The 71,432-nt window shown below is 36.9% G+C and overlaps 6 protein-coding genes across 9 annotated transcripts; 4 read left to right on the top strand and 2 right to left on the bottom strand.

Moving 5' to 3' along the window:
- Positions 1–44,047: 44,047 nt before the first annotated feature.
- Positions 44,048–45,752, top strand: LOC105229755 (abscission/NoCut checkpoint regulator). Its single transcript, XM_011210190.4, has 4 exons — positions 44,048–44,232; positions 44,301–44,539; positions 44,602–45,103; positions 45,159–45,752. The coding sequence occupies exons 1-4, from the start codon at positions 44,185–44,187 to the stop codon at positions 45,429–45,431; spliced, it is 1,062 nt and encodes a 353-aa protein (XP_011208492.2). The 5' UTR covers positions 44,048–44,184; the 3' UTR covers positions 45,432–45,752.
- LOC105229754 (glycosyltransferase-like domain-containing protein 1-like) lies at positions 45,721–47,842 on the bottom strand. 4 transcript variants are annotated; one of them, XR_003846004.2, is made up of 6 exons: positions 47,586–47,842; positions 47,412–47,499; positions 47,046–47,328; positions 46,467–46,982; positions 46,047–46,403; positions 45,721–45,984 (listed from the first exon to the last, which is right to left on the bottom strand). XR_003846004.2 is itself a non-coding variant. In XM_011210188.4 (5 exons), exons 2-5 carry the CDS (start codon positions 47,488–47,490, stop codon positions 46,163–46,165), a joined length of 1,119 nt encoding a protein of 372 aa, XP_011208490.1. In that variant the 5' UTR covers positions 47,491–47,499; positions 47,586–47,765; the 3' UTR covers positions 45,721–46,162. The 4 variants fall into 4 exon arrangements, 2 of the variants coding, with proteins under 2 accessions (XP_011208490.1, XP_049310114.1); XR_003846003.2 differs by having other exon boundaries at positions 45,721–45,995; positions 47,586–47,626; XM_011210188.4 differs by having other exon boundaries at positions 45,721–46,403; positions 47,586–47,765.
- Positions 47,843–47,854: 12 nt separating this feature from the next.
- LOC105229753 (glutaredoxin 3) lies at positions 47,855–48,941 on the top strand. The gene is made up of 4 exons (XM_011210186.4): positions 47,855–48,051; positions 48,112–48,271; positions 48,373–48,620; positions 48,676–48,941. The coding sequence occupies exons 1-4, from the start codon at positions 47,990–47,992 to the stop codon at positions 48,851–48,853; spliced, it is 648 nt and encodes a 215-aa protein (XP_011208488.1). The 5' UTR covers positions 47,855–47,989; the 3' UTR covers positions 48,854–48,941.
- A 90-nt stretch (positions 48,942–49,031) lies between these two features.
- On the bottom strand, positions 49,032–50,340 carry LOC105229752 (CAAX prenyl protease 2). Its single transcript, XM_011210185.4, has 3 exons — positions 49,804–50,340; positions 49,497–49,733; positions 49,032–49,432 (listed from the first exon to the last, which is right to left on the bottom strand). Exons 1-3 carry the CDS (start codon positions 50,201–50,203, stop codon positions 49,167–49,169), a joined length of 903 nt encoding a protein of 300 aa, XP_011208487.2. The 5' UTR covers positions 50,204–50,340; the 3' UTR covers positions 49,032–49,166.
- Positions 50,341–50,601: 261 nt separating this feature from the next.
- Positions 50,602–52,489, top strand: LOC105229750 (succinate--CoA ligase [GDP-forming] subunit beta, mitochondrial). The gene is made up of 4 exons (XM_011210184.4): positions 50,602–50,852; positions 50,931–51,072; positions 51,144–51,243; positions 51,315–52,489. The coding sequence occupies exons 1-4, from the start codon at positions 50,793–50,795 to the stop codon at positions 52,282–52,284; spliced, it is 1,272 nt and encodes a 423-aa protein (XP_011208486.2). The 5' UTR covers positions 50,602–50,792; the 3' UTR covers positions 52,285–52,489.
- Positions 52,490–58,982: 6,493 nt separating this feature from the next.
- Positions 58,983–61,191, top strand: LOC105229749 (uncharacterized). The gene is made up of 3 exons (XM_049454163.1): positions 58,983–59,221; positions 59,549–59,778; positions 60,606–61,191. Exons 1-3 carry the CDS (start codon positions 59,107–59,109, stop codon positions 61,047–61,049), a joined length of 789 nt encoding a protein of 262 aa, XP_049310120.1. The 5' UTR covers positions 58,983–59,106; the 3' UTR covers positions 61,050–61,191.
- Positions 61,192–71,432: the final 10,241 nt, after the last annotated feature.

Raw genomic sequence — 71,432 nt, 5'->3', positions numbered from 1 at the left:
TCGTCGTATATCTCGTACAGCTCATCGTTACATCTTTTAACTCAAGTTGATTTGAACTGAATTGCCTCTAGCTATTGCCTTATTACATAACCTATCTCAGTGAGATTTAGTATAAGCTTTACTGAAGGCCTTACCATAATTTTCGCCTAAGAGCAGAAGTCCACTTGCTAACAATTTCGGACTGAAGGACAGAATTATAGTAATTTGGTTTGAAGCTTCTTTCTGCATATGGATTACTACAGATGAAAGTCGCTACTACTACTATTTCACCCGTTGATTCATTAGTGAACAGATTTCACCGTTGGAATTGTCGATCACAGAACGATTGATCCACTTTTCTTGGAATTAAAAAAAAAACGAAATTTCCCGCAAATGTCGAGAACTCGGCTCAAAAAGTGACATGTTCAGTTGACAATACGAGGGCTGCTATATATATTTCTGGCCTAATAATGAAAATAGGAATACTTATCAACGAACATTTTTTTTTTTTCGTTGGATTTGGCTCGTCTTGGAAGACTCACACGGTCGATTGCTGTTTTGTTTCGAGCTCATACGCATAGATCCATGATTCGTCACCTGTGACGATCTTATAAACGTCTTTTGAAGCACCGCGATCGTATTTTTTCAGCATTTCTTTACACCAATCCACACGATACTTTTTTTTTTGACTACTGTCAAAGCCTGAAGAAATGTCTATGAGTTCTCGTGCCGCATTCGTCGAGATCAGTTCATTCAAATCTAAAAAATTATTCAAATTAATTTAATGAAATAAATTTCTAATGGTAACTCTATGAGTTAAATTAAAAAAAGGGGGCAGTTGGGACAACATATTTCATAATCATCCAAGTATCTTTTAAGAATGTTTTGAAAAAAAGCTTTTTCATACCAGTTAAGCTTTCATGCCGATCTTCAAACTCAGACTGAAGGCAAACAGTAGCATTTAGTTCGAGGTTCAGTCATCAGCGCTTGAAAAAACTTAAAATACGAATAGCCTTCGGTCAGCGAATCAATAAAATTTTCTCTCCACTAATGCCGCATCTAAGCTACAACTGAAAATGCTTTAACAAAACTGTAAGCGTCTATTAAATACTGTTAATAATAAACATCCAGCACGGCTTATGCAACGCTGGGTACAAAAAACTTGCATTTTCAATACGTTGTCATCGAAATTGACATGAATGAGTTTTATAATCACATATCAAAATGAGTAGACAAGCAAATGCCTGTCTGAGGGCTGCGCAAGCTGACAGACTGTCAGCGACGTTACCTGTCAAATTTTGCAGAAAAATTATATATGGATTTCTTATTAGCGATGTAATTACAGAAAATAGATATAAATAAGGTTATATCTAGATATGTATGTGTGTTGAAATATGAATCTGTATATTAGCAGTATATTTAAATATGTAAGTTGTCACATATCTCTAGATAATACAGAAACAAGGCATTTTCATTAATTATACATTCAGTTGCAGGCCAAATAATTATCTTTTTATTGATACAGGCATATATTGATACATTGTTACATACACACTCATACATACATTTATATACATACAAACACATATTATATTTCAACTCATAAGGTTCAAGGAAAAAATTGTTTCGCTTGTGCAGCTGTGGTCTTGCCAAGCGCCGCTTTCACTTTGATCTCATTGTCGGTATTGACAATGAACGAACAACAACAAGATGGCGTCATTAATACAGCAATCACTCGCTCGATTCCATCTGCACTTGCTGCAAGTAATTGGTGCTGTTGCTTAGTAAACAATTGCAAGCCTTGCCACATTTTTTTCACTTTGGCATATTCATTGCACATACGTACATATTTACATATGCGTGTGTGTGTGCGTATTAGCATAGTCTAGACAGCGCTGGTTTTCATTTACATTTTTTAGCAAATTATTTTTTGCGTTGCCTTTGCTTTGCATTCTTTTAATTTTCTTAAATTTCTCCGTCTGCATGCGTGTGCATTTAAATATCAAAGAGAGAAATTCTAAAAAATCTCTTCTTTTTTTCTTGTGCTCCTGTAGTTCACTTCGTTGAGCCTGAACCCCACATTGTTAAGATGCACAAAGAGCATTTTTGACAAAATCTTTCATATGGTTGAGCTGGTTTCGCTTTGAAGAATGAATAGTCAATAATAAAGAAGTAAGTATTCCCGGTAGATTTTCGACTGCGATTCCTACATTACGCCCAAGTTACATTTTTGTTCTCAATTCTCTTTAATATACCTTCTAAGCCAAAAGGAGTAGAACATTATCCGGCTGCTAACCATAGAAGTCTAGATTCGAGACGTAGTCCTAGTCCCCTAGTAGAATCTCGACTGCAATTCCGTTATTCATTCCAGGTTACAATAACCATATACATATGTCTGGATTCGAGTCCTAGTCACTGGAATCAAGGTAATGTCCACAGTTTCTAGAAACACTCAGTGCAAAAAGAAACTTCTATCATTCCCATAACAGTCGGGTCTACGTAAACTCAACGGACCCGGATTTTTTATCCGGCTAAAGGCTGTCAACTCGGCGTAAGCCTACCGCTACAACAACAACAGAAATCGCTACTTACTTTCATAAAGTACAATTTAACACTTGTTGCTGGGTTGGTATAATATAGCAAGCTGCTTCTTGGTTCGCCGAACCAGGTCAATGTCGGCACCGGAATGCGACTAAAAGAGTAAAAGCTTCAGTGAAGCCACTCCAACATGCTAGCTTTAAGGAAGAAGCAAGCGGTTCGTTATATAAATATGTTCAAAGTGTCATACTACTTTTCCAACATGGTTGTGCGCTGGGTTTTGCATCCGCCACGGAGAAATCACCCCAAATGAAAAGATATCGCAACTAACTGTACATAAGTTCATGACAACTAAACTATTCGATCTTTGAAACTTGTTATTTTATTAATCAATAGTTAGTTTTGGTCTACTCCAACCCGAAAATTGCTATCAAACTCAGAGCATCTGGATTCCTAAAAGAACAAGTGTCTGATCACTCGGAAAACCTCACACTCTTTGACTTCATACCGGATCACTTAAATCATGGAGTCGCAAAACCGAACTCTGGGACTCCTTCTCTGCCCATATACAGGCGAGGCAGTTGTGGGTGCAAAGAAATCGTTGGAGGAGTGGTCAGTGAGCTACTTTATGAATGAGCCAAGCTTAGGAAAGGAAGGAAGGTTGGTAGAGGAGTTTACTGTCAGGAGCTTTCTATCAATTTCAGTTTCAGACTTCCTAACTATTGCAGTGTTTTCCAAGCCGAGGTTAAGGTAGCAGTAGATTAACTGCTCCCAAGCTCAGCGTCCTTCGGAGAAGTGATCATCCACTCAGATAGCAGAACGGCTATAGTAGCATTGAACCCATAAACAATCTGTTCAGAGCCCGTCATGGAGTGCCTAACCTCGCTATCAATAACTTCGAGTGTCTTTGTCATAAGACTAGTATGGGTACCAGGTACAGCGTAATCGCAGGAAATTGCAAATCTGATGAGTTAGCAAGGAAATGTAACTTAGAACCGCTTTTGGTAGAATGGCAGCGGGTCGGTGCTTCCGTTTTTTCTTGTGTTCTGCTACTAGATAGCTGGTTTTGTCGGAAGCTTGGCCTAAGATCGATTGCAAGACATCCAGTGATCTTTTTGCCCTGAGTAAGATTAGCCTCTCTTTAGTTATAAGGCTTTTAACAGGCCATTTCCCTATGGATGTCTATGCTGTAAGGTTGGAAATCCTACCAGACGCCATCAGCAGAAGCTGTATGTAAGGAAATGAGGTGGAGGCATTTCCTTCTTAAAGATTTAAAAACTTGGCAGCGCATTCCTTAAGATATCCTACCGAACTGAGTTCTTCTTTTTTATGGCTTCACAAGGGAACCTACGAGAACGGAGGTCAATTTGAAATTGACTTTTATTACATTTTCTCAACTATCTTATACATATAGACTTTAAGAATATTTCAGAAAACAGGAAAAGCAAATTTATGGCAAAAATCATTCTAACCTAATATAAATAATTTCGTAATCAACCTTGACTCAATCGTTACATGTTTAGTCTTTGTAACCCATCGCAAGCTCTAACACTATTTACTTGCATAAAATCTTGTTTGCAAATACTTCGCTTAAAGCCGAACCCGCATATATGTATACACCTTCAAGCTGTCATTCACAAGCGCACTGACTGCAACAAATCAAGCCAATTACCTTATGCTGTTACATCACATGATCTAACGCTAGTTATATAGTACTGTTATTCGCATGAATGAGCAACAATTTTCTGTGCACGTGTGCGCAGTCGGTTGCAGTACAGTACCGTTATGATGGCTAAAATATTTACTACTTCAAACTCACTGACTCTTCACTTTGGTCAATCGACTGGTTAATGGATTTGGATTGAATTCTTACGAAACTAGTTACTCAGCAGTTTTGAGAATTTTGCAAGTAAAAGTGGTAATAGTAACTGGTTATATTTCATTTAAAGTAGTAAACTTAACTTAAAACGCTATGTTAAGGAAAGGGGTGAGTAATTTATGGTAATCGGTTATGCTTTTTAGGTATGAATCGGTTAGGCATTACTGAATCTTGAATTGAAGTAACATATATTTATTGAAATGCGCAGTGTTTTAAGCCTAAATTGTAATCAAAGTTTAGATGGACGGCATGTATTTTGCGAATTCTTCTTTCCAGAGCAGTAAACTAATTATTGAGATCTTGGTTGAAAATATACTAAACCTTATCTGAACAAAGATGAAGTTTGCGAATGTGAACACAGACCCTAAACCTGTATAATTAGTCAACTAATATAAATATTAACACAGATGAAAAATGGTTACTGTCCTTTTTTGAACAGAGCAGCCATTTACGAAGACCTGCGCTCCCAAAAGTAGGCAACATTTTATTTATTTTCATTCCGAAGCTTGGAACATCCTGTAGAAACGTCGGAGACCGGGCTTTACTCCAGGAAAATCAACCATTACGGACTGATATGTAAAGTTTAGACGTGTTGAAATGAGCACCGAAGACGATGAACACAGTTGACGCCCAAAATAAGTTGTAACCGACGAAAAAGCTATCAACTGAACGTGCTGGTCATATTATTCACAAATGTTATGGTAGGAGAAAGTTCTGTGTAAAATGGGAACTACGCGAGCTCACTTTTGACCAAACACAACGGCGAGTTCATGATTCGGAGCAGAGTTTGAAGACGTACAAGCACAGTAAAACCGAGTTTTTGCATTTCTATGTGACAATGGATAAATTATGGCTTGATCATTTCACACCAAAGTCCAACCGACAGTCATCGGAGTGGGCTGTGGAAGATGAACCCGCTCCAAGGTTTAGTAAAACGTAACAGTTATCTGACAAGGTTATGGCATCTGTATTTTGTGATGCGCATGGAATACTTTTTTATGATTACCTTGAAAAAGAGGACACCATCAACAGCGATTATAACATAGCGTTATTGGGCTATTTGAAGGGAAAACCGTCGAAAAACGGCCGCGTTTGATGAAAAGGAAGTGCTATTTCACTAAGACAATGCACTGTGTCACAAGTTATTGAAAACGATGGCGAAACTCCATGAATTGGTCTTCGAATTGCTTCCGCATCCATCGTATTCCTCAGGTTTGGGCCCTATCGACTATTTCTTGTTCTCAGATCTTTCTTCGAGGAATTTTTCGTCGAATGAAGAGGTGATCGCCGAAGATGAGGCCCATTTTGAAGCTAAGGTCAAAACGTACTACAAAAATGGTATCGATAAGTTAGACGGTCGCTATAATCAGCGTAACAACCCTGAAAGGAACTATATTGAGTAAAAAAACTAATTTTACCAAAAAAATGTGTTATGCTATGCTAGGTTGTGGACTTTTCAATTGGCCTGTGATAAATAGTCAGGTTGGCAAGCTAGGTCCTTTAAACCATTTTCGTCTGTTGAGATGTAGATCTGAAATTTTGCTCAAAACTTTTTCTCCCTAAGAAGATACTCATTTTCGTATCGGACCACTATATCATATAGTCAGTGGCGGATTCAGAGGGGGGATATTTCAAACGCTGACAAAAAGCTGAGGAACATTTTCGATTCCATTTATTCAGACACGAAAAAAATGACGGCAGAACTGAAAGTTGACGAAGAAAAACCAAGAATCTGCGGCGGTCAAACAAAATGCAAAAATTTCTGCGTGAAAACTTGCGAAGAATACCACAGGGTATCAGCGTGCATTCCTATATTGGACACAATCGGCAAAGATTAGAAGACCCGCTTTTCTAGAGAATTATTGGATGGATTTCAACTGAGTTTGCTGCTTCCAGCAAAAGTATGTACCTCGAAAACCAAAGATATGACATGTTAGATCCTAAGGACTTTCGGATAATAGCAACATCATGCCACGATTGAGCAGTGCCAATGAAGGCAAAGGCAAAATTCAAAAGACAACAACAAATAACTGCACACTTCCTGTGACAAAAGCGAGCTCTGAAGAAAAAGAAAGACATTTCGTCGCATGAAAACGTGGCTAAGAACGACATGCTTCAAGATGACATTGAAGTCACTGCAGAAGAAGTTCTATTCTATTAAACTGTATAAAGACTATTATATTTAATATAATAATATTCATGTTTTAAGTAAATGATGAATCGTTGCAACCGAAGTTAACATGTTTTCTTGTTTTAAGAAGTGGACTTCAAGGAAGCTGCTACCATCAAGGAGTTCATCAAGGACTCCAGCAAGTTTGTTGTATGCTCTAGCTGTTGGTGCTGGCGCTGCTGCCGAAAAGAAGGAAGAAACCAAAAAGGAGGAGTCGGAGTCCGAGGAAGACGACGACATGGGTTTCGGTCTCTTCGACTAAACAACTCAACACTAAAGTTGATAAAAAAGTAACAAAATAACAAAAGAGCTTGCTAATCTCTTGCATCGAAAATGCATAAAGATTAAAAATATTATTTTCAATAAAGAAAATAAATGTAAACTTCGAAATATTTCAAATTTTCTAGAAACTACTACATGTTTCGCTTAATGCCTGCCCATATAATTTTATCCGCAAAGTGAACTGTACGCAATTTAAGCTGCTTAAAACGAAACAAATGCAACTTAAATTATAAAATGAGAGAACAAAATCTGCAGAAAATTCAAGAACAAAGCAAACCAAATTTCTTACATGTCAAACACCTTGCAATAACACCACCAAAAACACAGACCCGCACCACCGAAGTCGGATAGACATTCAGCCATGGTTGGCGTTGATAGTTGATCGACATGGAATAATTTGACACCCGCAGCGTGCGGCGAGGCAACATCCTCTTACGAATGGCTGTGCAGGCGGCTGCATGCACTCACAAGCATAAACTCACGCCAGCTTCACAGAGGTAGTTACCTGGAGGGAGCGTAATTCGTGGGAGTATGAAACGCAAAACATGTCTACTGTGTATAATGAAAATATATGTATGTGGGACGCTGGGAGCTGAAATGACGCCACCCTCATTTCGTTGCATTCGGAATATATTCAGGTCTTGCCTTTTTACAATTGCTTATAAGTGCCACCCAGCAGAGGAGTACTTTTGCACTTTGGTACAGTATGAATTTAAAATTTGGAAAATTCGTAAATTACTATAACCGAAATTATGTGCCTCATTTTGCTGGCTTTTTTCTGTGTATGCACACCCGAAGCCAACCGAAATTCAATTTACCGCCTGGCGGGAGTTATGGTAGAAACTTTGCTACACCAACATATTTGAGTGTAAATTTTTGATAGTGAATAAATTGTGTTCAACAAGCACACATAACTACTATTTATGGTATTCATATGAAGGCAGTTGTAACGGTAAAAATGTGTAAATTTTTATTTTATTTTTTCTCAAACAGAAATGACAGTTTTATTTGGGGGTGTAGTATAATTTTTTCTGGGAATTAACATATGTATATCAGAAAACATAATGGGAGGATGGAGTCATGTGTAGATGTTCACGCAAATGAGTAAAGTCCTGTGACTTTACTACTTACTACTACTTAGCTAGCCATAAATCAGAAGGCTACTTAGGAGTAGCCATAAATCATTCCTTTACATATGGCTCAAGAAGCTCGCGATTTCCGGTCCTAGCCCAAAAATCCTCTGGGTAGCCAAAAAACATCCATTTCAAGGCGAGCTAAACTAAGAAGGGGAACCACCCCTCCACAGGGTTGTGCGATGGGTTTCGGACCCACCACGTAAAAAATTTTACCAATTAAAAGGAAACTACGGCCTTTTGATGCTGATTTGCGCCCATGCCCCGACGGAAGAGAAGGACGATGTGATCAAAGATGCCTTTTATGAGTGCTTGGAGCGCACTTATGAGAGATGCCCCCGCCACGATATCAAAATCGTGCTTCGCAACTTTAACGCCAAAGTGGGCAAAGAAGGCATCTTTAGCACAACCGTCGGTAAATTCAAACTCCATGATGAAATATCAGCAAATGGGTTAAGGCTAATCATCGAAATATGGTTATCTTTAGTACTGGTTTCCACCATAGAAACATTCATCAAGCTTCCTGGCTGTCTCCGAATCGAAAAGCGACCAGCCAGATCGATCATATTATGATCACTCGTCAACAAATCGGTATTAGGGAACTTTGGCACGGTATATCAAGCGCCTTACTTACAGCTGCAACCGAAACCATTGGTTTTCGGAAAATGCAAACGAACAGTTGGTACGACGAGGAGTGCCGTGCAGCGGAGAGAAAACAGACTGCCTACCTCGTAACTTTACGATCGGGATAGATACCGGGAGCGAGATGCATTTGCAGATCGAGTAACCGATGCCCAGATTATACTAAAATTCTGAAGGGAACACTTCTCCAGCCTGCTGAATGGCAGTGAAAGCATAACACTAGGAGATGGCGAACCTTATTTCCAAATCGATGCGCCAAATTTTAGAAAAAACCCATAGAAAGAGAATCGACACACACCATCTCTTCGTCGATTTCAAAGCTGCCTTTGACAGCCTTTATGCTGTGATGTCTGAATTTGGTGTCCCCGCAAAACTAATACGGTTGTGTAAGCTAACGTTGAGCAATACTAAAAGATCCGTCAGAATCGCAAAGGACTTCTGCGAGCCGTTCGATACCAAACGATGTTTCAGACAAGTCGAAGTTGTAGATAATTTCGTCTATCTTGAAACCAGTATTAACAGCAACAACAATGTCAGCCTCGAAATCCAACGCAGAATAACTCTTGCCAACAGGTGCTACTTCAAACTGAGTAGGCAATTGAGAAGTAAAGTCCTCTCTCGACGAACAAAAACCAAACTCTATAAGTCACTCATTATTCCCGTCCTGCTATATGGTGCAGAGGCATGGATGATGACAACATCTGATGAGTCGACGTTACGAGTTTTCGAGAGAAAGCTTCTGGGGAAGATTTATGGTCCGCTGCGAGTTGGCCATTGCTGACTTCGTCATGTCCGTATGGACGAAAACACTCCAGCTCTGAAAGTATTCGACGGAATACCCGCCGGTGGAAGCAGAGAAAAGGAAGATCTCCACTACGTTCTTGAGTTATAAATGGTGTAACTAACAACAACTTTCTTTTATATATATATAGATTTTTGTCTAAAAGATGGTTGAATGATTACGTACAATATGTCGTTAAGTTCAAGATGTCAGGGCTATCGTTCCTTGCATTACAGACTATAGCTATTAATTTGTGATAGTTTTATAGACAATATTATGGTCTTCTGAGCTAAAAAATGTAACCAAAAATATTACCAAAACATCGTTTACATAAACAAAGTTATTAAAAAAATAATGATCTTTAATGATACGTTTAAAAAATATTTACCAACATATAAATAAAGCTACTTGAATTCATTAAACAAAACATTTAAAAAGAATTCATAAAAATATTTCACTTTTTGTAGCAATAATTGAACTGTCAAGAGGCATTTAAAGCAAAAAACAAAAAAACAAAGAAAATACACAAATTGTTGAATGCCATAAAAATACTTAAAATTCATAGCGATAAAAACAAGGTAGTTGAGTACATACCTACATCCATAGGTATTTACGGTAACTCTGTGATGTGCTGCCACTTTGCATTTATGCAAAATAGTGCAAAAGAATAACAGAGATAAATTGGAATTTCATCAGCTCGTCGGCTGTGAATATTAAACTGATTGCCAACAGACTAAACGTTATTTAATAGACAGTTTCAATATTTCGAATTTTAAATTAAATTTGTTTAATTAATATTTAAACACTTGCAACATGTTGCTACAGAGTATAATAGTTTTGTTCAATTAAGGGTTGTATGTATTACCTAAAATTAAGCGAGATAGATATAAGATTATGAATGCATAAATAAATTTTTCAGATCCATTAAAAACTGTTCAAGCCTTTAGGTACCGATCCTCTGGACACCAGTGTCTATAGTTGACTTTATTCCGAAAATATTGGTCAATGTGTTTTTATTAATTGAAATTCAGTGAGAAATATCTCTTGATAGAAATGGGGTTTTCAATAGAAACGCTACAAAATTAGATCGATAGGGACAGCAAACGACGCCACATTTTTCCCGTTCTCTTTACATTCCTGTTAAGTAAGGTTTGCCACTTCATAATGGAAAGATATGCGATTCAACACCGAGTCAAAATTATTAAAATTTACTATCGAAATTCGGAGTCATTAGCCTCAACTTTAAGAGCGCTACGTCCAATTTATGGTCCTCACAGGCGGTTTATGGGCCGGCGGAATCATTGGGCCGTACTTCTTCACGAATTGAATGATAAGACCAACAGGACGGCGCCAAAGGCCACACAGCGAATATTACAATCGATTTACTGAAAACCAAGTTTAATGAACGTATTATCTCACGAAATGGCCCAGTCAATTGTCCGTCGCGGAAGTGCAATTTGACACCGTTAAACTATTTCCTGTAGGACTAAGTCAAATTTATGGTCTATGCCAACTAGCCAGCGACAATTGATGAACTTCCTATCCAAAGTGAAATTGCAGCGATGTCGGTCGATTTATGCTTGAAACCCGTCAAAAATTTGGTTCAGCGTCTGGGCTTCTGCAAGCGTTCCCGTGGTGGTCATGCAAAAGCAATCGAGTTCCATATATAATGCCATCGAATGTACTTTTAAAGAATTAAAGAATTTCATTGATATCATTTTTATTGAAACCCCCGTTAGTATATCTGTTTGCTACAAATGGGTTGAATCCCGGAGCGCCCATATAAATAATATAAAGATTTTCGAACTTCTGACTTTATACCGTATATATCGGCCAATATTTGAGTTATCTTAATAAAATTGTGAGTGTTTTTTTCTTATAACGGTGCATATTTGTGCTTCGAAAGAATAAAATCGGGTGAAAAGTCGCCATAGACCCCATATAACTAACAAGCCTTATGTACTTGAGGGTACTTCCCCGGCTTAATCAGTCCTTACAAGTTGCAAAAGCGTGAAATATTCGGTTATACCCGAACTTGGCGCTTCCTTACTTGTTTTTTATCAATTTTTTTTGTATTTTTTTTTTTAATATTTAATATACATATGTGTTTTTATAAATTCTTTTTGTGAAACTCCCACATTAATGGAGACGTGAGGACTTTTGGAATTTTTCAATAATTCCTGTGTAATTTCCACAGGAAAAGTGGAAAAAACAAGTTACTGAAACAAACACGAATATTGTAGAAGACAATTTCATTAAGCTGTAATAAAAAATATGAAAGTTGTCAATTTAAAAATTTAAAATCAAAAAAAATATTTTTTATTTTAGAAGCGATGAATGAAATGTGTAACAATATGAGAATCCAACTAAAGAGGGCGAAAATAAATTTGAAGTTATATTTAATAAATATAAATTTTTTAAAAGTGTTGCCACCTGTTTAAGAAATTAGTATAAAATAACATATATATATAATGAACGCATCATTACGTCATATATAACATAATCAATCAGAAGGTTTGAACCTTAAAATATTTTAGTAGAATTGCCATCACTTGCCATTTTCTATCAGTTATATAAATATCGAAACTCTGGTACCAACTACGATAATTGCGCTTCAAAGAAAAAAGTTATTCAATTCGTGCATGTATTTAAAATCAATTTAGTATTAACTTATACACTTTTTAATAACTCAAGTACCGAGGACGAAACTACCCGTCAACCCGTCAAAATATTACTCATACGACACGGGGCACTTTTAATTAAAATTACAGGTAAGCGTTTAAACAACACGTTGTAGCGTAAAAACAACAAACAACTTATGGACAAAAATTCGTTTAACTGCGCCAAATTCCGCGAAGAGCGCAACATGCTAAGAAAAACAACTGCCACAAAGCAAAATAGGTCAAAGCGCTAAAATATTACACTTAACTACCTTTGAAATATTTAATAAAAGTTTTAAAATTAAAAAGTTACAACAAAAAAATCTTTTTAACGAAAATTAAAGGTTCACATTAATCGTGCTTGTTAGACTTATGATTTTAGCATAGCAATTTCGTTAAACGCCTGCGCTGCCTAGCGACCGCCTACCAGATTATTAGCACCTGTGTTGCACGCATCAATCAACTGGCAGACAAGCGGTGTTGAAAAGTCTTAACTACGTTTGACAGACGATGTAATTATTCAGAAATGAGGCCAAAATTGTCTAGCGTATTTGTGAGCTAATTTTTTCATTGGGTTTGAAGAATGGGAATATATCAATTTACAGTTACTTAGGTATAACAACATTAGTAAAATAATTAGGTATAAGAATCCTTCGAAATCTCTAGTGGCAAGAAAACTCACCGCTTTAACTCTCTTGTAGTAGTTGGATTTAGTTTGAAGTCATCTAAGTGGTAATTTAAACTGTTCCTTAAACTAGGTATCGTTTCAGTTTTTATTTTTTTTTAGTTGGCAACACTTCTCAAAATATGTTTTCGTTAGTAAAATTTTTTATACTTCTTTTGTTTGAGTCACATTTTCTAAGATATTAGTTAGCTCAACAATTTTATAGAATCTAAAATTTGAAGCAGTTGGCAACACTTTTCAAAATATAGTTTCTTTAGTGAAATTTGCTAAACTTCTTTTGTTTGAGTTACATTTTTTAAGATTTTATACATATATCTCAATACTAACAAGTTTATCAACCTTAAAATTTTAAGCAGTTGGCAACACTTTGAAAAATATAATTTCTTCAGTAAAATTAATTAAACTTTTTTGTTTGAGTTACATTTTTTAAGACTTTATTTATCTCAACAATTTTATAAAACTTAAAGTTTTTAACAGTTGGCAACACTTTTCGAATTATATTTTCTTCAGCAAAATTTCTTATACTTCCTTTGCTTGAGTCGAATTTTCTACGAATTTATTTATCTGAACAAATTTATAAAACTTTAAGTTTTAAGCAGTTGGCAACACTTTTCAAAATATATTTTCTTCAGTAAAATTTGTTAAACTTATTTTGTTTGAGTCACCTTTTCTAAGATTTTATTTATCTCTATAATTTTATAAAACTTAAAATTTTGAGCAGTTGGCAACACTTTTCAAAATATATTTTCCTCAGTAAAATTTGTCACACTACTTTTGTTTGAGTCAAATTTTTTAAGAATTTATTTATCTTAACAATATTATAGATCTAAAATTTTAAGCAGTTGGCAACACTTTTCAAAATATACTTTTTTGAGTGAAATTGGTTAAACTTCTTTTGTTCGAGTCACATTTCCTAAGAATTCATTTATCTCAACAATATTATAGATCTTAAAATTTTAATTAGTTGGCAACACTTTTCAAAATATGTATATTTTTTATTTACTAAAATATCTTTAATTTGAGTAACAGTTTGGAAAATCTGATTTAAATTAAATGTATTGCTGCTCTGAAATTATCAAATAGGTGGCAACACCAAATTCTTCAAAATCGTTTTTTAAGAAAATAATGCTACTTTCCAAAATAAAATACTCTTCATTTTCACATTTTCAAAGACACTAAAATATAGAGCTTCAAATATCCAAAAGGAGTAGCTATACTTAGCCGAGAATCATAACCAACGGTATTGCCGATATTACAATACCCACCTGGCCACGCAGTCATCGTTTCAAGCAATTTAACTAAAGTTACAGTGTTTTACACTCATTGAAGTAAATCACACTGCGACAAATGAGACTCCCCTCCACTGTGGCGGAAAGTGATTTCCTTTGTCTGCATATGTCTAATAATAATGCTGCATTTAGAGTGTGATTGAAACTATTTGCGAATCAAATTACAAAAATTAAACTTCGACGAACCCCTCCAACAGCAGCGCCAGCAATGGCAGCGAGTTGCAACATGAAATTCCACTTAGTAAATTGCTTCAGCGCCACCAGCCACTGTATAACTTTAGACGGGATACCACGGTTTCGCACACACCACACTCACAGCCACAATAACAAACACATACATAGACACTGTTTCACACTTTCAAATAGCCTGACACCATGTGTTCTAGCTCATGAAAGTGACAACGAGTTGGCTGGTTTTGTTATCTATTAATGCTGTACCGTTTGTTGGTTGCTATTTGTAGCAACTTTTCGCAAGCCAGAACCGCAACAGAACGCTCAATATTTCATAGACAACAATAAATAGAAGGCAATGGTGGAATATTACAGGGGTGTGAGTAGAGTGAGGTTGTAAGGGGGATTCTTATTTTTTACTAAGAAATGTTTACCTTTTTCAGCTTAGTAGAAAATCATCGAAAATATATATAAATATAGGTGATAGTATAACCTCAGCCAACCAAGTTCTGCCAGTATCTTTCTTTGAATGGAATTTATTTTCAGTGTCAGAGGCCTCGAGACGGACGCCAACAAGGTAATCTGGGACCTCTCTAGCGAGAGACCTAGAACATGTATAGTGGTCTTTTGTATTTCAGATTTCTTGACATAGGACCTTGTTGCTGTGCAAGCCAGGGATAGTGAATGAGCAGATGTCGGCTTGGCTGCAGCTTACTTCCCGGCAGAGGCATCCACTGCACCCCCAGAGGCTGTGGACAAACTGATGAGTCACTACAGGCGACACAAGTTGCCTCTGATCCTACGATATGATGCGAACGCCCATCACACGGAATAGGACAGTACGGACTGCAACACACGAGATCAGTTCCTCTTAGAGTATATAATTAGTAGTAACATACCTATAGATAATGTAGGTTGTGAACCCACAGGGAGCAAGGTGCTGGACACCACTTTGAATAATGAGCCAATGAATCGGATGATCTCACGGATGGTGTCATCGGAGCCCTCCTTATCGGATTATAGATTCATAGGGTTCATGCTTAAAGTAGATGTCAAACAACACCCTTCCAAGCGTAATCCCCGGAATGCAAGCTGGGATACGCTCGGCGATAAGCTAAAATGTGAGCGGGAAGGGGTAGTCCGATAGAAGTGCTACGGATTCAGAACTGGAAAGCAGATCATCTGCTTTCAACCAGTTCATCATAGACCCGTACCACTGCAGCTGCCCCCTAAAGGCGGCCACCAGCAGGCATAACTGTCTCTAGTGGTCAAGCTGACTCTCAGATTTTAGGAAAAAGATACGTAGGCTCTTCAATAAGACGAAACGTTCGGGGATCTGGGAGCAATATAAATGCAACCTAACCTTATAAAAAACGGAGATTAGGTCTGCCAAACATGCATGCTTTAGGAAGTTCTGTGAAAACGTTAACTCTACTCCAGAAGCGGCTAGGCTGCACAAGGCTCTGGCCAGAGGCAAAGCTGACACAGTATTGGCGACCAAAAGATGCTACGGGACTTATGCCTCCAGCGTGGAAGAAAGAGCTTTGGCGGGCGCACTTCCCGCAATTCGGGAAGATCAAAGTCTAGCCGTAGTCGAACACAAGCCATCTCCCTTACATTAGATAGTCGCGAGACAAGGCAAGGTTTACTGCGGACTCAACCAAGTGGTCTATGGCTTCGTTCGAGAAATTCATGTCTCCGAGGGCGGGTAGTTTCTTTCCAGCACTCTTACACCAGGGGAGCAGGTTCTACTGCCGCATATTCTTTAACTGATACGGAGTAGCTTTGGACTGGCGTATACCCCTGAAATATGGAGGACCGCGAAGGCGACAGATTAACTCAGCTCGACATACTAATCGTATAAACGGCATAATTGAGCACTGCAATTTTCCCTTGTTTGAATCGAAATCCAATTCAATATCACAATTAAGGGATTTCAAACCAACAAACTCTCAAAACTAACCCTCCACATTACAACGCCTCTGTCCAGGGAACCCGCTCTTTCAGCCATTTAGTCTTAACTTTTTTCGTACACTATTTTTTCTTACACATATTATATATCACTCCTTCCTTAGTCTTTTCCAACAAAGAGAAAACGATACCGTTGAAGCAGAGAAGAAGTCAAAAGCAAAATACACCACTCGAAAGCAACTCCCTTTTGTTTCTACTTTTTTTTGTCATTTTTCGCATGTTTAGTTTCGGTAAGTGTTACTCCTTATGTGAGTTGCATTTCACAAAACCTCCAAGCTATCTAATATCGCTCATGCTTCAGCTTGCTATCGTCGAAAGTTGTGTGCGCTGCTCTACTTATTTTCACAAAATCAGCGCAGCACAACAACAAAGAGGTCGCTCAATTGATGGTTAAATAAATGACTGGGGGGAATACCTAGTGGGGCGTAGAGAGCAGCAAGCAAGCGGGCATTAAATAAACTAAATCAAAAGCAAGCGCCAGCACCATCAAAAGCCGTGGTAAAATATTGCAACAGCAATGACGGTGATGAGAGATATCACGTGGCTATATAAGGGGAAGAAAATGCAATAAAACTCCAAGTAAAATATAGTGGGTGGGTGTAGCCTGCAGTTGAGTATGCTTCGTAAAGATTCATATGAAATTTTTATGGTGAAAATTAAAGTTTAGCTGCGGCTATATTTTAGAGAGCTTTCAACAAGCATTTACGCTTAATAGCATGTGTTAATCCTTTTTCGTTAAGAAAATTCGGTGTATAAAAATTTTTTGGTTTTGAAATTTTAAATTTGTTAATAAAAATATTTTAACATTTCATTAAGCGTTTATTGCTACCGAAGCTGCAGTATTTTTGTAGTTTTGAAATTTCTCTTTCATTATTAATAAATTTTCATTTCCATTTAATCTCATAATTCGTAAGCCCAACAAAAATGCAGAGAGAACATAAAAGAACTTTTATTAACGTTCTCTGCATGCATTCCCATTTGGATTTTAACAGCATCAAAAATATTGTATCAGCGCGCCGAAATGTAGGCAACATTTTTTTTGCAAACCAAATTTTTGTGAAATGTAAAGAATTGATTTAAGTAGTAAATGGAATCTTCCGAGAATAATTTCGAATAAATTATATTTCGGTATATTTTATTTCGGTATTAAAAAGCACAAAAACCAATTTAAAACAACAAAAATCGCTTTATTATTTTTCAAAATCAACCATAATCGAGTAAAGCAACTTTTCAGTGCCAGCCATATCAATTTTATTGCATGAGTTGCATAATTTCCGCAGATCAAATTCTGAGTATCACAAAACACTTTATATATATATGTATATATATATAGTTAGTTGTATTTGTAGTTGGCTAGTCTGTCTATGTATTTATAAGTGACTATGCTCTTTTAACTTGAGTAATTGTATAACGAAAATTTTGACATTATGGATGAAAAGCAAACTCTTAACTACTTAATCACTTTAATGTTATTATATAGTGCAGTCAGGCTACCACTACACACACACACACATACAACCACTGCATAATGTTTGTAAAAATAAAGTATCCCTCTCAGTGCAATCTGTTGTTGATTTATGTGCTTCTGCCTCCTTGCATGTGGCGCAAATTTATAAATTTTTGTTTTCATGAAGAGAAAATATGGTGTCAAGAGATAGTTTGAAGTGATATTACAAATGTATTTGTATACCGGCATATTTAAAATTAAAATCGTCATTATATGAATTTAATATGATTTGAATATTTAAAATTGCTGAAAGTGCTTTTAAAATGTAAGATTAGTATATTAAAATGAATATATTGCTAATAATGGTCACTTGTACTTGGATGGACAACGGAAGTTTAAAAATGCAAATGCTGTTTTACTTCATTCAAAAATTAGATATATATTTTTTATTAATGAATTGTCTTCTGCGCCACTTTGCGGTTGAAGTTTATGCTAATTTAATGACCTTCCCAATAATATCAGTAGTATAACTTCTCAATACAATCAGAATCGAACCAAAATAACGAATATTCTGTATAAATTGACACCAGCTCCACCTGACGAGGTGACAAAAAAATTTCCGGAATTCTAATTAAATTCTCCGAGTAAATAATACAATATTAAAAAAAAATTGATTTTTCTAAGTTGGTAGAACTGTCTTTAATTACTGTGGCAAATATCAGCGCTATCTGTCGACCAGTTTGTTTACAGCAACAGCTTAAGTCGGTACACCTCACCTCAGTGAGTTGCGGTTTTTACAATGGATACAAATATCGAACAAAGAATTTATCTCAAATTTCGTATTTTCAACGAAATTTCGTATGCGAAAACGTTGCGAATGTCGGAAAAATCTTACTGTGATTCAATTTTATCAAAAACACAAGCCTACAAGTGGTACAAGGCCTTCAAAGACGATCGAGAATGAAGGTCTCAAAAAGAGTTCCGTAAACAGGTCTCTTTACACATGCTTGATCGTGTGAATTCTGATCCCATATTTATGAAGACCATTATAACTGCCGATGAGTCATGGGCTTATAAATTTGACATGCAAAAAGTCAACAATCATCTGAACGTAGGAAAAAAACGAGGTGAAACCAATAACACGCCAAAGTCGCTCAAAAATTATGGTGCTGTTCATTGTTTTTTTCGATATTAGTGGTTTGGTGCATAATGTATTTATTACGGAGGGACAGACGGTCAATAAGGAGTGCTATTTGGCCGTATTGAGGCATTTGCGAGAGAACATCTGTCGAAAACGTCCGGAATTGTGGAAGAACAATTCATGGACTTTACACGATGATAATGCACCATTGCATCGAGCCACGATTGTGACCGAATTTAAAGCCAAAAACGCAAGAATACCATCGATCAACCAACATATTGACCAGATTGGGCTCCGTGTGATTATTTTTTTTTGTTCCACAAACTGAAATTGCCGCTCCCGTTTTCAGTCGATCGAATAGATAAAACTAAATTCACTTAAGTAGCTGAAGGCTCTCCCAAAAAATGCTAATAAAAAATGTACGGTTGTCACAGGGTTTGACAAGAGATGGCGTAACTGATTGTTATTCCATTATTCCAATATTTCGAAAATATGATAGAAAGCTACTGTCATTTTCAGTATATGTGATTCATTTGAATTATTCAATTACCCTGAAAACAAATTATTTGAATATCCGGTTTGTAATCGTTCGTATGAATGTTAACTAATTAATAATCTTCGAATAGTCGTTACTGTCGACGACTTACGACTACTCAGATACCGCTAACCAAATATTATTCTTTGAATAAAGTCCTATCCGGTTAGGCGATTAGAAAAATTACTAATTTTTCTCACTAAAATATGTCGAATTTTGTGTCTAAAAGGAGTGTTTTTTCGGGAAGTTCGTTTATTCATTTTTTCAAAAAACCTCAGCAGAAAGTTTTCATATTTTTACAGAAGTTTATGGTGAACATGCGCTAGCTGCTAAAATTGCGGTCTAGAAGTGGTAATTTTGGTTTGGAAGACAAATTCGTCTTCGCCCTGGGCGAATAAAAAAGTTTGAAGGTGAGGAACTGGAAGCGCTTCTCGACGAAGAATGTTGTCAAACACAAGAAGAGCTCGAAAACTTTAATATTTAGGAGCCACTCAAGCAGTTTTTTCAAATTGGGTGCCATATTAATTGAAACCAAGAGATTTTGAAGGACGATTTTGCATGTCAGAAGTGCGGCTTGAACGTTACAAACAGACGTTGTATTGAAATCGGTTTGTGAATGGATACATTACGACAACCCTAAATGCAACAAACATATGGGAAACCTGGTCAACCTGTTACAACAAAGGTAAAATCGAATATCCATGAGGCCAAGGGAATGTTCTGTATCTGATGGGATCAGAAAGATGTGCTTTTTTATGAGCTACTAAAATTAGCTGAAACCTTTAGACCTTGCCCCTTTTCACCACCATTTGTTCCGTTCGATGCAGAACGTCCTCACTAGAATATGGTTCACATCACTACAGAGTATCTAAATTGAAATAAATAAATTGACTAGATTCATTCTTGTGAGCTCAGCCGACGCAGTTCTTTTGGCATCAAATCCTCAAATTGCAAGAAAAATAGGAAAGTCTTATAACTTCAGATGGACAATACTTTGGATAAAACTATTGAACATGATTTTCTTAATTAAACGTTCGAATTTTGGAAACAAATTTCATATCAATATCTGTATCAGTTCAAAGAGTCATACGTGTTTGTAAACTCAATCGTTTTTTTCAGAAACCTCACCATTCAAACAAATTTTTATTTTACTGACATGAAAGACTTTTTCTTATTCATATCACCATACCACACTCTAAAGTTAATCGGTGTTAAAATAAAATCTGCATCTTCATAAAAAAATATTTTTTTCCCAATGCAATTTCGAAACAAAAGCAACAATCAATAAACTGCTTTTCAACGCTCGTACGCACATCAAAGATTATAAGGCGACAAATTGTCAACAATTCAACAATTCAGCAAGGCTTTAGGCGACGACAAAACGTCGGACAAACATTGAAATGAACAGATATTACTTCGCCTTGACATTTATTGTGCTTGTAATAGACGCCTGCAGCTATTTTGTATCGAGTAAAAGCTGCTGTTGCTGCTTTCTTTTCTCAGAATTTTATTGCGCTTATTGGGTGGATGAATAATGTGTGTGAGCAGCCTATAGTTTACACTTAATTATAATATAGTATGACTTACCACAAATTGCTATGATAAATGAAAATATTTATTACATCTCTCGAAGCCTTTAATGATTATTTTCACTTACCGCGAATGCTTTCGACTTTATCTTGAAATATTTATGATTTTCACCTGAATTTTTCGCCTAATTTCATTATCATTCATTAAGCAATTACGAGCGTTTTCTGCACAACGGCGGGCCTGTCTCACCACTACCATTGCAAAAAGCACAAAAACAAATCCTTATTACAGATAATTAATGCAATTTGCTAAGATAATAATATGCGTCAATGAATAATTAGCTGTTCGGTGGTGGTGCACCCGTAAGATTAATGAATCAAATGATTTTTGCGCTTTGCCTTTTGCCCTTTTGTGTTTTCTTTCTTTGTTTTTGCTTTCCTGCACCTTTGCATTACTGTATGTATGTGAATTTTTCGCGTTGATTTTACCCTTCAATTGTTAAATGTCATTGCTCTTAACGCTTTTCGCAGCGCTCAGCGGATTTTCACACAACTTGGAATGATAACAAATCGCAAAACCAACCACAGACGCTGTCAATCTATCAGCGAAACGGTAAAATAAAAGGCGAATTGAGGAAAGGAAGGAATGGCAAACATAACCAATCATGCTATAAAAGGAGATTGGTCATAGAGGAGAGTCATGGCATATACGTAATATCCCACACAAAATGAAGTACAGTGTATAAAGTTGGCGGGCAGCCATGGTGTATACGTAATATTAATAGTACTGACAGTGAAGCTTAAACCGCAAAAGAAAAGTGTGAGAATTTAAACTGAATATAAAAGTAGTAAAATAAAAAATTTGTGTAACATGCATATATCTCGGTGAGTGTTTACAAATTCATTTGTAGATAAGTATAATTCACGTGACCCACTTCAATTTTCCTTTGCTGCTTTTGTTCTAATTGTTGAGCATTTGCTATTGTCCGCTTGTTGATGAATGCGATGATGTGCGAAGAATTTGATAAAATAAAGGTCAGAAATGCAGAATGGCAAAAGCGAAAACAAAAGTTATGTAATTAAGATACATATTCGAGATTGTAACCAAAATAATTGGGGATGTTCTTTAGCTTACTCACGCTCAAAGCAACTCTTTCTGGAACCAACTTTTGTGAAGTTCCATTTTCTGTGTAATTATTTAGGCAGAATACTCAGCAAATACGTTTTTAAAAACGAATTTGTATTTTTTCTTATACAAAAAATATCAACAATATTTTTTTTTAGAAGAATTATGATGATGCCACATCAGACAAAAATATTGCCAGCTGTTTTGGATGAGTTAGTTTTATGTAGAAAAAAATATTTAAGAAAATGTTAAAAATGTATATGTGTAGTTGCCACCTGCTCATAATTAGAAAACGTGTTTTTAAAAATATTTATAATTTTATGTAATAAAAAACTATCAACAATACATTTTTGTAAAGAAATATCCCTTTCAAGCCTTTGCATGCAAAAATATTGCCACCTGTTTCGGATTAGTTAGTGTTAAGTAGTACAGAGAATAAACAAAAAATTTAAATAAGCATAAACAAGTATCTAAAAAAAATTTGTAAGCAAATTTTTAAAATATATTTTGTGGAGTTGCCACCTGCTCACAATAAACTAATTATTGAAATTTATACTACTAAATTAGACGTTTCAAGAAATTATGAATTTTTATTAAAAAATATACATACATATGTATGTATATAAAAATATACATACCTATTAATCCTTTTCATATAATAATATTGCCACCTGTTTTGGATTTGTTAGTGTTAGTAATAATGGTGTTAATATAAAAAGTAACTTTCAAATATAACGGTTTAGTAATATATATTCAAGAAAACTTTTAAAATACATTTTATGGAGTTGCCACCTGTTTTGGATTAGTTTAAGCAATAGTGTCAATATAAAAATTAAAAGTAAATTTAAAATATAAGTCTCTGAAAAAAAACATTTAAGCAAAATTAAAAATGTTTTGTGAGTTGCCACCTGTTTTGGATTAGTTAAAAATTAATATAAAAAAATTTTAAAACTAAGTTGGAATTCGCAAAACATTTGAAATATTTTTAAAAATATTACTTATTTCTAAATATATTTTGTGGAGTTGTCACCTGCTCAAACAAATAAATATTTAAAAAATAATAAAACTAAGTGCGTGAACTCGCAAACAACAAAAAATTTAAATACATCTAAAAATTTACATTTGAAGTATAATTCCTAGCTGCGTTGCCATATTGCGAAATGTTTAAATAAAATTTAAATATGCAATATTGTCGTGAGTTAAGTTAATTTATAACAAACGTACTCACCTGATTATTATTTAAATTATTATAAAAAAAATATTTGTTACAATATATTTTATGGAGTTGCCAGCTGTTCATAATAAAATAATTGTTAAAAAAATAGTAGAACTAAGTTGGAACTCCCAAACAGAAAATTAAATATTTTTAAATATATTACTTTTTAAGGTTTGAAGTATAAATTATTGCTGCGTTGCCATATTTACAAACTAGAAAATAAAAAAAAATGCAATATTGTCGTTATATGTATATGCCGTTAATATATAACACGTGGTTGCCACCTGATTCTTTTTTAAGTTTAAAAAAAAATTATTTATTGCAGGAGTTGCCACCTGCTCATAATAGCATAGTTTAAAAACAAATATTGTAATAAATTAAAGTTTGCCATAAGCAATAATCCATTCTTTGTTGCTTTTTAAGATTTAAAATAACATAAAATATTTAAAATACAATTTGGCACAGAGTTGCCAACCATTTTTAAATTAATATTTAATTCTAATCATTTAGTTTATCAATAAAAATTATAAAATATTATAAATAGTTAGTAAAAATTTTATTAATAAAAATTGCCACATAAATTATAATACCAGCAACTATTCATTCTAGGAAAAGAGTATTAAATACTGAAAAAGGATTTATAATGCTTTGCACGAATTTCCGAAAATCCAAATTGCGCTGAAATTTCCTGTCATCACATTCCAAATATCAATTATCAAGTGAAGTGCTCCGGGAATTACATTTAGCAGTTATTCGAGAATTACAAAATTCAGTGAAGGGTCATAATTCTGTGGAAAATGTTATGAGCAGTATTTCGTGGAAACTGTTATAAAGTAAAGCACATCATATATGGACCGTTACCATAATAAAATTTAAGTAAACGAAATTCAATATACACACATCCATATGCATATGTATGTACTTATGTATAAAATGTATATGTATTACTTACATTTACATTCTTGTACATATATGAACGTGGCATACTTTCGAGCGGCCTCAAATATGCGTGGTATATGTACCTCTATATTATACCATATATGTATACTATATATATATTATAGGATTTGTATATTATGTATGCACTCGTGTGTTTACTTGCATGTCTGGTTGGCTTTATTTACACACTGCTTTTTATACCAAAGAACAATTAAGTGCACAAAGGGTCAATATGCAGACAAATACACGCATACAGACTTTCGAGCAGTCAAAATAACACCACACACACATGCACACGCAGAAAAATCAAAATAAAAAGGTACAACCAAAAGTGGACAATCTAGACAAAAAGCTTACACTTTTTTCTTATTTTGTTTTATTTTTTGTTTTTGTTTGGCAGCGTGTTTATTTACTTTGCATTGACAACGTTTCGCTTCAGCTGCTATTCATAGAACTACAATACATATACATATTTTTATATTTACATACATGCATATACATATACAAATAAGAAAATAAATAAATATGTAACAAAGTTGAAGACTCTGTGCTTATTTGTATTTGGTTCCACAACATATTACCTAACAGCACTTTCTTATACATGCATATATTCATACAATATATATACAAATTGATTTTTATATATGTACTATATATTTGTACAATATACAAATATATAAACTGAAAATAATTGGCATCTAGAATTTTGCCTGGCATTCACTAAAACTAAAATAACTTTAAATTAATATGAAGAAATTCTTGACGAGTCTTTCGCATTCTGTGTCATATTTGCATTCTTTTATATTCTTGATATTCTGCTTCACACTGTCATATTTGCCTTTTAATTTGTACAGAATTGCGTAATGAAATGCTCGCAATTAGACAAATTTACTTTAGATATTTCTAGGAAGCTTTGTTGGCAGACTATTCAGGCGTCAATTTAATTTGCATAACGAAGAAGCAGGCAACTACATACATATAATATATACAAATATTTAGAAGCAAATAGAAACAGATAAAGAACAACTTCGTCGCATTTTTCATACCCAGCATGCAAATCTTTCATATCTGATGCAAACAAGTCAATTAGTCGAGGCATTTAGTTTGTAATTTGATATTTTTTTCAGTTTTGAATTTACTATAAATATTGAATTTTTCTATTAGCAATTAGTTTTTGAAGATAATCTCTTTCAAATGTTGGCCGTGGCAACGTCTAATGGTCTATCCGTTGAGTCTAATATTCGATGACTCCTTGAAGCATTTCGACTGGAGCGAATGCCACGCGTGAAATTTTGCTCTAAGATCTGAATTGAAGTGGGATTGTCCGCATAGATTTTAGACTTTTCTTATTCCCACAAGAAAAAGTTTAACAGTGTGATATCACAAGGTCTTGGTTACCAATCGATCAGCCCAAAACGTGAAATCATCTTCTTATCGAAGTGTTATATCAATAAATTTATTGATTAATGCAATGTTTGGAAAGTGGCGCCGTTTTGTTGAAACTAAATATCGCCCAGATCAGGAGCTTCAATTTCAGACATCACATAGTCGGTTAACATGGCACATTCTTACAAAGTAATATAGGCCGATGATGGTCCACAAACCACAACAAACCATTACTTTTCCTGAATGAAATGGCGGTTCTTGAGTCTCTTCATTTTTCTTTTTGTCCTAAATGCGGGGAATTTTGCTTGTTTACATACCTATTGAGCCAGAAATGGGCCTCAACGCTGAACAAAATTTGGCTCGAAAACGTCGGATCGTCTTGGAACTTTTCAAGAGCCCATAGAGCGAAGTGATGTCGCTTGGAAAGGTCGAGCTTTGTTTTTGTAATCTTTCAATTTAAATGGTCAGTAGGGTAATCTTTTTTCAAGGATTTTTTTTTGCATTTTCTGTTCCCTTATACCCTTAGAATTAATGTAGAAACCCACTTTAACATTGGAAGGTTTCGAAAAGACCCAAAATTTATGTAAAGAAACATGGGGAAAATTAAAAAAAAAGTTAATTTCTTATTTATTTATCAACAATTTTTAAAGTTCTAATAGGGGCGATAACCATTCACGTACTTTTTAAGACTAAATTGAGTTTTTGTGTTTCCGATGATCCAAACATGAGAAATCGTGTCCGCCAGTGAAAAAACGCATCTCATTTCTCCGACAGGTGTCATCGAAAAATTCCGAAAAATTTTGTTTATACACTCCACGATATACCTCATGATATGTGAAAAAAGTTCCATTGTTGAATAAAAATTTCTATGAAAAAAAAATGCCAAAAAACAGGCCAGATTACCCTACTGACCCCTTAAGATCTTGACAGAAATGCGTCCAGTAGTTCTATACGTCAGTCCGAGTTGCTATGAATGGCGCCGAATCGACTCTCCGCGGTCTTCGTGTACACTCTCAGCTACGGCTGGTATATTTTCCTCACGTTGTATTCGGCGTGACAGCTTGACACGACTCACGCGTGATCTGTCAAAAAAAGACTATTGAAAAAAGTATCTCTACTTGGATCTTTCTTGAATGCGAACAAGAAAAAAATTCCAGAAAGCACAATGTTGATTCTGATGTAGAACTCTATGATAACTTTTAGCCATTATTATTCCACTCCACATATTAAGTCTTCAAAAAGACACGAGTGAGCTTTTTATTGGATTTGGGTTAAAAGCAGACATTCCAATGATAATCACAACCGCAAATTAGCATTTCACACCAAAACAGAAGAACTGTAGAAGAAGATATCGAACTTTGAAAAGGTAAAAAGCTAACGTCAAATCGATATATCCGAGAACAGACTGAGATCTCTGTGCTTAAAAGGAAAACTTCAACTATGAAAGCCGCTTATAAAATCTCATGAATTCCATTCTCCAAAACTTTAAGCGAAAGCGCTAAACTGAGTGCATTAGTTTTATAACTTCGAATGAAGAAATCAACTCAGCCATCAAATATGTATATTAAGAGTCACATCCAATGAAAAATTTTGAAATTACATTTAAACCAAATTAACGCGCGGCATTAATTCTCTTTCTCTTTACGGTTGAATGCCAGCATTCACCGCTTTTTGTCCACCTGACAGTTCGCTAAAAATTGCTGCAGTTGGCATAAAACGCAAGACAAAAATATAAAAAAGCAAGTGAAATATTTTATTTCATTAAATTCATGAATTCCAGTGGAGAGCAAACAAAAATTTCAAAAGAGAAAAAATTTAATAATTAAATGAACTCGCCGCAATCGCTAACAGATGCCACCGCGAGCTGAAAATGTGGATATAGTTTTGTTTTGTTGCACGTGTAAATGGCCGCAGGGTTGATATTTATTCGGCAAAATGGACATGCAACGCAACGCAGCGGCGAGCGGTGCGCGGTGAGCGGTTTGTTGTGGCAAGCGGCGAGGAGCCACAAGCTTTTGATTATTCATGATTACTTCTGGCGGGCAATATTAAGCGGCTGAGTGCTGCCTGCCATTGGTGATGAGCACAGCAATTTTTATAATTTTTTCATTGTAAATATTATGACAATATTTATTTTGAATACATACATATGTTCATATGTGTGTATATATGACCGTGTGCCGTTGTGCCACAATGTTTCAATTGCAATTGTTGCCATATGTCAGCAAAACAAATGGTGAATGGAAAAAAATTTCAATATATTCGACAATATATTCAACAATGTTGGCGCTAATTAATGCAGACAATACGCAGAATCGTGTGGCCACTTTGCATTTATTGTAAAACTATGCCAACCCGTTAATATGTGTATTGCCATAGAATAGCGGAGCCAAGGTGCTTTTACCTTTTAAATATATGTTTCATTATTTTTTAATTATGGGTAACGATATAACTGTTTGCAGCTGCAATATCGAGCTGCAAAGGTATTTTACAATACTGAAAGCACTAGTGGCGGGCACGTAAGGCAGGCATGTGACACTAAGGCAAACATTTTGCTGAACCCACTTGCTATTTGTTGTCAGGCTTGATAGAAGAGAGAGTAGATATAGAGACTAGTAAGCTCTCATTATTGACTGAAAATACAGACATCGTCTTCTTGGCTGAACGTCAAAAAAGTTTTATAGGGTCGTCTCTACTTGTAAGGTATTAAAGAACATGAAGGGTGGAGCCATGTGTAAAAGTTCACGCAAGTGAGGACAGTTTTCTGAGCACCATTTATGGCTCAAGCAGCTCATGATTTCAGTCTTAGACCAAGTTTCTTATGAGTAGCCGAAAAACAGCTGTTCGGAGGCGAGCTAAAATAAGAAGGCAAATCATCCCTCCCAATGAAAGGATCGAAACAGCTTCGGATGAGAGACACCCGTTTTGATGACCACTACTGCAAATGTGTCAAGGATTCGATGTCGAGAAGCTTCGATCACAACAGACAGCCGAAGGACTTTCTACTCGACTTGCACTCCTTCCTTGTGGGACGGCATTTTCAGCTCGTAGTAGCTGTAAACGAAACCATTGTTTTTCGGAAAAGGCTAAGGAACAGCTGGTACGATGAGTACCGCGACGCAGAGGAGAGAAAACAGAATGCCTACCTCGCATCATTACAATCGACCACAACACGTGCGGGATGGGATAGATACCGAGAAATGCGTGAGGCCGACAGAGGTAAAGCTCGAAAATTCTACAAAAAGAAGGTCTCAAAACAGGAGCATATTTTTGTGGGACTCCAGAGAAGACCCGGTGACTGATGCCCAGATCATACTGAAATTGTGGAGGGAACACTTCTCCAGCCTGCTGAATGGCAGTGAAAGCATAACACCAAGAAATTGTGGACCCGTTTTCCCAATCCCCGACGATCCAGAGACGGCCCTTTGCCCAGCCAAGAAGAAGTTCGGCTAGCAATTATCCGTCTGCAGAGCAGAAGTAGAAGCAGCGGGAGCCGTTGGATTGCCGGCAGAGTTATACAAATACGGCGGCGAAGAACTGATGAGGAGCATGCATCAGTTTTTTTTTAGAATATGGTCGGACGAAAACATGCCCGATGCTCTGAACAATCCACAAAAAAGGAGACGTCACAATCTGCCCAAACTTCCGTGGGATAAGCCTCCTAAACATCGCATATAAGGTTCTAATCTAAGGAGCGTATTATGTGAAAGACTGAAGCCCACCGCCAACAAACTAATTGGACTTTATCAGTGTGGCTTTAGACCTGGAAAATCTACAATCGACCAGATTTTCACAAAGCGCAACATGTTGGAAAAGACTCACACTACCTATTCGTCGATTTTGAAGCCACCTTCGACAGCACGAAAAGAAGCTGACTCTATGCCGCTATGTCTGAACTTGGTATCCTTGCAAAGGCCATAAGGCTGTGTAAGCAGACGTTGAGCAACACCAAAAGCTCCGTCAGAATCAGGGGAAGAATCTCTCAGAGCCGTTCTGTTGACATTCATAACTTCGAAGTACTAGATAAGTTCGTCTATCTTGAAACCAGCATTGACCCAACAACAACGTCAGCGTCGAATTCCAACGGAGAATAACTCTTGCCACCAGGTGCTATTTCGGACTGAGTAGGCAATTGAGTAGTAAAGTCCTCTCTAAACGAACAATGACCAAACTTTACAAGTCACTTATAATCACCGTAAAGTTAGACAATATAATCACTACTGTTACCACAAAAGTCAGACTTCAGTACAATGTTACAAAATATCTCAAATGCATACAGCAAAATAATAAGGCGCAATATTCGTCTACTTTTCACTAATAATGGAGCCGATTCTCTCGGGCTTATCTGCGTAGACAAGCGACTTCAGATAACACTATTGTCAAGCGATATTAAATCGTACGATCTAGGAGGCCTGATCAAAAATTTCTTCAATGAATTGCTTGTTTCGTTGGCTGTAGGGCATGTAAATATAGACCAATGCTTCGTTCTACCCATAGAGGACACCAAGAAGACTTATTGAGAAGGCAAGGCGTCTCAACAACGGCTTGTAGACAATTAACATAGCCATTTAACCAAAAGTGAGCTTCATCGCTGAAAAATATTTTTATACCCTGAACAGGGTATATTAAGTTTGTCACGATGTTTGTAACACCCAGAAGGAAGCGTCGGAGACCCTATAAAGTATATATATAAATGATCAGTATGTTGAGCTGAGTCGATTTAGCCATGTCCGTCTGTCTGTCCGTCTGTATATATACGAACTAGTCCCTCAGTTTTTAAGATATCCTTTTGAAATTTTGCAAACGTCATTTTCTCTTCAAGAAGCTGCTCATTTGTCGGAATGGCCGATATCGGACCACTATAACATATAGCTGCCATACAAACTGAACGATCGGAATCAAATGCTTGTATGGAAAACTTTCACATTTGACCAGATATATTCACGAAATTTGGTATAGATTATTTTCTAAAGCAACAATGTAATCTCCGAAGAAATTGTTCAGAACGGATTACTATAGCATATAGCTTCCAAACTGAACACATAGTTACTAACAGAAATGCACCTGTGAAGGGTATTTAGCTTCGGTGCAACCGAAGTTAACGTTTTTTCTTGTTTTTGTGAAATTCGGCATCCGTAGCCATTTTAATTTGACCCATTCATTGATTGTTCCGCATCGCAAATGTAAGATCCTTTCGAAAATTCTTACATAAAGTGGAAGGGCAAAGCTCCAAAGCGAACAGACTCCCTCGAGGCTTTCACATTTTAGTTTTACATAAAACAAAAATCTAAACAAATAATGTTGCCACCACTTCCTGCTATAGACGAGTAAATATTTACAAAATATATAGTCCAAGCTTCGCTAAATAGAGAGATAAACTAAGGCACGGCTGATACTCTCGAATGGTTTTTACCTCTCTTTGTGATCAGTAGTTGCAGCTTTTTTAAAAGCATCTAAGCACAAATTTAATACCCTAAGCTCAGTGCCTTTGTCAGCAAACACTTTACTCAAACAATCAATTAGAAGCCTCATATTTCCATAACCACCAAAGAAGTTAGTCACTTTTGCAACAAACTAGAACTTTCGACACGTAACATTGCATTAAATTTGTTAAACTACAAATATTTACGCGATCCAACATACATATGTACACATGTTGCTAAATGCCAATTTTCCCTTTCTGACGCAAAATTGTGTCCACAGACCCCAAATACACACACAAATGCACCAACCTCATGCACGTCAAACACTCTCCCCCGCTGCGCCGCATTTTTCGTTGCAATATTTTTCAGACTTATCGCCTTTAATACCGTTGGACGGCGTAGCCACACGTAAACCCATCGAGTAGCACAGGCCGTGACGATTGTTTAGCCGAAAGCAACGAATTAATGTCCATTCAGGCGCAGGTCACGTAAACCGGACGAATGGCGAGTTAGTAGTGGGGCAACTCGCATGTAACTTGGTTAATACTCGCGCGTGTATGTATGTGTGTGTGAAACTGTGTGCATGTAACCACTGAGTGCCGGTTTTCCACTGCGCCGTTGGGCATGATGACAATCGGTCGCCAAAAAGTACAATTACAATGCCAGTGTGAAGGGTCAGTGTTGGCGGACATCCATTCGTATGCCTGTTTGCTAATTTATTGAACGGAAAGCAGCGAGTTCGAATGCAATTTATGTAAGTGTGTCAACTAAATTCAATTATGGCGCTAGTCAACACGTGTCTGTGGCGCCTCGAAAGTGGTACACGAAAATGTTGAGTGCGAAGGCAAATTCTCATAAAAATATCAAAAATATCGAAATATTGTGTTAAGGCAAAAATTAAAATTTTTTATAAAAGAAATATGATTCAGTAAAATTAAAATTGGATAAAGTTGATCATAACACGATTGAAGAGGTTGTGAAAAAGGGTAAGCAAAGACATAGACCACCATCATATGGAGGATTGAAGTGGTTGTGGAAAAAAGTAAGCAAGGACATACACCGCCATTATATGGGGAATGGCAATGGAATTCGTTTGAAGAATATTGAAGAGAGTTTACAAAGTAAGTAGTAACTCAGTATAAGGAATAGAGTGTGATGGAACAACAGTTGGCAAGGATGACATTGGAATCCTAGTGCTAATATACAATATCTGCAGTTAAAAAAACTTTTAGATGATCAGTTGAATTGAGATGTTAGAAAGAAGGAAAAAAGGCTGCAAAAGGTTCAAACTATTTATGTATGTTCACCTGATCAGGAAACTATTTAGACACACATTCACGGAAATATATAGCTCTTTTAATATTCATAGAAGCGACAGCAATAACGGTTCCCAATGGTTGGTTGTAATACCAAAGAAGAGAGATGGCCTTCAGTGCCTTCAGCGAATGACTTTGACGGGTCACAAGGAGCCAAATCTGACTGACTGAAACAATGATTCTCGTTTCGTATTTGGCTAAAAATTCAGTCACAATCATGGTAAAATCACTTTGATTTCTGACTGACTTTTGCTTAGGTCTTTTCGAATATTTAGACAGAACCTTTGATATCTCTTTGATGCCAATACGATGGGTTTCAATAATTATTGATCTTTAACTTTTCCTGTATTATTTTCATTAGTAGAGGTGGAAGGAGTTCTTTATAGCATAAATTCATCTATCGGCATATGACGTATGTAGTTTTCCGAATTATCTCTAGAGTATAGGCCAAAGCAAACATTTTTTGGGGAGAATATTTTGATTTTTGAAGACAGTTCTATTTAGCTCACGAATCTTAAGTTCTCGGTGCTTTATTCAAAACAAATTCTTTTACGAGGAGAAGGGGAACATACGTTAGTTATGTAGACTTAGCAGAGTCATCTGAAGTTGTCAAACGGAAAATTTAATTTATGCTGAGTTTTATGCGTATATCAATATAGGTGAGGTCTGTTCGAAATTACATCAAGCTCATGACTTTTTTTTTAATTTTCAAGTTTGGTCTCAAAATCACAAGCAAGCCTCAATATTTTAGAAGCTTTGCACCATATTAGGTGATTTATTATTTCTTATAACAGTATCAATTTGGCAAATTACAATATATAGGAGGGAGGTGCTCGACATCACTTTGAGCAATGAACTAATGAGTGAAATGATCTCACAGTGAAGGGTTTCATCAAAGTCCTCCTCGTCGGATCATAGAAACATTAGATTCGCGCTAGATGTAGATATTAAGCAACATCCTCCCAAACTAGCAGGAAGGGACGGTCTGGTATAAATGTTACAAGTCCTGGACTAGAAAGCACTCTTATAACAGGGAGAGCAGATTTTGCTGCCACACCTTGTTCGGCTGATGAGAGATAGCCTCGCACTAGCGTATATCACTGAAATTATGGAGAACCGCGAAGATGATCTTTATAACCAAGGTAGGAAGCAATGACTATTCACTGGCAAAATCCTTCAGGCCAATTAGTCTAGCTTCCATTTTACTAAAAAGTGTGAAAAAGATCGTGAACCATGAAATAATATCGAAGGTACTGAAAATTTTAACCCTGACACTGAACCAGCATGTTTACAGAGCAGCCAGATCGACCAATACTGCTCTGCATCAGTTAATTTCGGATATAGAGAGTTCGCTAGAAGGAGAGGAAGTAAAGTTATGGCCTTCCTAGACATGGAAGGTGCTTTTGACAACACGCCTCACAGGAGCGTAGCCAGGGCACTGAAGAAAATGAATGTGGCAGGAGATGGATAGCTGAAACCACAGTAGGAGGTACCAGAATTCGTCTCGGCACTACAAGAGGCTTCAGACATGATGGTGTGCCCTCCTGTTATGGAGTCTTGCCATGGACGTCCTACTAGTTTTGCTAACTGACAATATCCACTGAGCAAAAAATTTGCCAGAAACTCTTCACATAAAAAGTCGTACCTCTAATATCTATCAACTAAAATGTGTTGTCGGTCCGACGAGCTCGTCATTGCTTGCGTGCCAAATAAAAATGTCTAGAAATGCCAATAAAATGGATATTTTTTCCATTCTGACATGCTTACTGCCAAACACTATATACAACTTGTTAAGTAAATAAATAAAGACTGTGCCATCTGCAGTGCGAATTGACAACACTTCACAGTTACACCGCTATGTCAACACATGGACACATGGTGAAAACATAAAATCACTAACCAAACCCGAAAACAAACACCTTAACTTGATCACACTCCTTCAACAGGCAGCCCCGGTAGATTGCGACTAAACCGCTCTCGGATAATGTGTGTGGGGAAGGAAAAAAGAAATGGGTGAAGAGAAGAAGCTCTTGTAGTGGCATAAAGTCGTTGAGCTGGGCTATATTAAAAACCTAATCCGTGCCATTTGCCAGCGTGCGTGCAGCAAATGATAATCATACAGACCTATAGTTGTGACCCACTGTCCAACTACACCTTAGCGCCCACATAAATATATATGTAAATATATCAATATGCGTAAGTGGCGAATACATTCATTAGTTATGCGCTTGGGTCTCGTTCGTTGGAAAACACGTTCAACTGTTTGTTAGAAATGTGATGGGTCATTTTATTGGGGATTTCATGTGTCTGCTTAAGTCTTCAACGCACCTGGTGAATTTTATCACAAGGCCACTAACAAAACACGTGCCCATTAGCCAAGCATCCAAACATACATACATGCTGCACACACACGTAGCACACCAAACTCTCCTTTTTTCTAAACAATTTACCTTCGGTGACTTTGAAGGTTGGAGGATCGGTCCACAAACGCGCTGACATTGAATTTTGTTTTTTCCCCAATATTTAGTGCTAACTTGTTTCGTATGCAGAGTAAACGCTTTGAATGAAGTTATAAAAGTGTCACTCAATCAACACTTCAGTGGTGTGTAGTGTAGACACGCGTATATATCTATGTGTATGTGTGTGTGTGTTTGTCTGCGACACTTTCAATAAGTGCTCGCATCCTTTTTATGGGCCCCGTGTGCATACAATGCGTAGACTTTGTGCGTTTCACCGTGAAAAATATGCTCACTCTTGCTTGACTGCCCATATGTTAAGGCGGCCGCATGACTGGCGCACGAATGGCGAACGAAGGCCCTCTCAAGCGCCTGTAAGTAGGCTACGCTTTATTAATATGTGCTCGTTTGTGTTCACATGTGCTTAGGTGCACTTTGAATTTGGCATATAGGTATATACAGGTGAGACAGACACAGCATTGCTACTATTATTATGTGCTAATTATTGTCTGCTCTTTATTTCAAGGACGTCTTGGCTAATAAATTAACTGTGTGTGAAGGAAATTAAATGGCAGTGCACGTATTTGTGTATCTGTGACACGTAAATGCCTGCAATAAGCAGCTTGGTATGCAAAGCGCGTTGGAATTTATGCAACTGCAAGTGTTCGAGGAAAAGCGGCTTGGATATGCACAGTGGTGGACAGAATATTAGAATGGTCATGCAAACACTTACTTTGAGATTTATTATGTTCGGGTAAATGTCTCAGAATATCACATAGTAATTTTCCAAAAGGTCAAATATAAGACAAAATGTCCTACTTATGTCAAAATATTTTTCATTTCACTTTCTTAATAGTAGGAGCCGTACGAGTAACAGTATTTAAAAAAAAAACTAAAAAAAGAAGCCGCGCTGAGATACTCAATATTCTTCAAGAATCCACTCAACACATTTTGATTGATGTTTTGTGTATGAAGCGTGTCAATACTAGACTACAACTCAATATTTTGAAAAAAAACGACAACGAGCAGAGATCGCAAAAGAGCTGCTTGACCACGTCCTTGACGACGCTACATTCAGCAAAGTCATCAGTACCGACGACGAGACGTTGGTTTATGTATATGACTCCGACATGATCGAACAATCTAGCAAATGATGCCTCCCGAATACGACGAAACCGATACAAACCAAAGTGGGTTGAAGGCACTGTCGCGGCTTATAATAAGTGTATGGAAAATTGGAATAAACGTTGTAACGCTTGTATTGACTCAGGAGCCTATAATAAATTAAAATACGTTAAAAAGTAGTTTTTCGTCAGTCCGGGTCATTTTTGATCAGACGAATCACGACTCAGTCGCGGCTTAATAAGTGATAGAAAATTGGAATAAACGTTGTAACGCTTGTATTGACTCAAAAGCCTATAATAAATTCAAATACGTAAAAAATTAGTTTTTCGTCAGTCCGGGTCATTTTTGATCAAATGTAAAAAATGAACACTTCATAGAAATTCTTTGCCTATTATTTCTAGCCACTAAAAAATTTAAATTCTCATACTGAACTTGTGGAACGCAGCACAAAAGTCGTCTACTTGATTAAGGGGTCGCATGGGTTTAAGGGTTACAAAAAATCGAATTTTTTTATATCTTCTTATTAAATTCTGCAATATCTCTAGATAATTGTCCTAAATTTTCATGTTGATCCGAGTAATAGTTTCGGAGATACTGCCGCGAGAACTTGTGCGCTCGAGGCTAGCTAGGCTAAGTGCAGCGTCTTTAAATGCGTTTTTCTCGAAACTGTGTTTTTGAAGTCAGTTGGCAAGATTTCTCGAGAACTACTCAATCGATCTTCATCAAAAATATTTCACACAAGCCTTTGAGATACAATTCTTAATGATTTGGACGAGGGATTTTTTTCGATTGCAACTGTTTGAAAAAAAATATTGCGAAAGATTCACAAAATGTTTAATTTTTTTGTAAAAATGTCTACCAAAAATCAAATTTTCAATTTGTTTTCCTTTGTTCAAGTTGAGGTTTTAACTAAAATACGTATTCTTTTCACTTTAGATGTTACTATAAGGAGTTATCCTGCCAACGCGTGTGCATCTTTTTTCACCGGAAATGCCGTCGCAATGGCCGAGTTTAACTTTTTTTCCAAAAATTTAAGAATTTCTTTGTTAATAGTGTATTTAAAAAAAATCGAATAAAATATTTCATTTTTTATATGAGAAAAAAATTTTTGAAAAAATGCTGTTTTTTACCTGAGGAAACCCATGAAACCCTTTTAAAAAATATAATTTTAGTAATAGAGAATTATTACCTCAAGTGACCACATATTTTTTTAAAGGTACAGGTCTATATATATTATATTAGTAAATTATACTACATTTTGACGCTCTTAAAACCCTCGCCCTTTATAATTTTAGGAGGTTTAAATTGTAAAGAGCTAAGATCTGTCCTAATTTTTATTCCATCACTGTCATATATGGACAATGTATGCGAAAATGGCTTCTTATCAGCAGCTGCAATCTCATTTCCAACTCATTCAATTCAGGTATATGGGGGTACAAAGGATAATTAAATTTCCAGCACCTATTTGTCTGCTACCATTCGTGCATAAATAATTACGACTTCTGTATAATCTCAAAAAAAAAAAGAGGAAAGAATAGAGGATGAAAAGTCTGACGCTTATGATTTTAATATTCTTAAAACATTTTTCGCTTCTTCCAGACAAAAAAAAAATATTTTTAATAAATTAACTATATTAACATAAATATTTCAGCAGAAATGTATAATTCTTCCGGGCTTATTGCTTAAACGTGTTAATAAATTGGTGAGTCACTGTAGGGTGATATCAAAGACAATTGACTTTATGTCCAAGACCATATTTCATAATCAAGTAAAATCGATGCCGAGAGATATATTACCATATATTACGCTAAAAACATAGCGGAGACAAGAGCAGCGAAGAAGCCTTTGATTATCAGAAAACCCTTATCTCGACCTACATGTTATAGGTCGCTTGAAAAGACCTGGCCTGTCATAGTAAAACTCATTGTTTTGGCAAATTTCGTTTATTCAACATAGTTTCCTTCAAAGTTGATACACTGATTATAGCGTCATTCCAACTTTTCGATACCATTTTTTTAGACCAATTTGCCTTTAGTTTCAAAATATCGCTCAATTTCGGCGATCACCTCTTCATTCGACGAAAATTTCTTCCCACTGAGCATTATTTTGAGATCTGAGAACAAGAAATAGTCGCTGGGGGTCAGATCTGGAGAATACGGTGAATCCGGAAACAATTCGCAGTCCAGTTCATGGATTTTTGTCATGGTTTTTACTGACTTGTGACACGGTTCATTATCAAACAGCACTTTCTTGTTCTTCAAATGCGGCCGTTTTTCGGCGATTTCGTTCTTCATATGGTTTAATAAGGCTATGTTATAGACGCTTTTGATGATCCTTTCTTTTTCAAGGTAGTCAATTAAAATTGTTCCATGAGCATCGCAAAATATAGACGCCATAACCTTGACAACCGACTATTGCGTTTTACAAAACTTTGGAGCGGGTTCATCGTGTGCAGTCCACTCGTATGACTGTCGATTGGGATTCGTAGTGAAATGATGGAGCCATGTTTTATACATTGTCACATATTGACGCAAAAACTCGGGCTTATTACGCTTGAACATCTCCAATCACTGTTTCAAGTCCTCAATTCATCATGGTTTTTAGTCAAAAGTGAGCTCGGACGGCATCCACTTTACACAGAGCTTTCTCCTACCCAAAAAGTCTTAAAATTAAAAAAAAAAAAATTTTTAAAAATAAACAATTTTAAATTTTCTCACTCGTCTCAAAGTTGGCTCCTCTTTGCACATATTTTCAGCTCCATCTTAGCTTAAATCTTTCCTTCAATTGCTTAAGAATAATAGACTTTACTAATCATATGGAAAACTTTGTGTGCATTGGCCTGCAAAATTCTCGCTTCACTTGCGTCAGTTCCAAAGAACTTACTTAAAGCTTCAAAGTGCAATTTTGCTCGAACTTTTTGCTCAAAATATCACAACACTTTGGAAATGAAGTGGCGTCCCTCTAGTTCTATTGTTATCTGCTATTCCTCTTCCGATTGACTGCACGCAATGTTGCACACGAGCCACACTTCTAGCCAAGGCGTTGGACAGCAAAGGCAAAGCCAATTTGAACCCACATATGCCCAGCGTTGTGGCATGCAAAATGTGTGGCTGTTGCAGCAGTTGTTGTAAAGGATGCACAAGCGTCATAATTGCGTTTTTTGACAATTCGATTACATGTTGAGTGTTGCCACTCTTCATAGCATCTTTGTGGGAGGCTTTTCCGTTGGCATAAGACAGCGTGTTTGGGCGTTTGGCTGCCTCTTGAACAGTTATACTTTGGATTTTTTAGGTTTGTCTGTCTGTACCATGCACGTAAGTTAGAAAAAAAAGCAGAAAATATTTCCATGAATAGCCATTAGGAAGAATCTCGTACTAAAATAGCAAGAAAGTATGCTGCATTTTCTGTTTTAATTCGCTTAAAATCAAAGAGATACCTTTTACATGGAAATTAAAGCGAACAACAATGCTTTTGACTGGAACAGAAAGGCTGTAGGAGCTCACAAGCTCAAGCTACATTTAACTACATTGATATTTCGACGTGTGAAAAGTGTTCTGGTCGTTTTAGAAGGGGTCATTTTGGCTTGGTGGCTTTTCGATCCGGAGACAGCCATGTAGCTTGATGAGTTTTCTATGCTGAAATATAGTACTACAGATAACCATATTTTGGGCCCCGGGTGAGTTGATGAGCTTCAGCACATTTTGGGATGTTTCATCATGGAGGCTGAATTTACCGACCGATCTGAGGTTTTTTTTTTATTTAGCGGGTACCAAGCCCAGCGCACAACTCTGGGGAGGGATGATTCGCTTTCTCACTATAGCTCGCTTTCAAACATATGTTTTTCGACTACCCAGAAGACCGAATATCCATAACGCCACGGTAACACTGTATTTGGTGGGACGTTCTGTCTTACAAACTTCTAAAATTGAGTGAAACCATTTATGGGGAACGCTACCGACACCAGCTCATCAAAGTGAAGAGAGCAATTGCTGAAGAATGCCCGAAACTTCAGACTAGACACGAGGCAATCCTTTTCATCATGAGAACACTCGACATCATCTTACAAAACTAATTAAAAACTTTTTGGAAAATAACGGCTGAGAAGTTTTTTTCTGGCTACCATTCATTCCGGTCGACGTAGAACGCCCTCAATGCGGTTATCATCAGAACAGGGTATAAAAAATTAGCTTGATTCACTCTTCGTTGGCAGGCAGACTCAGTTCTTTTGGGACGGAATTTAAATTGCCAAAAGGATCGGGAAAATGTTATAGTTTCAGATGGGCAATATTTTGAATAGTCATATTTACATATTTTCCTTTTATAAATGTTAAAACTTTGAAAAATAATTTCGCACAAATATAGTTATAGACCCAATAAAATAATATGGCTTGGTTTGGTAAGTGTTTTCTATCAAGAAAACTGCTTTTAGATTTGAGAAAAAAGCAATTTAGCCATTTTTGAACCCTTTGTACAATCTGTAGAATATCCAGAGAAACAGAATGAGCTAACTGCCGGATTAGATTAGATTACAACAACACGGTCCCTGCCATTCGCAGAGGTAGGCCAAGGATAGAATAATCTTGATAGAAATCCTGCTAAGAATTCCTAGCCCAAATCATTGCCAATTACTGGTGACCAGCAACAACAATAGCGGCCAACAACCAAAAAATATGTGCTGACAGAGAAACAATTTTCAGCTTAAGCCACCTACAGGAAAAAAATTAACCAAATGACAACAAAGCGATGATAGAAACATCAAATCCATCTCCATAGACTGAATGAGTATTATAATGTCTACAGACACACTCTCACATATGTTAAAACTCTTGAAAAAATTTAAATTCTAGCCAATCAAACCTAACATACTTAAACCTAACCTAATTTAACCAAATCTCTGATAACCTAGCTTTACTTCCACGCAGAAAAAACAATGGCGGGCCAATTGACTTGCAAAAAATATCAAGGCCATTTAAATTAATTGCTTTAAATGCGCATTTTACACCAGCAGAGAAACAGATTTAAATTTACAACAATAACAGAAAATGCTAATTCAACACCTAAAAGCCACAAACTAAATATTCCCAAAGGATGGGCGATAGAAAAACGCCCGCTTGCAGGCAGACCCATAAAAAATATATACATACATGTGTGTGTATGTGTGTGTAGGTTAAATCTGCGGCAAATCGTAAATTTCTACTACAAACAGAGGCATTTAATGTATGCATATAGACGCCGTCGGGGCCGTTTGGCAGCGAGTGTGATATTCCCCAAACACGGGCAGGGCATATGCGGCAGATTAACTTGCTCAGCGCCCTCAGCGCACACTAGACTAGCGGGCAACAAGCTAAAATATGCGCCCAGCGGCAAACCGCAGTAGCAGCAACTGACATGCAGGCCGACAAATGTAGACGTTACTGTTGAAATTCTATTCGGCCACAAAAAATACAAAAGAGAGAAACCGAAAAAAATTGAATTCAGTGTGGAAATTTCCTGGAAAACAAAGGCCACAGCAAGTGGATGAAAAAAAAACAAAAAAGTGTACTTTTTTAACACCTGACAGATGCAGTCGAGAGAGAGAGCCAGAGCTTAGGGCTAACGAACGTGATAAGTGTGCAGCGTTATACATTTTTATATACATGCATACATGTAACTTAGCAGAAAAAATTTCAAGCTTTAAAATTGGCCGCTAAAAGTTATATGAAATACCACAAAAATAGCACTACCTACGGCATTTATACATACACATACATACCTACATACGTATATATGCAAATATACAGTTACTTAAGCAAACACTTTTCACACATTTTACTGTTTTCCAGCACACTTTTTAGCAGCTCCACCATTTATTATTATCACTCGGCAGCGGCAACAGCTACAGCCTACACTCTTTCACGCTGTTGCTGGCTTGCTGGCGTAAATTCGGAATTGCGGTCACGTGCTTATTTATTCATGCGAAATGCTGCCCCGCGCGCCGGTTATTAAAAATTAAAAATGTGTATTGGAGCCCAGAGGAGCGCCACAAATGCCGATTGAAGAATGTACCTGAATTTATTGGTGAGTGTGTGTGTGTGTGCAAATTTTTGCTTATTTTTTCTTTTGATTTGGCTTGGGCCGGTCAAGAGCAAAACCGCTGGAATTGCAATGTGCGAAAAATTGCTCATGAAAAGGTTAAAATTTAATTTAATTCTTTTATTGTAATTTTTTTTTATCTTGAATGTATATTTTTTTTTTATTCGGCATTATTTGGAAAAATTATGGAAAGTAGTCACGTTTGGGTTCAGCAAATTTTTCACAGATATAATCTTTTTATTAATCAATTGATCTTTGCTCGAGATTGTTGAAATCGTTTGCGCGGCACTTCAAAAAATTTGTAAGGCTTTCAGATTCGGCTTTTATTTATTTTTGTTTTTGTGTTTTTTTTTATAAAAATTGAAAGATGTGAGGTGACCAGCACTTTGTAAGGAGAAAATAGCACTTTCAATGAAAGGAAATTTAAACTTTGATTAAAACTGTTAAAATTACACAACAATTTAATTAATAAAATTTAAAAATATTGGAATTAAATTTGAAAAATGCAATCCGAGATTTTTTAATCGTAAATTTCGTATATGTAAGTACATGTAATTAAATTAGTTATTCAAAATTACAAATTTTTAGGTTATTATTAATATTATTATTATTATTTTTTTATTATTATTATTATTATTATTATTATTATTATTATTATTATTATTATTATTATTATTATTATTATTATTATTTACAGGTTTGCATTCGAAAAATTAGTTTGGCATAATAAACTAGCTGGATAAATTAAAATAAATAAATTATAAACGATGTTTGGGAATAAAAAATGAAAATTTAATATTAAAAATAGAGAAAATGTTTTTTTAATTAAAAAATGGTGTACCAAATAAAAAAAAAATATTTTATAGACTGGAAGAAACTGGGATAAAAAAAGAAAAAATTTACATATTTCTAACTGAAGCGCTATAATTAAAAGCAATTAATTAAAGATAAGACAAAAATTTCTAAACTATTTTCTTATTTTATCAAAAATAAGCTTTGCTATTCAGAAGATAACCAAAGTGGTCTCACACGAAGTACGCAAACGCAAAAAACACACTTTTAATTTTACCACGATTTATTGTATTAAAATTTTTTTTTTCGTTTTTTGGGATGAAAAATTCATTTTTAGTTATTTAATTATGTATTTCGTATTAACTATTGGAAAATTATGATTATTTAAAATTTTCGAGATCACAAAATAAATAAAAATTTAATTAAAATGTCCATTCAATTTTATTTATGTATATTTTTAATGATTTATTTGGTGGTCTTTCTCAATATTTGTCATACTTTTTGTTTTTTTGCTCATACATTGCTTTTATTATTTATTAACTTATTTTTTTCTTTTTTTGTGTTAATTATAATTTTATTGAAAAAAATATTTAGGGTTATTTGAATAGTTTTATTTTATTTATTATTAATAAGTTTTTATTAAATTTTAATTTAACTAATTTAAAGTATTTTCATCTTTTGCCTATATATCACAGATATTCTTTCAATTTGCTTATACATACACTAACATACGTACATATGTAAGTATTCATATAGGCGACTAGGCACAACAGCAAGTGTTATATACATACAAAAATACACCTTTTTTCATATGTAAATACATGTATACACAAATTCACTTCATTTCATAGAAATATTTCACATACACAATCACAATAAAAATCCTACAAACACTTACCAATAAATTCATTTTGTGAGGTTAGGGCGCATTGTTCGCGGAAGCACCCCCAATTGCCGGTGCCTGTATCCGGATGCATTAATAACACTGCACACAACCATTTTAATACAAAACTGACAACAACACACACATCGCCTTTCTTTATTATAAAAAACCTTAATTATTAACAAAAAGACACAATTTGACTCACAACCCCCGCACAACTAGCATTATCACTGCAGCGCAACTACTTTTGAACGAAACTCGAATTACACAACATTTAACTACACGCACGAACACACAAGGACTACAAATATTAAAAAATAAACACAAAATCACCGCAAAAACACTTTTAAACAAATTTTTACGCAAAACGTCACTTTTACGAACAACTTGTATAAATTAACAGCTGTTTAGCACAACCGGTAAATGTCAACGGTACAAGCTGACAAGTAGATGTCGCGTCTGTACTATTTTGGAACAACAGCTGACTTTTATTGTTGTCTAATTGGAGATGAATAATCCATTGTCTTCAAGATAATAAAGATTTATTAAAAATTCGTTTTAAAAACCATTAGAATATAGTTTAAAAATATTTTATATGTATGTATAACTGGAGTAAAAATGTCTTGCTTTGGCTGCGGTAAGAAATATGGACTTTTCACAAAAGAGGTACTTAACAATTGCAATAAAATCAATGAAAATTTTCTTGTTGCACTTTTTTCATCAATCAATTTCAGCACGGTTGTCCCAGTTGTGGCTACTCCTACTGCATTAAATGCTTGAAGCGTCCTATGCCCGTACCACGACACGGTGGTAAAGTGTTGAACGTGTGCTTAATATGTTATGATAAACTTTCCAAGTTGCAAGCGACGGAAAAGGTCATTGACGTCGAAGCATTGCCTGGCGTTTTGGTGACAAAGTCAAAGGGCAATAACAGCACTGATCCGCTCGTGGCAGCAGCTGCAGCGTTGTTGGAGTATAAAAAATTTAATTAAACGTAAATATTGGATAATAATGTAGAATTTAATTTTTTTTTAGAGATGATCCACCACCTGACTTGGGCGAAGTGTTGGCTCCTGTTTCAACTGCTACAGCTACGACTGCTGATGCTACACATTCCACTGCAGAAAATGCGGAAATCGAAGAAAATCTGGATTCTGTAATTTCAAAACGTTTAAAAGATCTAAAAACTATTGAAAATCCTTCAACGGATGAGGAGATACGCGCAAGACTCGCTTTGCTAAATGGCATGCCACAAAAGGATTACTCCAAGAAAGATCTATTGCTCGCCACAGATGAGCGTACAGATCAGCAAAAGATGCAAGATCTATTAGAACAATTTATGGGTGAAGCGCAAATCGATCGGCAAGTAGCGGATGAACGCAATGACGCGATTTCGGATATAGAACGACGCTTGCGAGCGCTTAGAGAGCAGCCAGTAGATGGCGTGGGTGCAATACAAAAAGAGCACTCGCCAGATAACAACACACCTAGTGATAATGAAGACGATGAAACGGTCTTGAAGGCCGTTATGACAAAGGTAGAGGTGCATATGTATAAAAAAAATATATTAAAATTCAATATTTTTTCCGTAGTATTTGGCGGAAGCACGCTTACCCTCCGAACTCGAAACAGAGCTGGCGGCTGGGGTGCCGCCTCCGCCAGCGGGCACGCGTCCCGCCGATTTGGAGGAGCTGCCCTGGTGTAACATCTGCAACGAAGATGCGGTGTTTCGTTGTAAAGGTTGCGATGGTGAACTCTTTTGTGCGCAATGCTATCGCGAGTGCCATGACGATGATGAAGAGTATCGTGCGCATGAGAAGGTATCCTATTCTGCGCCACCAAAATTTAAAGAAAATCACTTTTAACATAAAGCAACTGTGCAATGCTAACGGAACTTAACCAAAAAATAGTTTAATGCTTGTGTTTATGTATTCGTACATTTTATTGATACAGACATGTAACACATATTTATTTGTATTATACGGTAAGCTGGTTTTTAAAACAATGGGAAGTAAAAAAAATCAAAAGCACGTATAAAACTTCTAAACGATGAATGATTTTGCTATAATTACTTTATAATAGCTTAGCGTATTGCATAAATATATTTTAAAGATATGATTTGAACAGTTGTATATGCTTTGAAAACAACAAACAATTACATATATTAAACTTTAACTGTAAAATTATTGATATATTCGTTTCAATTTTCATCAAAGCAAAATCTAAGTAGTTTAACAAATTTCAATGATGCTCGAGTTTTACGTACCCTGTAATAGGATAAAAATATATATATGCATATACATATGTATATCAATTTGTAAGCTAATTTTTCTCTATGTAAATTTTTCTTGTAAATCTTTCAGGCTGCTAATTTACATCTATTAACATAGTTTTTAGTTGATCTATGATTTTCGCCACCTGTGACGAAACTGCAAACTCTTACAGTTAGTTGATAAGTTTGTATGGCAACACATACTTACAGTTTCAGATCGCTTTACATTCGAATATTGTTATACAACTTGTTTGTATATGATAATTTTTGCTTCGCCAGATATTGCACAAAACCTATAAGCTGGCAAGTGAAGGAAGTGCGTCATTAAATGCGCAATTTCTCTAGGAATTTAGGCACTAAATGTTGCGCTGAGTAGCGATCGAATGTAAAATATTCAAAAAATGTGTCCCTTTGACGCCGAAACAATTCCGGATTGCGACACCAATTGTAGAGCATTTTAATCAGCTGATTGGAAGTGTTGTAGAGATTCTCTTTGGGGTATATTTCCGGGTAGACGAGTTTATTTGGCGCTATCGGCATACAGCCGCAGTACGTTGCTTCAAGCCTGTAATAAAGTTACATTCAAATTTCACTTATTTATATATTTAAAAGAATTAATAGCACTTACATAGCTACACCGTAGAATTCATGTCCCGCCGTCGAGATTACAACATCACCAGACAATAAAGTTTTTATGTACTTATCACGCGGCAAGAAACCGAAATTTATTAGCTTGGCACCCAGCTTGTCTTGTAAACCGTCGAAAGACTCTGGTGCTGCCTGATAATTTTCGCCACATATTGTCACTTTAAAATCTACTTGGCGCTTGTTCAACTCCAAAAGTACCTCCACCAACAGCTTTGGATTCTTATCGTGCTCCCAGCGATGTGGCCAAATCAGATGCAAACAGTCTTTATCACTCATCAGTGCGGTTAGAGATGGCTCCGCACCACCAATCATCAGTCGTTTATTGGGGAAGGCGTGGAATTTAATAGGATAGTAGAGAACTTCACATTTTTTCTCAATTTTATCGCGTATGTGTTTCAATTTAAAATCGGGTTGTATGTTGAGAAACGGTGTAATGCTGTCCAGGAAGGATGTGCGGTTGAAGTTCGAATTGAAGATTATATTGTCGGCAGAAAGGCTATGGAGAAGCGCAATAAAAGTATTAATGCTATGAAAAAAAAAACTATTTAGAAACACGCACCATGTTAGTATTTGGTTCAAACCATATTGACAGTCGCGCTCCTTCACTTCACGCACTGGATAGACTAATTGATTTTCGTGAAAATAAACAATCTTTTTACAGCTAACCAAATCTGGACGTACACCTAACAGCTCAGCCAAGTTCAGCACTGAGCTGGTAAAAAGCACTTTGTATTCATGATCCACCGGTATGATTTGTGAGAAGTATAAGGCACCGGTACGCGCACGCCAATGCCATTTCTTTGCGGGAAGACTAAATATTTCATAGTCACATATGTTTAAGCCTATTAAATTATAGAAACGAATATGTAAAATGTGCAGCGGAAGTGGAAATAGTGCAACCGGCACTGTGCTATTCACTACTCACACTCGATGATTGTATCGATCAACTGCTTGTGGCTACCTCCATAAAACGGTTCTATGATTAATATCGATGGCTTTGACATGGCAGCGCACTAAAATAGTTAAATTTTTAATTAAACTTTCGCCACATAAACGTAAAATATGTTTTATTTTGAAGAGATATAAAATTTGTGTGTACCTCATCTGTTTGCGGAGGAACACAAAATCACTTGTGGTGGTATGTGTGGCGTTGAGGGTTGCATCAAAAAGTATTACCTTATTCAATATTATGATCGTAGCAAAAATTAAAAAAAAAATACTTTGGGCTGTAAATATAATTTATAAAGAAATGCTGAAAAATTAATAACGACTGCAATATTTTAAATTAATATAAGAAATTGTTTTAAATTTACTAAAATTTCAATAATAATACGGCAACAACACTTATAAACACCAAATCCATCTGACATTTCTGACATTAACTTTATCATAACCCAAAAAACCTCGCTCGCTGCGAAACTTTGTGTCTTCCTGTCAAGAATTTCACAAAAAAGTCATAGCGTACAGTAAAATAAACAAGCAAATTGAACAATAACGATAAAAATGTCCACCAACAATTCAGTTATTGCGGTAACAGATGCCGACCAATATAACACACTGATCAAGTAAGTAATGTTTGTCAGAATAATTGATAGACCCTAACAAATTGCTTTGTTATACACAAGTGCGGAGAAGACTACAGTAGTACTATTTACAGCCGATTGGGCTGAACAGTGTAAACATGTCCAGGAAGCGCTGGAGGAGCTAGCCAAAATACTGAGTAACAAACTGCAGTTTGTTAGTCTGTTAGCCGAAAAATTTCCAGAGATTTCCATGAAGCACCAGGTACTTCAGATTAATATACTATATGCTATAACAAAAACACTTCAAAATAAATATGCGAACTATAACAAAACCACTTCATAATAAATAAACGAACTTCTTAGATCGAAGCTGTTCCCACCATAATTTTCTTTACCAAAGGCACGGCAGTGGATCGTGTGGACGGTGTAAACGTAGCCGAAATTACAGCGAAGTGTAAAAAACTTGGTGGCTCTGTAGCCGGTGAATCTTTAGAGGAACGTTTGAAAGCACTCATCAATAAAGCGGATCTCATGATATTCATGAAGGGCGATCGCAATGCTCCACGTTGTGGCTTCTCCCGCCAGATAATTGAAATCGTGAATGCAACGAAGTTTGTATAATAAAGTCTTTACAAATTTACAAGTGCTGATAAAATATTTTTTTAGTGTTCCCTATGAGACATTCGATATATTGAATGATGAAGAAGTCCGCCAAGGTCTAAAGACATATTCCGACTGGCCCACGTATCCGCAAGTATATGTTAAGGGTGAACTAATTGGTGGCTTGGACATTATTAAAGAGCTCAAAGCAAATAATGAATTAGAAACAGCATTGAAGGGTTAAAGTAAATAATATCATGGCTCAGTATACATGCAAAATTTAATTTATCACTGAAATAAAATTGGCAACCGGTTTTGGTAACAGGCAAAAACGTTGTTATAAATTTATAAATACAAATAAAATGCTGCCATCGAAAATTTTACTTGTATAAAAAGAGAGTAACGACAAATTTTATTAATAAAAGTCATATATGTATGTATAAAACATATTTTAATTTCGTAGTTATACATATAAAACATTATGCTTAATGAATATTGATCACTTTCAATATTTGTGTACTAATGTAATTTCAATTGTTGCTACTTCGTTCATTACTTTAATTATTCCAATACAAATTGTTAGAATATAGTGAAGGCTGTGTGGCGATTGGCAGTAATATAATCCAACCAACAAAACCAACAATGTAGCATAAAATAAGTATAATACGACGTACTATATGTTGTTGCCACAGCTCTTGGACATCAGGCAGGCCCATATGATTACAAAATGCATGCACAAGGAATGGTGCCACAAAATGACCGGTGCGCGCAAAGAGAAATGCTGAGTAGAAGCCAAAGACTGTGGTGTAAGTTAACTGAAAGCCTGGCAAAAAAAATATTTATTAATAAAAAAATTAACGGTTTTGGGATATACTTATGCAACTTACAAGATATCACTAAGGCAGTTTTTAATTCCATACCCAAGCTGAGGCGCTCCCCAATATGGTGTATGTGCGCAGTGCCAAAGAATAGTGGTGTAATGAACACAGCTGTCAAGGGTGAAAAACTCTGCAGAATTAATGGCATCATACAGGCGCGGAAAACGAATTCTTCACTGATGGGCGCCATAACATGGTTACGTATCCAAAGTATATTTTTAAATGATCCAATCCAAAAATCAGTATCTATAGAATCAGAAACAAACAAAAATAAGTTTCTAATAAGAATGTCAATCTAATTAACCACATTGCTTACCCATAAATATTTTCAAAGACTCATTTTGCATCTGTACGCACAGTGGACCCAAAAATAATAGCATTGTCAGCAAATAAGGAATTGTAATGGCCAGAAATAATCCCTGCCATCTCAAACCCAATATTTCAGCAAATGTGGCACGCTCCAGTAACTCTCGTGAAGAAAATTTATATACGAAAAATGGCGCTATCAGCATAACAATAATAACGCTGACAAAGAGTCGCTTAACCGTCGACGGGTGATCCCGATTATGTTTCGTATTCCAAACATACAAACTGGCTACATATATGACGGAAAGTATGAGACAGCAACCGACTGATGTCACTATCGGTATATGCGGTAAAGGGAGAGGTGTATCCGCAGTCCCTTGGCTGCTATTACTTTCGAAGCTATCGTTCATGACATTAACTTAGATTTAATATTGGCCGCGTCAATTCCTGAGTTGTTTAACGTATATTGTATTATATATAAAACTTAAATAATCACTTTTATACAGATGTCCAAAGTTTGCAAAAAAAAAAAAAAACAAATACAACTAACACAGCTGTTCGCGATAAGTGCAGTTGCCATATTTTCTTAGTTAGATATATAAGTGCTCATGCACCGTAAACCGTATTTTAAACCACATTTATCCACATATCCTTAAAATAAGGTCTATTAATAACAATAAAATTTGCTTTTTTTTAACCAAAAAATGTTTTTGCTTAGAATTTTTTCTTAAAAATGTATTTATTATTACTGCTATCAAAATACTTCTCTGCATCAGCTGTTGAGAATGAGTCTCTCTTCTCTCAGTCTTACTAAAAATATAAACATTTGATAACAAATACCTACTCTATCTTTTAAATAAGCATTAATTGAAAATAAAAGTTCAAAGTACTGCTGTCTACTTAACTTTTCACTAAACTTTTAAACTTAATTATTGACTATTTAGTGAATTTTCACTAAATTATTTTAATTTCTTAACGTAAACATATTCATAAAACAAAATGCTGCCTCTTTTACGTGCTGCTGCCGGCTTCACTCCCGCCATGCGGATGCTCCAAAAGGTTAAGTTGTGCTGATAGCCACATAATCGGTGACAAAGCTTATATTTATCAATTAAAAGATTATCTTGCATATTTTAGACAACACGTCTGCAGCAAGTGCGTAATTTAAATTTGCTCGAGTGCAATAGCAAGGAACTACTGCAAAAATATGGTGTCGCTATACAAGAGTTCAAAGTATTAGAAAATTCACCCAACGATGCGCAGTTAATAAACCAGTTTGGTTAGCATATAATTGTTTGCTTAGTTTAAATAAGCTTATTCGCGTGACACATTTGTTATTTATATCTACAGATTGCCCGGAGTATGTCGTTAAGGCACAGATACTGGCAGGCGGTCGCGGTAAGGGTGTTTTCGATAATGGATTCAAAGGAGGCGTACATCTCACAAAGAAGTTAGTGTTATACTTTGAAATATATATATATATATATAACATTAATAAACATTTTCTTATTACGCACTCAGGAAGGATGAAGTTCTGTCGCTTACCAATCAAATGATTGGCCATCGACTCATCACCAAGCAAACACCAAAATCAGGAATATTGGTTAAAAAGGTAATGGTGGCACGCAGCGTAAATATCACACGTGAAACATATCTATCAATTGTGTTGGATCGAGAACACAATGGACCAGTGCTTATTGCCTCGCCTGCTGGTGGTATGGATATCGAAGCGGTCGCCGAGAAGACACCAGAGAAAATCAAGACTGTACCTTTAGACCTAGACAAGCCAATACCACAGAACACACTCATCGAAATCGCAAAATTCCTCGAGTTCAAAGGACAATGCGTAGAACGCGCTGCTCAAGAAATACAAAAACTCTTCGACCTCTTTAAAGCCGTCGATGCAACACAAATTGAGATCAACCCCTTAGCTGAAACGGATACTAACGAAGTAATCGCCGTTGATGCTAAGTTAAATTTCGATGACAACGCCGAATACCGACAAAAAGATATTTTCGCTATGCACACTGCCGAAGAAGACACAGATCCACGTGAAGTGGAAGCAGCCAAAAATAATCTCAACTATGTAGCTATGGATGGCAATATTGGTTGTCTGGTGAATGGCGCTGGTCTCGCCATGGCCACAATGGATATAATTAAGTTGAATGGCGGTGAGCCGGCGAATTTCCTCGATGTGGGCGGTGGCGTCAAAGAGAGTCAAGTGTTGAAAGCCTTCCAAATTGTTACATCCGATACCAAAGTAAAAGCTATACTTGTGAATGTCTTTGGCGGTATTGTGAATTGCGCCACCATTGCTAATGGTGTTGTTGCTGCTTCCAAAACCCTTGATCTGAAAGTACCGCTCATTGTGCGTTTGGAAGGCACAAATGTGGATGAGGCCAGAAAAATACTAAAAGATTCTGGACTGGCTATACAAACCGCGGTGGATTTGGATGACGCGGCGCATAAGGCTGTGGCGGCATTGCATTGAAGTTCCTACGAGCAGCTCGCTTAACTTTGGTTGACTGTAAATTTCGCATTTTAATACAACATTTCTAAAGTCTTGACATTAATTTCACAGACAGACATTTCTCCACCAACAACAACAAAGTCGAATGGTCACAGTTTGTTTTCATTATATCTACAATGTTTGTGGTAGTTTTCAAATTAAATGTTACTAGGAAATTGTTAATAAATATGTAGATATAAAAATGAAAGTTAAAATGTTGTAAAGTGTTTAAAAGGAAATCCGACAAATAAAAATGTTTTTCATATTGGAAGTATTTATATTTTTGACATAGTGCTTAATGGCGTTGGTTATTCGTTATAATTCAAAAAATTATCTAAAACAAAATTTCCCTTAATGCCGCTTGAGCTTTAATATTCGGAGAACTGAAAGCGTTTATGCTACGGAAAACGTACTTTTTTACGATTTTCCTTTATAGCGAAAAAATTGCTTTGCCCGTCATCTATCGCCATTTTGCGCTGTTAATGCAGCTGCCTGTTAAAAGTTCCCTGCTTATGTAAGGACATTTCTCAAGTGGAGAATTTTAATTAAAGGTAAATTTTATTGTTATTGGTAAATGTACGTTTGTATTATACAACTTTTGAAAAATATTTCCCTAAATGAAATTTTATAGCGTGCTTTATTCAAAAGCTCACAATGTCCTGAGCTTTTATATATTTATATAGTATATATATCGAAGAAAAACTTTTATGCTGCTTCACTTATGTACATACATATTTATATACATACCTGAAAACTGTATTACGTTTTGCTACGAATATTTCATTCAAAAGCCAATAACTCTGAAAATTACTCAATGGGAATGAGCTGAATCTGTGTCCTGTGCGACTGCGAAATGCTTTTGCCCTAGAGTAGAACGCAAGAAATCTACTGAACTCTCAATAACGTTTATCTTGCCTCAATCGGTGGAGTTCTTACTTCAAATTGAGCGATAAAGCTTAATATCTTGTCGATCGTAGATCCTTAAGGATTTATGGAGAAAGGTAGAACAGAAACATCAAAACACTTTCTTTCCCATTGTCTAGATTTTGTAAGATTGAAACATCTTGGCAGTCATACTTTAGGTGAAACAGGAGAGATAGCGGTAACTGATATTAGACGCCTCAAGAAATTTTGTGGTGGACCCAAAAGCCGTCGATTTACTAGGATTACATGATCATTATATAGGTGTTATAGGTAGTCGTCCTAGGGTCCTAGGATCTTCAAGTGTGATTCCTTCTGGCAACTGGACCGACCTTTAAACCTAACAACTTGTTGCAATGGGAAAAATTGACTTTTAAAAGAGCTAATGTGGTAGAAGTGGAGTCTCTTAAAAACTCTGTGAAAAAATGCGATAATCTACATATGATGGAAGTTTAAGGTTAAGTCTTGCTCCTTTTGCGAATTGTCGATTCTTCGATAAGAAACCTGAAACTTCAGAACACCTGAACAGCACTCTGTAGCCACATGATAAAGGCCCTTGGCCATGGCTTCCAAATAGGGACCTTAGGTCGCGGTGCAATCCTCATTTATATATCTAATCTAATCGAATCTACTTCGGTTAAAAATGCGGAAAATTCCCTTTTTAATGTAACGCTTGTTTCTACTTTAGACTTTCATAAATGCTTATCTCTACCAACAAAATTTACAAATCTTCATTGAAACAATATGATAACAACATCCCTAACCTTTATCAAACCCCTCCAACTAAAATATTAACGCACCACCCGTATTCAGCAAATTCCTGCAGTTCTCTCTCACACACTTTTTCTTTCAAATTGCGTTCTCACCATGTGCAAGGGCGTCTGTTAGACTTGTTTTTACAGTTTGTTTACAGTTTGTCGGAACATTTGGTCGAAAATGCTGTTAATGGCGGAAAAGCGTTGTTTACCGTTAACGCAGAAGTATAAATTATTAATACAAAAAAAAAAAAATACAGAAAAAAAAATTGGAAAATTTAAATATTATTTAATTTTAAATTTTGAAAAATTTAGAATTTTGAAAAATATTGAAAAATTTAGAATTTTGAAATATTTGAAAAAATTAAAATGTTGAAAAATCTAAATTTAAAATTTTTTTTTAATTTTAAATTTTGAAAATATTGAAAAATTTAAAATTTGATATATGTATTGAAAATTATTTAAAAAAAAAAAAAATAGTTTATATTTTATTATGTTATTTATATATTTAAGAGTTTTTAAAATTTAAATATTGAAACTTCTTCAAAAAAAATCATATTATTTCAAAAATTAATTTACATTGGTTGTCTATGTCAATCGCTTTCAAAAATTTTGTTTGCATTCAACATAACCAAATGTTAGCATAACTCTGTTCAGCCACTGTTAGCCATCTCGGTCAACTGTTTGCACATTCGTGTTTGCATGTATGCACATGCACATACAATTTGCACTCTTTGAATCTCATCTTTCCATTCAATCACTTTGCCAACTGCCTCGTTGGCTTTTGGTCTTTTGCTCCCGATTTGATGACGTTTGTGCGTTTTACTGTTATGACTGTTGCAGCCAATGTTGTGCTGCACCTACACCCCCACGCATACGTACGCATACATTCACACATCTGCAGTTGTTATTGTTGTTTTTGCCCAATGTCACAAAGAAATGCTTTTGTACTTTTTTCGTATGAACTCTCGCAGCTCCCCACTGCTCCACCGCTCGCTTTTTTGTTGGTTTGTTATGATTTTTATTGCGTGAATTCGCAGAAAGCAACTTAAATATTTGTATGTATGAGTGTACATATAAAAATATTATAAGTATGCGTCTGCAGGTGTTCACTTTTTGTTGTTGGCAACTGTTATGTGTTCATTGTTGCTGTTGCTCCGGAAGCGTTGCGTAGTTACACCTATCCGCTTACATTTATGTATTCGTTTGTCTATTTGTTCATCTGCATATGTATTTATTCGTATGCTCGCTGTATTTATGTAGCTCGTCAAGGTCACTGTGGTTGCAGCATGCGTAAAAACGGTAAACGCGACCAACGAAATAGTAACAAAAGCAATTTAAATTAAAGGGTTGCCTATTAGGTTGTGGCAAGATTGAAATAGTGGAAAATAAGGGTGTGGTGAGTAAACCGTGAGTTGAGTTTGGAAACGTTATCGATTGGTCTTGTCGTCATGGCGGTCCCTGCATATTTTTCTGATACTTCTTGATTAGAAAACAAAACAAAAATTTTGGCGTCATCCTGTTGGAACCACATATTGTCCAAGTCCATGCCATCCAATTCGGGCCCAAAATTATCGGTTATCACTGAGCGGTAGCGATTCCCATTCACAGTAACGTGGCGCCTTTGATCATCAGAAGCAGAAGTACGGCCTAATGACGCCGTCGACCCATAAACCGCACCAAACCGTAATTTTTTTTGGGATGAAAAAGTGACTCATGGAGTACTTGTGATTGCTGCCCTATCAATAACACTTATTTTGCTTATTTACAAAGCGGCATTCAGCCAACAATGAGCCTCATCGCTGAAGATGATTTTTCGATGAAAAGCTGGATCATTTTCAAGTTGTTCCTCAGCCCGATTCGGGAACATATGACGATTCTGGTGGTCAAGCGACTTCAATTCTTACGACAATTTGATCTTGTAAGGATGTAGGCCAAGATCTTTTCACAAAAATCGCCACAGCGACGTCACAGAGGTGCCCAATGCTTGAGAACGACGTGTGGGAAACTGATTTGGGTCTTCCTCAATTGATGCGATAGCGGCAGCATTATTCTCAACATTACGGGCACTTCTTTGTCTCACTGGCCTGGGAATATTTTGTACTGTGCCTATGGACTCAAAATTTTCCACTAGACATTCAACTGTTGAACTGACAGAACGATTACGACGACCATAAATTGGACGTAGCGCTCTTAAAGTTGAGACCACTGACTCCGAATTTCGGTAGAAAATTTTAATAATTTCGACTCGTTGTTGGATCGCATATCTTTCCACGATGAAATGGCAAACCTTAGTGAAGAGAAATCTCAAAAGAGCTAGAAAAATATCGCGTTATGTCTGTCCCTATGGATCTACTTTTTGTGGCGTCCCTATGAAAAAGACCTGTACAAATATTCTCATTGGCACTTTCACCAAATATTTGTTAGCCAAAAGTCACTTGAATACAAATTGTGTCACCCTGTACGCGTATATGCAGATGTGTTGCAATATTATTTTGCTGCGAGCTTTTTGCCATATATTCATATAGTAATGTGTGTGTGTGTGTGCCATTTCCTTGTGGTTATTGTTGAACCAGCATTTACCACTAATTTAATTGTTGTTTTGTTGTTTTTTTCCGTTTGCTTTTGTTTGTTTTTGCACTCACTTTACGTAAATGCAAAATGCAAATACTGTATTAACACCTTTTGCCAGAAGCGCACTTCGCGACGTTACACGACATTGCATTAGAACTTCACGTAAGCAAATAGCAAAATCTAAGCACGTGTAGATGTGTGAGTGAATGTGTTTGTGTGGTGACTGGAACCTCGGTTCGCACTGCAAACAGCAACGTGGGAAAATCACAGGTGTTGCAGCTCTGCTGGTGTTAGTGGACTTTTATGGTATATGAATGGCATAATTGAAGCGAAGGAGGAATGAGATTTTAAGAAAAATTAAAGAGATTATCTTATTATATTATAAAAATAGACACAATTGTGTAAATAAATTATCCTTTCTCTAACATAAGCATTTGCAACGCTTTGACTTTTCCTACTGTATGCCAGGATTTTTTGTTACTCATACGCCCGGCATAACCAAGAATTTCAAGGAAAAAATGTTAACTTCCCTTCACGGGTGCTTGACATTAAATGGTATAAACAATATTAGCTTGCTTTTCATCGGTCAGATAATATGGCAACTATACGCTAAGGTGGTCCGATCTGAATAACATGTTCGGAGATTAGAGCGCTGCCTTGAAAAATAATCTACATACAAGTATGTCAAATTTCGTGAAGATATCTTATCAAATAAAAGAGTTTCCCATACAAGAACAATTACATCACCAAACAACAGGGGTAAACCCTTATGGTAGACATTGCAACTCTCGGAAATTTGAACTTCGGTTAGACGACTCTTCCTCAACGGTGTGGAGGTTTTGCTCTTCTTCTGCTTCCCTAGACGGGTACTGCGCCAAAACAAGCAATGAAAAGAAGTACTCACACTATGCAAATCTGAAATAAGGAAGGAGGTCAAGACGTCTTAGAGAAAAGCCTTTTGCGAAGAGGTAACATCCTCGCCAAGAAGCTCATCCCCTTAAAGGATGAGAACTGTTGATGACATTTGAGTGGTCAGGGCACCCTTAAGCTGTTCCTACATGCTCACTTTCCCAGCAATCCTTCTCTTGGGATCGTACCTCTCGGAGTGCCTTAAACGGACTGCGCATCCTATTCGAGTCTTCTGAATGAACGTTACCTGACATGGTAACTGCGCGGACATGCCGCAATGTATCGGATGCCGGGTAATTACCAAAGCCGACGCCATGGTTCTCATTGTTGAAAAAAAAAATTCTGAATACCATGCATGAGCAAACTCAGCGCTTGAGCTCCAGTTTTAAGCTTCCTGACCACTGCAGCGTCTCCCAAGTGGAGGTAGCAGCCATAAAAGGCAGTCCGGTAGTAAGGCAGTGATATTAGCCTTGAACTTCAGTCTCAATAATTGCAGAATGGGAACGGGCGGGAGCTCCTTTGGCTTTCTGAGGTTTGCTACTGGACCGGTCAGCCGAAGGGAGATGAAATCAATTATTTCAGAGGTGACTTGGGTCCTACGTCACTGTTGACGGTCATAACTTCGAACTCGTAGGTAATTTCGTCTATCTTGGAACCAGCATTGACACCAATAACAACAGGTGCTACATCAGGCTGAGTAATTGAGAAGTAAAAGTTCTCTCTCGACGAACAAAGACCAAAGGAGGTGGACTTGGCTTGAAATCTTTACGGGTAATATTGCCCAACGAATCAATCTTCTTTCTCCTTCGGAAGAAAAGTGTGTTACGAATATTTTGGTGAGTCAAACATAACTTTAAAATGACTATATGGCTCAAGTATATTTTTTCCGTCTTTAAGACTTACATATATATTTTTTCATATCTAGGTAGAAGTGCAAATACAAAAACCGAATGTTTTTTGACCTCCTAACATAGATAGTAAATCTATAAAGAAGGCCAACGCAGTTCAGTCTGAAGCAAATGTTATATACATATTTACATATATATTTTTTAAATAAAAAAAAATAATCGTATATTTGTTTTATCATGCCTACCGATGCATTTTAATTGAGATCCGGTGGAATAAGTTCAAAAGCCTAAGAAAGCGTAATATTTCCGCACACAGAATTAAAATCATTAAAAAAATTATTAAATAATCTTACAAATTAACTTCCTCAACGCTTCAATTACGCCTTCAGTTTCAGAATTTTCGTTCAAAAATACACAAAACAACTGTTCAAATGAAAATGGGGTCAATATTTGGTTAAAAACGCGCACGCTACGCTCTGCCCCCTAAGAAGCGCAAAAAGCATGCAGTGAAGTTTTAGGAGAAGCTGCTAACAGTCGCTTAAACCGAAGGTAACAGTTCTATGTATGAACTCTAATTGTGCCGTCATGCGAAAGCTGACAGAAAGGCCAACGCCGCACGGTACTTTCCGCCAAAACCCTAGCACATTTCTAAAATGTGTCAGTTTAAGCCGAGAAGGCGTGGTGTCACTGTCGATCAGCGCAAAAGCGGAAGTTTCGAAAACCGGAGTTAGAAAATTATACTTTTTGAAACATATACTCGTACATATATAAGTTTAGGAAGATATATAGACAGTGAAATGGCTATGAAGTATGTGAACTTCTGCCGTTGGTTCGCCGTTTTGGTGTTGTTGCAGACATTTATGCCCCCGGGAGCAGAGAGCAAGCCTGTGCCTGGGAAGAAAGCAAATATGGGTAGGTTAAAGTAGCAAATATTAATTATTTCTAATACTAGGATATACTTAATCATATTGTATAACGGTTAACGGTTTACACGAAGCTGAAACTCACCTGCTGCTCAAAGTGAGGTTAGGTCGCATTAGATGGGTTTTACTTCTTGACACATTTTTGCGGACATTTTGAGATTTTTATCAACTGTTATACGGGAAAATAGTTATCTCACTCTAGAGTTGCCGCAGAATTTCATTTTTTGTTTTATTTATTTTTAATTTTTTTTTATTATTTTTATTATTTTTTATTATTTCATTTTTTTTTTACATTTTTTTTTCTCAATTCCATTAGCGCTAAGCGCCTTGGCTGGCATGACCGCGGGACATTTGATAAGCCGCGCCGTCGCCGCTCGTCGTGAGAAAAAGGAAAAACTAGATATGAGCGAACACTTGCCACCAAATTGTAGAAGAGAGGTTAGAACTGAACGTGATAAGGCAGACTGGAACAAATTCATTGAAACCAAATACATTGTATGCGATCCACTTCCAAATCAACCGGAACAGCCACAACAACAACAAATTGTAAGTATCCAAACAGGATCAACTCAACAACAACAAGCGTTGTACCCTAATTTATATGTGCCGCAGCAGCAACCGCAACATCAGTTATGCAACAAACAGCAGCAACCATAACCAAAACCAACAACAGTATCAGCAACAAGCACAACAACAGCAACAACCACATCAACAACAGTATCCGCAGCAGCAACCACCTCAACCCCAACAACCCCAGCAGTCCCCACATCCTCAGTGGCATCCCTCTCCCACTGCTTCCCAAGGACAATCGCAGCAATCAGCTGGACAAATTCAGCCTCAACCATCTTACTATATGCCCATATATCCAAAACTGCCTGTGGCTGGGTTCCCGCAACCCGCCAGCCAAGCACAATTCCCCCAAAATTATCCAAGTGCACAACAACAAAATAACCAGACCATCACCCAGCAACCACATCCCGTTCCATGTGCGAATCATTCAGGTCAACAGCAACCTGAAAAGGCTATACCTCAAGCCGTAGAAATCCCAGCCACACCAACGGCTTCACCGGCACCAGTTCCACAGACAACAGCGCGGTCAAAACCACTCCTCGCGTTTATTAAAAAGGTGCCAGAAAGTGTGGCAAAGCGAAAAGCTGAGCAAGCAGCACAACACGCATCGGCTAATAGCATTAAAGACTCCTACTTGCGGATACAACAAGCAGTTAATCAGCCGAATCCACCAGCGGAAGAGCAACATAAGTCACCACAAAATAATTCCGAACAAGTTGCAAACGCTGCTGCGGCACAAGCTGAAGTAAATCGCTAATTTTTAGACAGTCTTCATGCAAATATTATTTCTACTCTTATTGTAGCAAATTGTCCAGCCATCGTCGGTAGTACCCGCTCAACCTGCCGCGCCAGCTGTTCAACCGGCTGCTGTTCCGCAGCCAAGTCAGGAACAGCCCGCAGGCTTTCAACAACCCGCCACGTCTGGTCAGCCAATCGGATTTGTCCAACCACCTCAGCAAGCTGGTCAACTGTCAGCACAAGCTCCCCAAACTGTCCAATCCCCACAATCGGTTCCACCAGTGCAGACAGTGCAAATACCACAAGGTGTCCAAACAGGCCCACAACCAATGCAACCGGTTCAAGTGGTTCAACAGGCTCAACCTGCCCAACCGGCTCAAGGCCCTTCACAAGTATTTGTTATGTCGAAGAAAACAGGTTACTTCAGAAAGAACTCTGCCGACAAGATACTGCAAACCAATCTCGTCCTGATGATGATGATGGCTTTCCTACTCATTTGGTTCCAGTAGATCCTTCTTTTTTTGTTTGTCACTTTAGCTTGTAATATGCTTCTAAAGTGACGTTCGAAAGATTTAGTTTAAGCTCGTTAAGTACATGAAAATCTGTATCAATAAAAGGGAACTTTGAATGACGTAATAAATAATACATGATTTCAGAGTCGAACCAAAAAGTTTTTAGTAAAAATGTTTATTTTGCCTTTCTAGTCTGATGAATGGGTATTCAATTATAAAGGGACGGTCCGATAAGCCTCCCCTACCGTTGAAGTTATTAGCGCAAGAGTAAATTTCATAACGGTTCTTGATAAGCTACGTCCTAGCCAAAACGACAACCATTGAAAATAACTTAACAGAATTCCATGATCTCGTGGTTGCAGTCCACCGATTGAAGGCGCCCGAGATAACTAAGATAGTACTCACCTCAAAACCTACATAAAATATTAGACATAGATAGAGTTGTCAGCGCTATGGGTCCCGCGTTGCTTATTCTGGATTAAAAGCGCAACCGTGGGGTCACCTCACAACGGTGTTTGCCACTCTTTAAGATCAATACAAGGTTTTTGCGGAAAGTAATGGGACTGATTTTCTTTCCGCCGCGACTGTACTTCGGCGCGTGCGCGCACCGATTGGGTTCGGTAGAGAGCGTTCCTAGCTCACAATCGAGCGGCTGCTCAGTTGACTCCGAGCACCTGGAGAGTTGGGACAAACGCTCGACTTGTTTCTGTGACTGGTGCTAAAAATACAGGTTCGTTAGAGCAGAGGTACGAGAGTACATTCTGTGTGAAAGAAGGATTACCCAGATGCTGCTTTAGCAAGAAGTGGTGTGTTACGCTGGCACCAGGTCTTTTTGGAGGGCTGGGAAGAGTCACTGATGAATGAGCAAATCAAAAATGAAAATTAGCTCATTATCTTTTCTGACATCAAGGGCTTCGTCCATCATGAATTTGTTCCTCCTGGACAAAACGTCAACGCCGAGTTTTACGTGGAAGTCCTCAAGAGACTCAAACGAAGTGTCAATCGGGTCCGACAAAGGTGTTGGTACTTGTTATCTGTGGTTTTCACTGTGTAGATCACATCAGACTGCTTAGCAAATAGCAACACTGTCACATGCCTTTCTTGCAGACCTCCATAAACGTATATTTCAAACGGACTAAGGAATGGAAGATCGCTGAATCTAAAGTATCGAGCTCAAAGCATAATAGGCTAAAAAATAAGTCGCATTTTTTTTTAATTTTATTTGTAGGCTAAATATTTATCGACCACCAACTCGTATAGTTAGCAAAATTAAATTTTCCAAAATAGTATGATTCTAAAAAGTCTAGAAAAGTGATATTCACGTACTAATCTCAACTCCACTCAAATCTCATACAAAATAAACGCATACGTGCAATAATCTAGGCCAGCAATTTTGGCATGCGAAAGTCTACCGAATGCCAAAAAACCCAAACAATTCACCAATAGCTGCGAAACCGGCGAAAAAAGAAAAAGATAACAACAAAAACGTAAGCGATTAGTTTTCGTCCAGATTCAATGAATTGATAGAATTCGTTTTGCCGATTGGAAACGAATAACCTAGTTTCAAATCGATGCCGGTGGAAAAATGCGAGCATTTGCAACTGCAACAACAATAATAGCAAGACAACCACAGCCGGCGCCAACAAAGATTACCTCTTTCTGCTCTCGTAGCAGTTGCAAGGAAGCACGAAAATGTGGCACGTTTAAATCTGAGCATTTTTGCAACAAATTAAATTTTTCGCGCTGAGATGGGTGCGCTTTTTTCGATTATTGTATCCATTTCCAACACTGCAAAAAGAAAAATAGAACGGTGAGTTGCGTTGATGTGGGTATAAATGAGGTTCTCTCATCAAAAAATGAAGGTGTCCCATTAAATATCCGAAGAAATATCCATGAATAGCTTAATTCTTTACAAAGTAACTAAAAGAAAATGACACCTACCCAAAATTTAGGAAAATTATCGAAATAACAGCAGTTCACTTTTGAGTAAGGAGTATACATATCTCCCAACCACTCAACCACTAATTGAACCCCTACATACCGGCATATACTTACGTAAAATCTTATGTAGACGTACTTCAGGTTGAAAAAAAATCACTTCTACCCCACAATTAAAGGTATCCAAATTTCAGGTCTAGGGTTTAATTTTATAGTGAATATTTCTGCCGACGAAAGCTTCAGTATTTCAAAAAAATCTAAGACCTTATAGGAAGTTTTGACAAAATAAAACCTATTTTAGACAGATATAAAGCAGGGATACCCAGCCAGTTGCCCCGAAGGCTTTGGTAACTCGGACAGGATGTCTCCTGATATCTCCCATCGTAAACCAGCGTATTGGGGCCCGTATGCTCTCAGTTAAAGGGCACAATGAACTCCTCTCCAAACAGTTTCTGCTGGGGTGCTTTCGTACATATCATCCCTGCAGTCACCTGTTTGGTGCGTAATCATCTTCTAGGAGTATCAAGATATCCTTCCTCAACTACGTCGACAACATAAAACAAAAAGCCAACCAGACTTCGGACGCAAAAAACTTCAAACATTCACTGACCGCCATTCACAGTGGATCCATTAACACCTTCAACGACTCCCTCCCAGTGTATGGCGTACTTGGAGTCAAATCACCACCCATTGCAGTCGAAGAGCCCGAGTTGCCGTGAGAAACGAGAGTGACTTGTAACAGGTTAAACTCCTACTTATCCAGAGTAGACCCTGACATATCAAGCATATGTCCAGCATGCAATGAGTCCTCGCATGAAACTAGCCATCTCTTTGCATGTTCTGCTAGTCCCATACATCTGACACCTTTCTCCATTTGGTCCGACGACTCCGTGGAAAAAGTACGTTTCCTTGGCATACCGTTGAATGACTTCGCTTACAACTTATTTAACCCTTACCATCCGAACGGAGATTAGGTATCCGTTAGAATAACAACAACATGGCTTTGGTTGACTCTCAATAATTTGGCTCTGTTTGGTAACATAACATTCAAAATCATCGTATCAAGTGTCAATGAGTCAAATTGGACGGTTTGGTTTCAGCGAATGCTGCTCTAATGACAGATTTTGTCCGCCTAAAAGTCCTGAACTGTTGCATTACTCTTGGAAGCAGATATAATTTAGTCTTTGGGCATTTAAAGGGTGATCCATTTCGAAAGAAAAAACACAGAAACCTCAAATTTAATGGGGAATGCAAAGAACATTCTTTGCCTGCGGCTAAGTGTCAGATGGTCCATCCGTTGATTACAATTTTGAATGACTCGTTTGAGCATTTCGATTGGTAACTGGTGAATGACACGGGCGATATTTTGCTCCAAGACCTGGATCAAAGCGGTAGTGTTCACATGGAATTTAGACTTTACATATCCCCTCAGGATTAGGCTTACAGTGTGATATCGCGAGATCTTAGTGGCCAATAGATCAGCCCAAAACGCGAAATTATCTGCTCACCGAAATGTTCTCTCAATAAATGCATTGATTGCTGCGATGCATAGGAAGTGGCGGCGTCTCCACATCAAATATCGCCGAGACTACGAGCTTTAATTTTAGGCATCAAAAAGTCTATTATCATGTCGCGATAACAGTTGCCATTAACGGTTACGTTCTCACTGGCATAATTTTTGAAGAAATATATACAAACCACACCAAACCAAATGGCAGGTATGGTTTCATTAAATTTTTAATTTTTTATACATTTTATGCCTTCACCTTCAACTTACCCTGATACAGTTTAACACATTATTTGAAATACCTACATACATACTTTTAGGCAGTTTAGGCACGTACGCCGACCTTTAATAATTATTGTTGTTGTTGGTAATTTTGCTACAGCTGCAAGATTGTCCAGCATTGATAGCGAGAATTGCCTACAATGTCAAAGTATGAATTGTGGGTTTCCGTAAATATATAGGTACATATAGCTATATTATACAATATTTCCAGCGACTTCACCGATACCATTGAAGTTTCGGTGGATATGAGTTGGTATATCTATGAACCGATATATAATTATTTACTTTATTTTATAAAAACAGCGAAAAACTATACCCAAATGTTGGTCCGCGTACAAGTATTTCACACTCAGTATTTATTGCCTGCTTCTACTTCCCCTCATAGCCAATAACTCTACTTTCAGCATGCGTTAAAGTCACAATTCCACTTTTCGTATTCATATTTAACAGGAAAAGTTAAAACATTTAAATTTGCCACATACTTCCTGAAAGCCCGTTAAAACACACACATGCTTATATTTTTACATACACATACGGGAAAGACATTTGTCAGCGTCGGCCAGAGTTCATTACCCTTTTTTTCGCTCAAACACGTTCAAACGTCCTTGGGAAAGTGTCGTTCTGCTTTAGCGGCTTAACATTGGAGAATTACCCTTAAAAAGAGTCGATAACAACTAAAAAAATTATATATTGTGTGCAGCGCTATTTTTTGTAACTCTGAAAAAGCCTAGTTGGAGTACTTATACATATGTAAATGAAACGAAATAACCCAGTCAAGCAAATAAAAATTTACGGAGTCAATTGTTTGGATTCAAAAGACGATTTCTAATTAAACTATTGTAGCCACTTGCTAGCTAGCTAGCCACTGAAGAGATAATTTTCCTTTAACACGCCTTAAACACTACTTTTATGTTAATGTTTATGAAAATACAATCCTGTTTTGCAGAAAAAATTGGCCGCGTGATAGAATACATGTTAAGCGGATCATTATCGAAAAAAATGTTAAACTAAACTGAATCCTTCTTAAAGACTGTAATTAAAACGATTTTCTGCTCGACTTGCACTCCTGTCCTCTGAAAGCACTCATCAGCAACTGGGTATAACTAAACTGTGGGATGCCATTCCAAGCTCCTTACGTATGTACAGCTGCAAACAAAACCATTGGTTTTCTGAAAATACAAACGAAGATGCTGGTACGATGGAGAGTGCCATGTCGCAATTGACGCCTTCCTACCCGGCCTAAGTTACAAACGACCACTACACGTGCGGGAAGAGATAGATACCGAGCGTTAAAGAGGGAAGCCAGACGCTTTTGCAAACAAAAAAAGAGAGAGGAAGAAATTTATGAGTACGAAAAGCTTGACAAGGACTTTATCAGTGTATTCACCATGCCCTAAGTCTTGAAAATAGTTCATGAAAGAGGATCGACACAAACCACCTCTTTGTCGATTTCAAAGGTGCTTATAACAGCACGAAAAGGAGCTGCGGCGATGTCTGAATTTGGTATCCACGTAAAACTGATACGGCTATGTAAACTGACGTTGAGCAATACTAAGAGCTCCGTCAGGATCGAGAATGACCTCTTTGAGCCGTTCGATACCTAATAAGGTTTCAGACAAGGCAACTCTCTATCGTGCGACTTTTTCAACCTGCTGCTGGAGAAAATAATACGAGCTACAGAGCTAAATAGAGAAAGTACAAACTTCTACAAAAGTGTACAACTGCTGGCGTACCCCAATGACATCGATATCATTCGGCATAACAACCGCGTCATTAGTTCTGCTTTCTCCAGAGTAGACAAAGAAGCGAAACAAATGGGTCTGACAGTGAACGAAAGCATGACGAACTATCTCCTGTCATTATACTAACAGTCATCGTATTCGCGACTTGGCTCCCACATCACTGTTGACAGTCATAATTACAAAGTCGGAGATAACTTCGTCTATCTTGGAACCAACATAAATGCCAGAAACAACGTCAGCTTCGAAATCTAATGCATAATATCTCTGGCCAACGGTGCTACTTCGGACCGAGTACGCAATTGAAAAGTAAAGACCTTTCTCGACGAACAAAAACCAAACTCCACAAGTCTCTCATCATTCCCGTCCTTCTAAATGGTGCAGAGGCATGGACGATGATAACATCAGATGAGTCGACGTTAGAAGTTTTCGAAAAAAAGGTTCTGCTGAAGATTTATGCACCTTTGCGCATTGATAACCTTGAATATCGCATTCGATGGAACGATGAGCTATGTGTGATATACGACGACATTGACATATTTTAGCGAATTAAGAGACAGCGGCTACCCTGACTGGGTTATATCGCCCGGATGGATAAAAACACTCCAGCTTTGATAGTATGCGATGCAGTACCCGCCAGGGGAAGCAGAGGAAGATAAAGATCTCTACTCCGTTAGAGAGACCAGGTGGAGAAGGACCTGGCTACTCTTGGAATCTCCGATTGGCCCCAAAGAGCGAAAAAGGTTTGATAAAATTAAAAAAATATATCGCTTGCGATTTCCTTCTATTGCTTACTGGGTATATCAACTTTCTGCTTCAATTTTAGTTAATACGACATAAAAGCACATGAGTATGTAAGAATATTTAAATATATTCCATGTGTTTATGGTTTTCTCATTTCATTCTTGTTAATATGGGGAGTATATGAAGGGGTATGTGTATTGGCATTTCATCGCTGGTATTTCACAAAATATTTCGCTCATTAATCACAAGAGCACTACAGTGTCATGCACAGATTGCGGTTAATGCCTTTAAGTAAAGTCGGTATGTGGGTGAGTATGTACTATATATTTATGCCATTACCATGTGCTCGTTGTTGTCGCTCTCTTACTCGATGTGGAGGTTTTGTTGAGCTGACCGAAACGCTGATAAGGATCGTTACACTCGCAGAGCATTGTAAATTTATTGGGAGCCTATATTTTCTACACAACCTTTTTGCACTAACACACACTTGCTGACACATATTGGTGAAAGGAACACTAGAGTAAAGCAATAATTATGTTATTATATACAATAATAATAAAATGTGTTGTATCAAAAGTGGAACTAAAAGTCGTGTGACTGGGACACAGTTCATTAAATTTTTACCTGTTTGTTGCACATGTAGAATTTGTTATGTAAACTTTTTGCGTGGTTTTCAATGATTTTCGATAAAGCTTTAATGTGATAGTTGCTAGGGCAGAGGCTAAGTTGGCTAATATAAAAGTTTTGAGTTTGGAAAGAGCTGACAATAGTTTGACCACATTCGAAATCTGTGCACTTTATGAAGCTGAAAAATCGGTGTTTCTAGTTTTTTAGGATTTTCCGATTCCTGCTAAAATGTTTGGAACACCATTCGTTAAATTATTGAATATTTTCGATGACTCGCCATCAGTAGTTTGGTGGGATGTTTGAAGGTATGCGCTCCGAAGTGTTTATGTCTTGACCTCTCAAACGCGAGACAGCCAAGAATGAAGTGTTAAGTTGGTGCCATCTCATACAGTTTCTGCAGATGGCGTCTGGTTAAGTTCCCAGCCTTACAGAATGGACACCTATTGAGTAATGGCCTGTTAAAAACCCCATAACTATGGAGAGACTAGCCTTCCTGAGGACAAAAAGATCGCCAGATTTTTTGCGATCAATCTGGTTCCAAAAGGCTTTTGCGACAGTACATGTACCGATGGTGGCTCAGCGCTGGCTAAACTTCTGCCAAGCCCAACTATCTAATAGTAGAACACAAGAGAACATGAGAGCACCGACCCGCTCCCATTCTACTGATAGCGGTTCTACGTTACCTTTCCTTGCTAGCTCATCAGATTTACAATTTCCTGCGATTCTGCTTTGGCTTGGCACCCATACTAGTCTTATCACAAAGATACTCGATGCTATTGATAGCGAAGTTAGGCACTTCTTGACCAACTTTGTACGCGCTCTTAATGAGTTCAAGGTTGATGTCACCGCCTTGCTATCTGAGTGGGTGGTAATTTTTCTGAAGGACTGCACTCTGAAGTAGTAAATCTAGTGCTACCTTAATGACTGCAACCCTGGCTTAGAAAACACTGCTGGAGTTGATGGAAAGCTCCTGACAATAAACCTCTCCATCAAGCTTCCAGTAAAGCTTTGACTCTTCCTTAATGAAGCTCACTGCCCCTCTTCTCCAACGGCTTCTTCCCACCCACAACTTTCTCGCTGGTGCATGAGTTGAGATTGAGCCGCCAGAGTTCGGTTTGGCGACTACATGATCCAAGTGATCCGGTTTGAGGTCAAAGTTGATGAGCGGCGCCCGTTGAACCTTCTCGAGTTTCTTCGAAAGTATAGTATTTTCTAGAACCCTCCATCACCTGAAAACTCCATTAGAACATAATGAGCTTTACTATGGTGTCGTAGAGCCAGAGGGTAAGACTAAGAGATCTCATCTTTTGCTAATGGCTTCTCTACTTCAATATAAAGCTACCAATGCCTTTTTTGCTCCCTCTTCGATTTTCGGCTTCTGTGAAAGCTTCCTATCCAGTATGAGCTTTAGATATTTCATTTATCTTCCGGCTGTAGACAGATGTCTCCCATTTACGGCATGGGGATCTTGTATCTTCTAGTAAATGACACCATATCGGTTCACATATAACTATACCTAGAAATATATTAATGCTACTGAGGAACAAGTAAGTTATTCTATTGAATGCTTAGTTAAAAATAGAGCATAATATTTTATTTCGATCAAAGTGGACTTAGCAAACAATCACTGTCAATTGCAGCGTCGAAGACATTTTCATAATTTTCCAATTATATGAGAAGCAGTTATGCGTGTAAACAAATGGGCGACGGCGACAAGCTAAAACTATGAAAAAGAATCTGCAAAAGCTTTGAAAAATGATGCAGCTGTGCTATGCTAGCACTAATACTAACACAATCACACAAACCGTTGCATATACAAATTTCCATGCATGTCATTTTATAAGAGTAAGTAAGTTTATATATGTATATTTACAACTGAAATGCATATGTAAACGGGCGCCCCATTTGCCTGCCACTACAGCCAACAACAACTACGCGATCGTATGCTCGTGTGTGCCTCAGTCGATGGTACAATTTTTCACTCTCAAATCCGCATGAAAAATTAAATCGAAAAATGATACGGAGCTAAGCAACAACAGCTGCAACCAATAAATGGCTGCAGCAGAAGCTGAAGATTTCACTTCTTGGCACAAGTAAGACAGCCAAAGATTTTGGCAAGCAAAATTTGGCCAACCGATAAAAAGAAGTAAGTAAAACGCAGAAGATACATTGTTTACTTTGAGCCGGAGAAGGGAGTGTGGCGGATTGGCGAAGCGCAGCTGCAAATGTTGCAAGACGCGTGTTGTTGCATGGCGCTGGGCGAGCGCGGTTCATTACATATAATACATACATATAGAAGCACACAAATATGTGCACTGGCACGCTGACTTATTTAAATAGAATATTTTTCTCGAAAAACTGCTTTCACGCAATTTGGGTCATTGTCAGTGTGATTGCAAAGCAATGCATATTGCTGCAGTTGCACGCGCAAATACACACATATTCAAATAAAAGTGTTTGTGTGTGTGTATGTGTGCACGCCATTTGCTACAAAGGCACGTTTTCTTTTGCGTATGGCGTGTTTTCCTCAAACAATAATCACATTTGAATATGAAAGCAATGATTTGGCGGCGTGACAGCGAGGGGCGTATGCGGTGCGGCGTATTAGATATGCAATCAATTATGTTTTGCGATAAGCAATGATTATTTCTATACATTCCTTTGTGATTGGAAACAATATAAGCATAACAATTGGTATTGTTGGGTGGGGCGTATGAGTAACATTGGAAATTGATGCGGGCGAAAGTTTTATGGAAAATTTTATTAGATTTGTGCAAAATTACTGAATAAATTTTTAAATATAACATTATCGCGACTTTAAATTAGATATTTGTCGATATTTACTCCTTTTTGGCGATAATTTTCAACTTGCCTATGTATTATACGTATAGAATATGGATGACATGGCGTATGCGTAACTTTTTTCTCTCATAACATTCTTATCAATAAATAGTGGAAAAAGAGAAAGAAAATTGTTTATCTAACGTATCCTAAAGATCACAACTTCCCAAAATTGGAGTAATGGTTTCGGGCGAAAGAAGAGCATTCGCGGAGGCTGATGAGACGCTTGAATAATATGTACTGGAGAGGCTTTATTAGAGGTGTCTAGGTACCTACCTACCGCAAACATGATGATAATCTGGAAAAATTTTATTCAACGAAAGAATCACCATATGCCGTTTGGATAATTTATTTCTTCCCAACGAGTTTTCAACACTTTTAACGTCATGTGAATTGATCCCACGCTAAACTTAATTCAAATCCGGAACCACTCGCCGTGACTGACTAATATTTACTCTCCAGCAGTGTCCTTCTCGCCAGCTTTGTGTAAAATGCCGCTGAAAAATATGTTATTATGCATATTTTTGTAATAAATAATCTTCGTTTGTGGCTTCGCTTGACTTGCATTGACCTTTGAAGCCGAGGCAACGACGTTGAAAGCCCGGCGAACCATGCACTTCGAGCAAAAATTTTAACGACGCTTTCAAACAATGCTCGCAACTAGAAAATGTGTACGTAACTTCTTTGCTATTGTTATGTACC

Source organism: Bactrocera dorsalis, chromosome 4 (genome assembly GCF_023373825.1).
Source record: "Bactrocera dorsalis isolate Fly_Bdor chromosome 4, ASM2337382v1, whole genome shotgun sequence".
Taxonomy (NCBI): Eukaryota; Metazoa; Arthropoda; class Insecta; order Diptera; family Tephritidae; genus Bactrocera; species Bactrocera dorsalis.
This window is presented reverse-complemented; position numbering and strand designations above follow the sequence as displayed.

What these genes read in the sequence shown, in the direction of transcription:
- LOC105229755 (XM_011210190.4), top strand. Translation starts at nt 44,185, where the DNA reads ATGTCTTGCTTTGGCTGCGGTAAGAAATATGGACTTTTCACAAAAGAG. An exon ending in ATGGACTTTTCACAAAAGAG is followed by an intron (nt 44,233 to 44,300) that starts GTACTTAACAAT and finishes AATCAATTTCAG; the next exon opens with CACGGTTGTCCCAGTTGTGG. An exon ending in GCAGCTGCAGCGTTGTTGGA is followed by an intron (nt 44,540 to 44,601) that starts GTATAAAAAATT and finishes ATTTTTTTTTAG; the next exon opens with AGATGATCCACCACCTGACT.
- LOC105229753 (XM_011210186.4), top strand. Translation starts at nt 47,990, where the DNA reads ATGTCCACCAACAATTCAGTTATTGCGGTAACAGATGCCGACCAATAT. An exon ending in CAATATAACACACTGATCAA is followed by an intron (nt 48,052 to 48,111) that starts GTAAGTAATGTT and finishes GTTATACACAAG; the next exon opens with TGCGGAGAAGACTACAGTAG. An exon ending in AGATTTCCATGAAGCACCAG is followed by an intron (nt 48,272 to 48,372) that starts GTACTTCAGATT and finishes CGAACTTCTTAG; the next exon opens with ATCGAAGCTGTTCCCACCAT.
- LOC105229752 (XM_011210185.4), bottom strand. Translation starts at nt 50,203, where the DNA reads ATGAACGATAGCTTCGAAAGTAATAGCAGCCAAGGGACTGCGGATACA. An exon ending in GTCTTTGAAAATATTTATGG is followed by an intron (nt 49,734 to 49,803) that starts GTAAGCAATGTG and finishes CTGATTCTATAG; the next exon opens with ATACTGATTTTTGGATTGGA. An exon ending in AACTGCCTTAGTGATATCTT is followed by an intron (nt 49,433 to 49,496) that starts GTAAGTTGCATA and finishes TTTTTTTGCCAG; the next exon opens with GCTTTCAGTTAACTTACACC.
- LOC105229754 (XM_011210188.4), bottom strand. Translation starts at nt 47,490, where the DNA reads ATGTCAAAGCCATCGATATTAATCATAGAACCGTTTTATGGAGGTAGC. An exon ending in GATCGATACAATCATCGAGT is followed by an intron (nt 47,329 to 47,411) that starts GTGAGTAGTGAA and finishes ATAATTTAATAG; the next exon opens with GCTTAAACATATGTGACTAT. An exon ending in TTGAACCAAATACTAACATG is followed by an intron (nt 46,983 to 47,045) that starts GTGCGTGTTTCT and finishes GCTTCTCCATAG; the next exon opens with CCTTTCTGCCGACAATATAA.
- LOC105229750 (XM_011210184.4), top strand. Translation starts at nt 50,793, where the DNA reads ATGCTGCCTCTTTTACGTGCTGCTGCCGGCTTCACTCCCGCCATGCGG. An exon ending in GCAGTTAATAAACCAGTTTG is followed by an intron (nt 51,073 to 51,143) that starts GTTAGCATATAA and finishes TTATATCTACAG; the next exon opens with ATTGCCCGGAGTATGTCGTT. An exon ending in GGCGTACATCTCACAAAGAA is followed by an intron (nt 51,244 to 51,314) that starts GTTAGTGTTATA and finishes TTACGCACTCAG; the next exon opens with GAAGGATGAAGTTCTGTCGC.
- LOC105229749 (XM_049454163.1), top strand. Translation starts at nt 59,107, where the DNA reads ATGGCTATGAAGTATGTGAACTTCTGCCGTTGGTTCGCCGTTTTGGTG. An exon ending in TGGGAAGAAAGCAAATATGG is followed by an intron (nt 59,222 to 59,548) that starts GTAGGTTAAAGT and finishes CAATTCCATTAG; the next exon opens with CGCTAAGCGCCTTGGCTGGC. An exon ending in AGCCACAACAACAACAAATT is followed by an intron (nt 59,779 to 60,605) that starts GTAAGTATCCAA and finishes CTCTTATTGTAG; the next exon opens with CAAATTGTCCAGCCATCGTC.